At 33.0% G+C, this 54,258-nt stretch overlaps 6 protein-coding genes across 12 annotated transcripts; 3 read left to right on the top strand and 3 right to left on the bottom strand.

The window, feature by feature from the left end:
• The first annotated feature begins 16,832 nt into the window (after positions 1–16,832).
• Positions 16,833–18,539, top strand: LOC107462702 (uncharacterized). The gene is given in 4 exon segments (XM_052257087.1): positions 16,833–16,982; positions 17,153–17,306; positions 17,309–17,394; positions 17,835–18,539. Coding segments are annotated over 3 exon segments (507 nt in total). The 5' UTR covers positions 16,833–16,982; the 3' UTR covers positions 18,102–18,539.
• Positions 18,540–21,156: 2,617 nt separating this feature from the next.
• Positions 21,157–26,815, top strand: LOC107462672 (protein REDUCED WALL ACETYLATION 2). 4 transcript variants are annotated; one of them, XM_016081327.3, is made up of 16 exons: positions 21,160–21,507; positions 21,666–21,757; positions 22,194–22,331; positions 22,418–22,474; positions 22,561–22,633; positions 23,522–23,680; positions 24,002–24,151; positions 24,245–24,500; positions 24,585–24,706; positions 24,944–25,030; positions 25,112–25,200; positions 25,293–25,355; positions 25,514–25,570; positions 26,135–26,231; positions 26,300–26,458; positions 26,542–26,815. In XM_016081327.3, the coding sequence occupies exons 1-16, from the start codon at positions 21,475–21,477 to the stop codon at positions 26,545–26,547; spliced, it is 1,638 nt and encodes a 545-aa protein (XP_015936813.1). In that variant the 5' UTR covers positions 21,160–21,474; the 3' UTR covers positions 26,548–26,815. The 4 variants fall into 4 exon arrangements, with proteins under 4 accessions (XP_015936800.1, XP_015936787.1, XP_015936813.1 ...); XM_016081319.3 differs by having other exon boundaries at positions 22,191–22,331; XM_016081314.3 differs by having other exon boundaries at positions 21,157–21,507; positions 24,002–24,500.
• Positions 26,816–28,501: 1,686 nt separating this feature from the next.
• On the bottom strand, positions 28,502–31,059 carry LOC127743737 (uncharacterized). 4 transcript variants are annotated; one of them, XM_052255931.1, is made up of 5 exons: positions 30,963–31,059; positions 30,003–30,135; positions 29,676–29,874; positions 29,280–29,299; positions 28,502–28,940 (listed from the first exon to the last, which is right to left on the bottom strand). In XM_052255931.1, exons 2-5 carry the CDS (start codon positions 30,108–30,110, stop codon positions 28,839–28,841), a joined length of 429 nt encoding a protein of 142 aa, XP_052111891.1. In that variant the 5' UTR covers positions 30,111–30,135; positions 30,963–31,059; the 3' UTR covers positions 28,502–28,838. The 4 variants fall into 4 exon arrangements, 2 of the variants coding, with proteins under 2 accessions (XP_052111891.1, XP_052111921.1); XM_052255961.1 differs by lacking the exon at positions 30,963–31,059 and adding an exon at positions 30,368–30,829; XR_008005146.1 differs by lacking the exons at positions 29,676–29,874; positions 30,963–31,059 and adding an exon at positions 30,368–30,829.
• Positions 31,060–31,876: 817 nt separating this feature from the next.
• On the bottom strand, positions 31,877–33,941 carry LOC107462663 (desiccation-related protein PCC13-62). The gene is made up of 3 exons (XM_016081289.3): positions 33,595–33,941; positions 33,001–33,226; positions 31,877–32,345 (listed from the first exon to the last, which is right to left on the bottom strand). The coding sequence occupies exons 1-3, from the start codon at positions 33,900–33,902 to the stop codon at positions 31,965–31,967; spliced, it is 915 nt and encodes a 304-aa protein (XP_015936775.1). The 5' UTR covers positions 33,903–33,941; the 3' UTR covers positions 31,877–31,964.
• Positions 33,942–35,108: 1,167 nt separating this feature from the next.
• On the top strand, positions 35,109–35,656 carry LOC107463847 (uncharacterized). Its single transcript, XM_016082732.3, has one exon. The coding sequence runs from the start codon at positions 35,109–35,111 to the stop codon at positions 35,595–35,597; it is 489 nt and encodes a 162-aa protein (XP_015938218.1). The 3' UTR covers positions 35,598–35,656.
• A 2,645-nt stretch (positions 35,657–38,301) lies between these two features.
• Positions 38,302–42,740, bottom strand: LOC107462653 (serine carboxypeptidase-like 26). Its single transcript, XM_016081278.3, has 9 exons — positions 42,372–42,740; positions 41,800–41,907; positions 41,411–41,506; positions 41,222–41,314; positions 41,050–41,138; positions 40,536–40,957; positions 40,059–40,154; positions 39,794–39,899; positions 38,302–38,697 (listed from the first exon to the last, which is right to left on the bottom strand). Exons 1-9 carry the CDS (start codon positions 42,682–42,684, stop codon positions 38,554–38,556), a joined length of 1,467 nt encoding a protein of 488 aa, XP_015936764.1. The 5' UTR covers positions 42,685–42,740; the 3' UTR covers positions 38,302–38,553.
• Between the last annotated feature and the right edge of the window lie 11,518 nt (positions 42,741–54,258).

Genomic DNA, 54,258 nt, shown 5'->3' with positions numbered 1-54,258 from the left:
AATCTCCTCCTAAGAAAATCTTATCTCCCAAAGATATGCCTTGAACTAAACTCTCTAGATCCTCCCAAAACCTTATCTTGTGTTGTTCGTCCGAACCCACTTGCGGTGCATAGGCGCTAATCACATGGAAAGCACCTCCCTCCACCACAAGTTTGATAGAGATGATCTGATCTCCCACCCTCTTGACATCAACTACGTCCTTCTTCCACTGCTTATCCACAATTATTCCAACTCCATTCCTATTCTTCACCTTTTCTATATACCAAAGTTTGAAACCAGAAGAATCCAACTCCCTAGCCTTTGCACCAACCCATTTCGTTTCTTGTAGGCACATAATGTTAATCTTCCTCCTTGTCATGGTGTCCACCACCTCCATGGACTTTCCTGTTAGAGTGCCTATGTTCCATGTCCCAAATCTCAACATTTTGTCGCTTCGACCTTTACCTTTTCTTTTGTGAACTAGCTTATTTACCCTCGTCAAGACCTAACACAACCCTCCTCCTTTATCCGGGCTTGGGACCGGCTATGTACCGCAAGTGTAACATAGGCGGAGTTAAATGATTATTATTATTGTATATAATATAAATATACTAAAATTAATTACTACAAAATGAAATATTTTATTAGATTCAAAATATCTATATACAAATTTCTCTTAAAAAATAATAAAATATAATACAAATTTAAATAACACAAATATTACAAGTCTATCATCAATGATTAGTACATAGCTAATGATAAAAAATAAATGAGTATTTTAAACAACAAAAATTCACCAACTACACATTACTTAGAGAAATTTAAGTATCAAAGACTCTAATATCATCTCACATATTTTGTCGATGATAGTAAAGGATAGCAAGTTGTTAGGTAAACAAAAAACAGATTAAAAAAAGCTTAAAAGCGGACCAGTCTTGAAGGGAGCAACCTAGCAGTCCAACTTTCAATCTCTTTGACACTAACATCAAAACGAGGACTGATAACTCACATTTGTTCAGTCTTCCGTTCAATTCAACCACAATTCTTTTACCCCTGTGGTCATCAACATGCTCAAAATCGCCAATGTATCCTAACAGGCATAATTAACTAAATGTTACAATTCTACGACCAATCCTGTTACAAAATCACTTGTTCTATTAGAAATAAAAGAATATATAGTAAGCATGTAGGATGCATTTACAAATTAGCACACCTAATATACAAATCCTAGTGAGTTTGGATGAGTGGTCAGACAAGGAAAATGTGGGGAAGAGAAAGAAAATGTCCCACATTCTATTAATATACTAAGGTTCATAATTTACATGTCTAACTAGAAATGTCTTCCAGGAGAATGAAGCATTCCAAGCCAATAATCACAACTGCATTATAAAAGATAAAAATGACACATTCTTTAGCAATATCCCCTGAGTTACTCAGTGACTACACAAGTAAGAGTAGCTGAAACATGAATAAAATGACTTATATATTAACCATGACAAGCATGTGGATATAGGGTATCAGAATAACCTACCTGTCAAATATATCAATGTAGTTGTGTAATCCTGACTAAAGAAGTGCACATATTGTGTTAAGCAATTCTTCTTAGCATGTCCCACTGCTGCGGTAATAAGATAAGGGAAATTCAACACTTGTGTGTGCCAATCACCAACACATTTCTTAACAAATTTCACTATCACTAATTTAAGTCCTCTTTGTATAACAAAATGTTTGGAAAGTCACACACCGTAAAATTTCATGAGCAATGACTAAAAACAAAAAAATGTTGGATAAAACAAAGAAAATGGTTAAAATATTAACTTTGTATTATATATTAGGGTCGATTTAACAATTTTACATGATTTTTGCTCAAATTCAAAATCATTTCCACAACCAAATTCAAACATAATTCACTAATATGTTCCTCTTTTATGTATATATATAAATCAAAGAAACTTATTAGAGTAAACATATTTACACCAAAAGTATTTATTAACTAATTATTTATAAATTTGCGAGTTTTACATTCTATCCACCTAATAATTAGGAATTTTGCCCCTAAAATTCGCTCTCCAATATTAATTCAGTTACCTATTCACATCTCTCCTTTGTATACTCAACATTATAAACTTAACCGACTTCAAACATATACCGTATTCATTCGTTTCACTCTTAGTTTCGTCTAGCTATTTCTCATTAGTTATTCAGATATCTAACTTGCCTCATCTGTTATAAAACCTTCCTCAACTCTAATATCTCTAAAACTCCCAACACCTTCCAATTCCTCTTCAAGTTCATCATTCAAAACTCATCCATTCCTTCTATCATTCATCAACTTCTTACATATTCTATATAATCCCTCAATCAACCAATCAATTCACAATCAAAATATTACCACTCACTCAATCCAACACTAATCATATTCATTTACATCTCAACCACTTTCCTTTATCATCCTCACTAATAACAATATTCAACACCAACAATTACATCTCATATGCATTAACTTATCAATTCACTCAACAATTCCCAACCCAACATAAATCTCATTAATATTTACCAACCCCATCAATCCTCATCATGCCAATATTCACATATACTTAATCATATTGATCACCTTCTCAATCATTCAATCAATTAATCACATCATCCTCCTTCAGAGCATTCAAGTCTATCTTATGGTTACCCTCTAAATACCCCGTTTTGCACCAACTTGTTATCAAAGCCAATCCTACACTTGTTACTATATCCGCAACCCATTCCAAGTAAATCTAATCTCACAGTCGCAATCAAACTTAGTTACTTGGAAATCATTATCTATATTGACCTGCTAAACCCTTCTGGCACATAAAACCTAAAGTATTTCTAATCATCCCTTACTACTTCTCATTGCAACTATCTGGTGTCAACATTATCGTAAGCTTCTACTGCGCCACTCTGATCTCAAATCACTAAGGACTTACTTATCTATTAATGTCAACTAAAACTCTCCTTGAATTCTCTTTACCTCACTAACTAAATGTAGCCCACTTCACTAGTGCAACCACAAAGTCTACCGTATCACGTCGCTCGCGTCCACAAAACCTTGAATTCTCCTGATATATTTTATCAACAAAGTTTTTTCAAAATGCAAAAACATGGTATTTAGGGCTGGAGAATCTAGCTTTCACCTTGCTCATCTCGTCGAAGCGACTAAGGCAGTACTTTCAAAGTTACCAAATTGTGAACTACACGGATCAACCCATCAGGCAAGTACCACAGAAACCCGACCTGGCCGAAAGAATAATGACCTGGTTCGTGGAGCTACAACAATCTGACATTGCATACCAGCAAAGGATCGCTATGAAAGCCCAAGTCATAGCAGATTTTCTAGCTGACATGGCCAACCGGGATGTCGACCTCCCTTTTCAACGGTGGGACGGAGCTTCCAAGCAAACCTCAGGAGGAGTGGGGGTAATCTTGTAAAATTTAAAAGGGCTTCTCTACAAACAATCCATCAAATATGAGTTTTTGACATCGAACAACCAGGCAGAATATGAAATCGTCATTGCAGGGCTAAACTTAGCTAAAGAGCTGGGGGTCAAGATCTGATAGTCAAGAGTGATTCTCAAGTCTTCACATTGCAAATCAATGGCACATACCATGCCCAGACCCCTACTCCAAAAGTATCTGGAGAAGACTAAAGAGCTATGTGAAAGTTTCGATAAAGTGATAATCCAACACGTCTCCTGGGAAAGGAACATTAGGGCAGATTTACTGTCAAAATTAGCAAGCACCCAATTCTCGGGGGGAACAACTCCCTCATTCATGAGGCAATCAGGTATCAATCTGTGACCCTGGTTCTAGACCTTCAAGAAATCCCTGACTGGACAACCCCAATCAGGTGACACTTGGAGGAAGGTGAGCTTCCCAATGACGCGACAGAGCAGAAGCGAATAAAAAGGGAAGTAGCCAAATACACCATAGTCTAGGGGACTTTATACCAAAGAGGAACTCCCCAACACCTTTTGAAATGTCTTGATCTCGATTAAATGAAGTATGTGTTTAGGGAATTTCACGAAGGGTGCTGCAACCGTCACATGAGAGGAAAGGCTTTGGCTCAAAAAGTAATAAGAGCTAGTTACTACTGGCTCACGATAACCCATGACCTGATGTAGCTCATCAGGTCATGTGTCAAATGCCAGGAGAACGACAATTTCCAAAAAATCCCTTCAGAAGAGTTATCACCCATCACGGCTTCCCGATCATTTGCCATATGGGGAGTCGATCTCATGGGTCCATTTCCAACAGCCCTTGGGCAACTCAAATACCTCATAGTGGCCATCGACTACTTCACCAAGTAGATTGAGACCGAGACTCTGACCACAATAACGACTTCCCAATGTAGAAAATTCTTTTGGAGACAGATAATAAATTATTTCAGCATTCTGGAAGCAGTCATCTCCAACAATGACACGCAATTCACTAATAAAAGGTTTCACAGCCTCCTTGAGGGGATAGGGATCTAGAAACACTTCTCCTCGGTCGAACACCCCAAGCCAATGGTCAGGTCAAAGCCACCAACAAGGTGATCCTAAAAGGCATCAAGAAGAGGTTAGAACAGAGAAAAGGCAATTGGGTAGAAGAGTTTGGATCAGTCCTTTGGTCCTACTGCACCACTCCACAGTTAGCAATGAGAGAAACACCTTTCTACCTAACTTACGACACGGAGACAGTAATCTCAGTGAAAATCAGAGAACCCAGTCCCAGATTCCTTATCAGGACCCTCGACCGAGAAGTGGAATTAGATTTGCTGGACGAAGTTCGGGAGCTAGCTCACCTAAGGGAGGCAGCCCTCAAACAACGACTATCTCTTAGGTACAACCGAGGCGTGAATAAGCAAGCTTTCAAGGTAGGGGATCTGGTATTGCGGCAAAATGATATAGGAGCCCAGAAGCCTGGCAAAGAAAAGCTAGCGGTAAATTGAGAGGGACCCTACTGTATCCGCGAAGTGTATGGCAAAGGAGCTTACCAGCTAGAATGACTTAATGGCTCCATCATCCCCAGAACTTAGAACGTCGTCAACCTCAAGAAATTCTACTCGTAAGAGGTATAATTCATAAACATTGAAGCTTTTCTATGTAACTTTAATAGGGGTGGCAAAGCGGGCCGGCTCCCAACCCGCCCGCCTAGGCCTGCCCCATAAACGGGGTGGGCCGGATCTCCCCGCCAACTAAGATGGGTTTAAAATGCTAACCCACCTCACTTTAATGCGGATTGGCAGGTCGGTGAGCTAGTCTACTTGACTCTTTTTTTTTGAAAAATAAAATTCATTAAAATTAACAAAAAAATAATAATTAAAAAACTTAATACAAATAAAAAATAGTAAAATTATAATATAATTTTTTTCACTATCTTTTTTTAATTTTTAACTTTAATAAAATTGTTCAAAATAATATTTGTCAATAAAACCATCTTTATTTTAAAAAATAAGTCACATAATTTGAGCAAATATACGAAATTGTAAAATAAAATAAATAAAGTTAATAACTAAAAGAAGAATTAAAACAAAAACAAAAAAAGTGTTTGAAAATTCTATAATTATTAATTTTATAATAGTAATCATTCTTTTATTTAATAAAAAAATAAAAAATAAAAATCTTTGACCCAGTGAACTGTCCCGCCCCGCCTCGCCAATTTGGCGGTGCAGGTTTGGTAGATTTTTTTAGTTTGGCGGGTTCCAAATCCTAACCCGACCAGCCTTTTTAGCGGGTTGACCCTACGGGTTCAACCCGTTTTGCCACCCCTAAACTTTACACGTTTTCTTTAGTTACTTTGCCTACTTGGGGTACTCTTTCCTCACCTTTCAAACCATCCAAGCCAAAGGAAGATTTTAACGAGGCCCAAATAATAAAACAAAGTTTAAGTTATTCTCTCTTCTTTAAGCAATTAAATTCGTATGGTTACCCTCTTATATTTTGTTCGATAGCACGTTTTGAAATTAAAAGTAGAAAATATAGCATCCCGAGACTGATCAACCCAAAGACCACAATAAAAAACATTCTAAGCGGATAACCAAACTTGAAACGACACTTGTGAAAGAAAGAGATACCTTAAAACACGGTCTCAAAATAAGTTGGCCCCTGGGGCACACATCAAAATACATAGAAATATAAAAATAAAGGGAGGGGGAGTATCTATGCCCTTTTCTCAAGGTTGAGGTCCACAATTTGCCCATCACGGATCGTCTTGAAGGCATCAATATGGGAAACATCGAAGTCAGGAGCGAGGAGAGTAACATGTGACTTCAGGGACTCCTTGGTGGCAGAGATAGCCTTCTTTTCATTCTGAACAATTTATTTGCTTCTCTTTCTCATTGTATCTGCGACATCCTCGGTAGCCTTCATTTTTTTCTCAGCTTTCTCCACTCAATGCTTCGTCTTAGCGACCTCTGCCCTCAGCAGCGTCTCAAGATCACTAAGGCATTGAATCTCATCCCTGGCCTCCTTAGCCAACTTCTCAGCCTTGGCCTTGGTCGTTTCAGCTGACTCCTTTTTCTGGCATGCCGTCACTAGGTCCACCTGCGCCTGACAAAGCTTGTCATCCAGAACTCAGGATTGCCCCAGAACTGTTTCTGTCTTATGCAACACCGTACCTAAACAAAGCAGGGAACGGTAAACCCACTTCGCCTGAGTGGCCAAGTCACAATCAGCAAAAAACTCTTTTCTCCTCGAAAGCAAGTGCTCATCCATGAAAGTTGGGGCATTGAAAGCCTTTTCCATAAAATAAAAATAAAAATAAAAATAATTTGAGCTTTGAATACCTGACAAGTGTAGTAGATTAATGTAGATAGATGATTGTTTGAAAAATAAATGATTTTCTATTGTGGTTGAAAGGTTATATTTATTGGTGATTGGTTGTTTACTGAATTTTTGGTAAAATTGATTGGTTACGTTGATTTTGGATTTTAGATTGAAAATGATAATGACTGGTTTTGAATGTCGGATTTGGACATGTTGACTTGAAATATTGGTTTTGTTGAGTTGGGGCTGAAAAGAGGAGACCCGTGATGGGTGGCAAACTCTAGTTTTTACGAGAGGTGCTGCCAGAATTTTTCTAAGAATTTGAAGGAATTTTGGTTATGATTTCAAAAATGAATTTGATTTGAATTAATTATCAGAAGGAATAAGTTTTGAGTACTTTTACAGATTTTAAGGAGAATCGGATTTCCTTAATTTGGTCAAATGTGATTTTAATTTGTTTGATTTTTAATATAACAAAAAAAGATTTGATTAACCAGTTAAAGACTTTAAAATAGTAATTTAAGTATAATTTCAAGGATTTGGGAATAAGTGAGTAAGTTTGAAGTTTGTAAGAACCGCGATTAATCGAACCGGTGAATTAAGTTATTATGTTGCCCAAATTCGGTTCCAAAAAGTTAGAATGAGAATTTGAGGTTTTAAACATCAATTTTGGACTCAGTGGGTCTTTCTGAGTCAGAAAATGTGTTTTCTGCAAAAAAAATCGTGAAAAACCGTAAACCAACAGTTGAACCAGTTGAACCGGTCAAGTCTGTCCGGTGCAGCGCGAGAAAAAGTAGAAACAGTGAAAAACCTTAGAAAAATATTAGAAATAGAAAATCGGGCTTTAATTTTAAAGGTTTGGCTCGAAGTTGGGCCAAACGAGTTAAAAACGCTAACGGGTTGGACCGGACCCAAGCCTAACATATATAAGGGTTCATAATGAACCCAATCACTCATAACACACTCAAACACACACACACCTAGCTGAAAGAGAAGGGGGAGAACAGAATCCTAGAGCACTATTCATCATCTCCTTCCCAAGCTCATATATTGAGCTACGGTGCTCCGATTTGCGTGCCGTCAGCTGTTACGCATTCCTTGTGAAGAGCTATATAAAACTCATCCAAGAAATTGGTAAGAAAAACTCGAATCCTTCTCAGTTCTCCTCCTCAAAATTTTGGGTATCTAGGGCTTGGGATTAAGTGAGTTTTTTGTGATTCTTGGTGTTTAGGTTCACTCTAATCCTTGCTTAACTTTGGGTTTCGACATCCAAATCTGTTGGGAAATGTAAGAGGCTTGGAACTCTTGTGAAATTTTGATTTATGTTGAGTCCTAGGTTGATTTTGTGGTGATTTATATGTATGTAGCTTGATTATTGTGAGTTTGGAGCTTGTTGGTGCTTGTTGGAGTTACATTGGTGGTTGGATTTTGGTTGAAAGCTCATTTGGTTCATATTGGGAATTATCCAAGGTATGGTTTCAGTTTCTTCTATGTAGTATATAATATTCATGGACACTTAGGCTAGTGACCCATATGATAGGATTGGATTTTGAATGGTTGATGAGTTGTTGGATGTTATTGTGTGATGATGTATGATGAAATGATGATTTTGAGTTCGATATTGATGATTGATATGGATATGATGAGAATGAATAATTGTGAAGTTGAGAAGTGATTTGTGTTGATATATATATGATATTGATGTTGATGAATTGGTAATGTAGTTGGAAAATTGTTATTGAGGTTTGATATATGTGATATATTGATGTTGATGTTGTGGATGAGAAAAGATAAAGGAAAAATGTGGTAAGCTTGGTGTAATATGACATAGAGGGTTGAATTGATGAAAAGTGGAGTTTGGATTGGGTTGGGTTGGTCTTGGTTGTGTTTTACAAAAAAATTGTGGAAATTGTGATTTTGGGTAAAAGTTAGTTTTTGGTGATCTTTGTCTGATCATAACTTTTGCCTTGGTTTTCAAAATTGGTTGAAATTTGTTTAGAATTAAAGATCTTTGAAACACCTTTAAATCGATATAAAGTTTGTGAAATTTGGAATTTTGTAGAGGAAGTTATGATCATTCAAAGTTGGTGTTGAAAATCTGAAATTTTGCAAAGTTACAGAATTTTATGTTTTCTGGTATGTGCGAGCCTTGTACGCGCGCACACTCTGCGAAAATTATGACCTATGCACATGCACAGATCTGTGCGTTCGCACACACAGAGACAGGCAGTCTGCTTGTAGCGCTGGCATAGCTTGTGCGCGCGCACACCAATGGGAAATTGCAACCTGTGTGTACGCACAGATCTGTGCGCACGCACACATTGAGGAGGCCAGTCTGTTGGAGGCACTGGCATAGGTTGTGCAAGTGAACAGATTTTGAAAGTTTTGGTATCTGTGCGTACGCACACTTTTAAAAATTTTCCTGGGCGTGCGCACGCACACCCCTGTGCGGATGCACACGCCCTGTTTCTCAAATTTTGCTTTGTTTTCAACTATTCTACCTCCCCAACAAGGTTGTAAGATTCTATAATACCTTTTTAAGACTTTTGGGCATATTTTTGGATACTTAAAAGTGGAAAAGGGTTTAATGGTTTTAGAAAATATTATTTGGAAAATTTAGAAAAACGGAGGCCTAAGGTTTTGGTGTACTGAAGGTGGGTCAATATTAGGTGGTGAATGGTTGATGAATGAGATAAGGATTAAGGAACTGTTGAGTTCGGAACTGAAATGTGAATGAACAGTGGTTGAAAAGAGTCGAGAGCTCTGAATGAAGTGATGGATCCATTTTGTACAAAAAAATGTTTTTTTTTTGAAAAACCACTGCACTACTTTTCATTGAGATTATGAGACGCTATGCGCCCGGCAGGGGCCGAGGTTGGATCCCGCCTGTCAAGGTGGCGGCGGCGGTGTAAGGGCGGTGGTTCATCCCGCTTACGCTTAGATGTGAGGTCGGTGGCAATAGATTCTGCTCGCATCCCTTCGAATCATCAAAGCGTACAGGCGCAAAACCCTGGATAGTGATCCAAGCGCTATATCTCGGAGGTTCCCACACCATGATTCCGAAGGGCAACATCTCCATGGAGATGTGTCGGGTTGGCAATTGAACCGACAATGTGATATCACAGCCAGTAGGACAGGCATTCATCATGTGCATCTTCTATCTGTTTGTATGCTTTGTCGACTTGAGATTGTCTGCCTATTTGTATAATATGTCTAATCGCTACTTGACTTATTTGCTTATTATGCTCCTACTTGTGTTTTACTTGCATTGTAAATAATTGTGTTTTCTACTGGGATTAAGGGGGTTCAGAAGGCGATGGCGATGGGATCGCATGGAGGATCGGTTGGTGAAGGCTGTGGGGCAGTGGTGTTTGATTAAATTAGAAATCCCTTAAGATAGATTACCCTTTTTGGTGTTATGGTTTAAGTTTTGTTAAGACTCTACATATTATGCTTATTCGTTTTAGAATGCTTTAAGCTTGAATTCTTGTGATGGATTTAGAGTCTAGGATTGCCTTTGGCGTCCGGGGTCTTATATCCTAGATCACTGGGCATTGTTACCATACTGAGAACCTCCGGTTCTCATACCATATCTTGTTGTGCTTTTCAGATGCAGGTCGCAACCCACCTCGGTGAGTTGTTTGGTTGGTGACATGAGCGGAGGATCTGTATACTTCTTTTGAGTCCTTTGATTTATTTTGTATATGTCTCTCACTTTTGTATTTTATTGGGCCTAGAGGCTTGTATTTGATAGAACAAAACTTGTATAAGCTATTTTTTTACTGACTATATATGGCTAGCCGGCTTAAACTCCGCAAGTCGTGGCTAGTTTCTTATGATATTATATACTTATTTTTTGTTATCTTATATTGGTTCCTTGTTCCTTAAGTTAGTAGCTTCGATAGTATGCTTTGCAGTTTTCAAATCCTATTTTTGAGCTATATCCTTCATCGGGCTTCTAGATATTATTAATTTCTTCTATATAATATATGTATAAGCTTAGAATTGTCGTAACCTTTGATTAACCTTTGCTTTACGATGTGAGGTAAGGCTTAGGCTAATTAGGGTGTTACAAAGTTTGTGCTTGAATTAAGATGTAATTAGTGACAATTGGTTTGATGGAGGTTTGACGATGATTTCAATATTGAGAGAGAGGATAATAATTGAGTATGATTGAGGTATGGTGATGAATGAGATAAGATTGAGAATGATGTGACTATTGATGAATTATGAGTGAATTATTCATATGGCTTATAAATTTGAATTATCTGATACATGAGTTTTCCTCGGTAGACGCAGTGACTTGCCACCACTTGCAATAGGTTGAGACTCGATACTCTGTTGACCTTCTGTCGCAAGATGTGACCGAGCACTTTAACTCCTCGGGTTCCCCCATGGCATGCATATATATATTATTGAGCTTGGAATTTGACTCCATGAAATATTATTGAGCTTGAAATTTGACTCCATGGAATATTATATTTGATTTTGGAGTTTGACTCCATGGATATTATTTTTGAGCTTGGGGATGCGCGCACAGAGGAACTGTTCAATAGTTAACTACCAAGACATATCGGGTTGGCTATATAATCGACATATGAGACTCATCAGCCATAGGACAGGCAGGCATTATATGCATTTTTATGTTTTGATTGAGTGTGCATTTGTTTTGGTTTGTCTAATTGCTTAACCATGTTTATCTGCTACTTGTTTTACTTGTTATACCTGAATACTATCTGTGATTTCTTCGTTTGTCTTGTATGTGTATGTTTATCTGAGAGACCCTTTTTGGTGGAGGCGTGATGAGGGTAGTTTCTGGTATGTGGTAATTAAGGTTGAGGCAGGTGGACTAGGTGTTGCCTGAGTATTCTAATGTATGCATTGTTTGGATAGGAGTGAGCGAGGTAAGTTGGATAAGAAGTATTAAGATGACTTACCAATTGATTGAAATTGGCAAAACATTCAACTTCATCACCTTCCAATCGATTGGATTATATTACCAATCGATTGAATTTGGCTAAAACTTCAATGTCATCACTTTCCAATCGATCGTATTTGGCAAATCCATGTTGTTTTCGTGAATTCAATTGATTGTTTTGAGGCATTCATTCGATTGGAAAGTATAAACAATCGATTGGTATAAGCTTTTTACCATTCTACCTTACAACTTTCAATCGATTGTTTTGTGATATAGTGTAAACCAATCGATTGAGTTATCATTCAATCGATTATTTTGAAAAACCAATCGATTGAATTTCAAGGAAACACGATTTAGAAGCCATGGACGAACGTAACGAGATCAAAGTTAATTTTTTAATCAATTGGAATTATTAGGATGAATGGAGGATATAATTGGTTGTTATTTTTGTATTTGATTGTTAATAAATATAATAGATAATTGATAAAATAATAATTTATAAAATAAAAAACTATTTTTATAATTAAATAAAATATATGGAGTTGATTTGTAATTAAAATTAGTTCAAGGACTACGTAGCAATTGATAAAAAAACTCTAAAAACATGTTTTCTACTTGGACCACTAAGTGGTCCAAAAGTTCCTGGACCACCGAATCCTGTGCCAAGTTACAGTTTCAAAGTACATAAGTTGTAACTTCTGAGATATGTAACTGGCACTTTTTTTAGCATATTATTCAACACGTCTTCATGATTTCTTCAATCATTACATGTCGAATTCCGACCAAGTTACTCCCCATTAGTGCATGGCCAATTTTATACACATATCAAAAAAAATATTTATTTTCAATCTAACAAATGTCCCCTAAGTATTTATTTTTCGACTAGAAGAAAGAAAATATAAATACTTAATAATATTCAATATTTTCAACGATCTCATCTTCAGCAATTTCTTTCTTCTTCTTCTTTTTTTCTTCTTTTATTTCTTCAATTTGTCTTACTCATTCAGCAAGTTTAGACAAATTAAAAAAATCTTGACCAAATAATTTCTCTCGAATAGAAAACTCGAAATCATGTGCCACCAAATTTATAATTTCATTTTCAGGTAAAGAAATAGGACACTTATTTCTCATTAGTTTGAATCGAATTATGTAATCGTCAACAGACTCATTTCGAGATCGTTTGACTTGACACAAATCATATATACTAATTTTCATATCTTCTCTAAAAAATTGTTCATGAAATGTTGTTTCCAATTCGACCCAAGAACAAATCGAATTTGGTGAGAGAGTAGAAAACCATGTAAATGCATGTTTGGTCAACGAAGAAGGAAAAAAATTTTAATTTAAGATATTTATTAGTAGCAATTTGACCAATTTCAAAAGTATATCTTGCTACATGTTCCACTGTGGATTCATCACCTTCTCCAGAAAATATAGAAAGTGCCTTGGGAGCTTTCCATGCTTGAGGCAATTGTGTTTCTTGAACAAAATTAGGAAATGGTGAAACAAAACGAAGTTGTTTAGTAGATTCAATATGAAAACCACTCCTCTTCAATGTTTGAGTAACAATTTCTTCCGCATCATGTTGCCCCAGGCATTATTTTTAATATCTTGATGCGTATGTTGTCTCCATATATTATTTTCATTATTTTGAAGTAAAATGGCTGTTTGTCGAACTATTGGATTTTTGACGTTCTGTTAAATATTTTTAGCCATACTTATTTTCACCACCTCATCCAATTTTTGTAATAACATATTTTCCAAATCATGGTAACTCTTTTTTATTTCTTCTCGGATCATTGTGGTAAGAGAATTAGCCATATTTGAGGATTTGAAAATATCATAACCATTAATCATGATTTTTTTTTTAAATATCCAACTTCACAGAATTTCAAAGTTGAATAGAGAAAATTTTTTTTTTTCTAAATTTTGATCAACTTTACAAAGTTTTAAAGTTAAACAAAATTTTTCTTTTTCTATTGATACTTTTCTATAGAACTTGTCCCACTGGACGTGCCATTTTGTTTTGTCGATTTTTTGCAAATTAATGGTGATTCGATATCTAATGGTTTAGAAGCGAAACCTACTACTCTTTTGTGGTTCTTAAGCCAAAGATACTATCAATAGAAAATTTAAGATAAAAGGAAGGAAAAGATATAAGGGAAACTGAATAAGATGAAAGGAAAAAAGAAATTGAAGATAAAAGTTAAATGCATAAATGAGAATTGGAAAGAAAAAGTACAATAAAGTAAAGAGAAACCGAAAGGAAAGGTGGAAAGAATATTTGGTTTTCGTCTGTGAATCCGTTTGAGTCAGGGTAGCATTAGGATGTTTAGAGTATTTGCCAAATGATTCCGACCATTTATTCTAATTCTAAAACTCTTATTTATAAAGAGAATTCTAATAATTAAGAAAATTACAATAGAACCTTAATAGAAGTTTATTCTTTTTCTAATAACTAAATATAACTGCAAATACTTCTGACCAGTTGTAACCTCTGCATGAGCATGAGAGTAGGCAAGTTGCAAGTTACAGATATGTAACTGGCACTTTTTTTTAGCATATTATTCAACACGTCTTCATGATTTCTTCAATCATTACATGTCGAATTCCAACTAAGTTGCTCCCTGTTAGTGCATGGCCAATTTTATACACATATGGAAGAAAATATTTATTTTCAATCTAACAGAAACTATTTATTTATTTTCTTTTAAACTATAAGCAATATTAAATTTTCCGTATAAACGATTCCGTTTTTGTGACATTTGATTTCAACAATTATTTTATTTTCCGTGAGAAATTGACATTTTTATTGAAATTTTTTATTTGAGTAAATAAAATAAATGTAATAATTACGAAAATAAATAATTATAAAATTAATTACCGATTTAAATTCTCCTACTTATTTTGTTTACAATGTAAACGGGATAAGACACGTCAGCATGACATGTGTCTATCTCGTTTACAGTGCAAACGAGATAAGGCACGTCTGCACCTATAAGTGGAAGTCATTCACAGCATCGTTCCGGATCCCAGTTTGACTTTGTCAACCTCTCTTTTAACCCTTATACTGTGATGGCGCGCAAGGCAGGGAACGACGGGGACATCAACAGGCTGAATGAGACGTCACATTACGTCGGAGCGGCCGACTTTAAGATTAGTTTTGTTTTGTTCGTTTAATCTAAGTATGTGGCCATGGTTAGGGTAGTCGCAAAGAACCAGAACGCAGTTTGCAGCTTTAGTAGTAGGTTTCCAGTAGGAACTTAGAGCTCTATTTTCTCGTGGCAGTTTGTTACGAAATAATTATTAGTTTTGAACTGTGTTTTTTCTTGTATTAGGTTGTTACCGTTTATAACGTTCCATTTACGGTTTGGTTAATATACAATATGTAATCTAGAAACGTGTGTAAGTTAGAAACATAGAAATATGTTCTTAAGTAAAAGTAGATGTAAGTTATAAAGGAATATTTATTTAACTGTAATTTTTTTGTATATAATAGTAAATTGACATATTTACAAAACTAGAGAAAATTGTCAAAAATAAATAAGAAATCATTTTATGGTTATTTCTTTATAAGGCTGATTAGGAGGAAGAGAGTCAGGCCTCGTCGGGAGAGGGCAGACGTCGAGTCTAACGAGGAGGCGGAGTACGACCGTCAGGAGGATTACGGAGACATCCCACAGGACAGAGAAGTTTTACCTTCGGGTGCGCCTCCTCCACCTCCCCCACCACACGGATTCACCCCATTATCTGGTTCTGGTGGGCCGTATCACCGGGCAGTCTGGGACACATCGCCACCAGGTTGGCATGAGGGAGGTCCATCCGGGACTCGCCAAGAGGATGAGGAGATGGTCAGCAAGATCTTCATTGATGACGCATTCCATATTCACACTGCCGACCCAGCCACCATGCATCGGATCACCGCGTCATTCCGGGCCGGCAAGGAGCAGGGCATCGGGCAGTACCAGCATCTGTCTGCTGTCGCACAGGCCTCCTCCTGGATGCCTCAGATATCATCGACGTCTACCTCGTTGTACGGAGCGGGTCTTCGTCTCGGTAGCCAGTATGCGACCACGCCCTCCTACGACTACGGTATGTTCCTTACTTTGTCACAGCCCCAGGTGACCCCTCCGTCAGCTCCACCTTCTCAGCCTGAGTTACATTTACATCAGTACGCCATAGGTCTACCTTCTGGAGGGCTCCAGCCATACCATGCCCAGCCTCACCAGGATCCCGCTGTCCCGCCGAGGTCGGTCGGAGATCCTCGTCCTTCTCGACCTCAGCGCCAGGCTCAGCCTCCATTCTGTGGCACTGGGCATAGACGCCACTAACCACCGATGATGTATATTATTTTGTATTTTGGTTGGATTGTAGTTATGTATATTGTTTTGTATTTTGGTTGGAATAAACAAGCACAACTATGTATACACGGTTACTAGTCATTGTACACTTGTTTTCGTGAGAAAAACGAGATAAAAAAATGATAGAAAATGTTTGTGAAGAATGCCAAGGGTTGCACATTCTTTTAAGGCCACATCGAATTTGTCTTCTTCTATCTTGTTTACAGTTTACAATGTAAACGAGATAGACATTCCATGTATCTCATTTACCGTGTAAACGAGATGTGTTAAATGAGATATACACGTGTCTAACGTGTATTATCTTGTTTATACGGTAAACGAGATATATGAAATGTCATATTGTTTACAGTGTAAATGAGATATGGTAAAAAAATTTAAATTGGTAATTAATTTTATTATTATTTATTTTGGTAATTATTATATTTTTATTTATTTAAATAAAAAATCTTTTTTATTGTTAATCAATATTAAATTTGAGATATTTTTCCAAAAAAAGGTTTAGTTATTTATAAGAAAAATAATTTAACTAAATAAAGCAATAAAAACTTATTAACATTTTGTGATTTGACCAGAAAAAATAAAAATAAAAATTCATTTGATTAAATAAAGAAAGAAAATCATATGATTAAATTATAGAATTAAAATGATGGCTCTAAATTGATATTGATAATATTTCTGTTTCTATTGGAATGAAGTCGAGTTCCCTGGTATTGATTAACCGATCCGGATATGGATCCGGAGACAAACCCTAACCCCAATCTCACGTGACACACGTGACTACAAAAACAGTAGTAAGATAGCGCCGCAAAGGTGCAATCACACTCTCGTCACTGAAATACAAATTCTTTTTCCTACCCCGTCCGATTGAACGCCACGTCATCGATCCTCGTGAATTTGCACTTCAACGGCTCAGATTAGTGTTGCAGAGCTACTGGGGAAACGAAGGTAGACGCTGTAGCTCTTGTTTCCATCCTCCATTTTCTCGTGTGTTTGATTTTCGATCGATTTTCATTTTTCCCTCCTAATTCCCTCTTTATTTAAAAACAAGAAAAAAGTTTTTTCATTTTATTTTTTTTCTTGAGAAAATTGTTGTTAAGTTTTTTCGCTGTTTGAAGATGAAGGCCACTGAGGAATTCAAGGAGCAAGTGGAGGAAAACGAGGTCACCTCTTTCAGTAAGGAGGAAGAGTATGAAGAAGAATACGACTCTGAAGAAGAAGTAGAAGACGCAGACGACGATGAGGATGACGACGATGACGAAGACGAAGACGAGGAGGTGACGGCCAGCGCGGTGGTGATCCTGACGACGATGACGACAACGACGACGACGATGACGACGAAGAGCAAGAGGAAGAAGAGGTAATTCACTAAGATTTACTTGATTAAACAGTTACAGTTTGGTAGTCTTGGTTAATCTGTGTTCTGTATTGTTTATTATCTTTCACTTCACAAATTTCACTAGATTCGTTTAATTTTTGCTTATTTGTGGACTAATTATTGTGTCGGTAGGTGTTTTAAGTAGGATTTCAGTTTCAGAATTAGGTGAAAATTCAGTAATCATCACTGTTAATTCCCAGCTGAAGCGAAAAGAGAGATTAGTGCTGAGTTATTTAGATCTTAGTTCATCTGAATCTTCTCAATTAGTCTTTATTAACTTGATTTCTCACTTTTAAATTTACTTGAGGATCGTTGTTGAAAGAAAATTGGAAAATATAATTCACTGATTTACATCTATCTGATCCTGCTTTTGGTATGTGTTTCTCTGTACTTGAATTACTCTGACCCTTAGTTTTTTATAGGAGGATTTGGGAACAGAGTACCTTGTTCGTCCTGTAGGAACCGCTGAGGAGGAAGAAGCGTCTAGTGATTTTGAACCAAAGGAGAATGGTGAGGAGGAAGATGAAGGTGAGGAGGAAGTTGATGATGATGATGATGGTGACAAGAAAGGTGAGGCTCCATCAAAACGAAAGAGGTCAGATAAAGATGATTCAGATGATGATGATGATGATGATGACGACGACGATGATGATGGAGGTAAAGATGATGAGAGACCTTCCAAGCGATAGGGTTTGGCCATTTGGGTCCAACATATTCTCTAAAAACAAGTCAACCATAGTTCAAACTTTCAGCCTCTATCCTTTAAACACATATATCACAGAGGATAAGTAGGTTTTTAATGTTTTACGCCTTTGTTTATTGCTGGTTTTGTAATTCTATGGTGCAGCTTTATTACTTGTTAGGTTTTCCTATTTTCGTCAATAGTGGGTTCTTCCGGAGTCTTTTGAGCAGCTTATGTAAACGTGGTAGAACAAGTTTTTGCAGACTTTGATTTGATCGTTTAAAGTGCTTTGTAGGTTGTTAGATCTTGTGCATTATAATAATGACTGATTCCTTGATATTATTGGTGGATCGGTGGTTATCTGAGTATGACTTTTGTGTTTGTTGGGCCTATGAATGCTGGATCAACAAGTCTTTTATTAAACTGGGAAAGTGAATTCCGTTTTTCTCTGGGTCTTATATGGGATCTACTGTCAAGGAAAATTATGTCTGCGGGAAATATGTTGGAGATGTTTGAATTTCACAACTGGTTTGTGTTGGTACCGGATTTGGCTTGAGATGCGGAAGGCATAACCCCGTTGAACTTTGATAACTGTAATGGAACTTGAATCAATTGTCTTGTTTGAAAACTTTAAAGTGTACGGATATAGTGGTATTTCGGTAATTTTCAACTGTTTATCTTAATTATAAAAAAATATAATATATAATTAAGGTTAATAGTTAAAATTTATGGAAATACCAGTATATCTTGAAAGTTTTTTGTCTTGTTTAGGAATGGATCTGCATAATATAAATATTTTTTTTTTAAATGTATTTGGTCTTATTTAAGTGTTTTATTTGCTGTCCTAGTAATTACCAATTTAACTCGTTGCTACATCCAAAGTGCTAAATAAAGCAAAATGCGTGATATCAATTGTTAATTTGGTTGATATGTGATTTAAGGAAAAAGTGTCCCTTTTGTTTCTATATTTGATAGGTCCTTCTTTTTGGATTCCTTTTTCGTCACTTTTTTAGTTATACACAAATTGAAAAGAATGAATTTGGTAAATTTTATTTCAGGACAGCTACGGAATTCTAATTATTTTTTCCGTGAGAAGGACAGCTGGAGATGATGAACAAGATAATGCTAGGCAGAGATATCCATCATTTTTGGTAAAGAAAAAGAAGCAAATTACAAAACTGACACTAGGCGGAGTACTGGATCCCCCCATAGTCATCATCAATAATGCATCTTAGTTCTATGGGAGGGTGTCTAAGAAATGAAACCCGAGTTCTATTTGTACTCTTCTTAGCTATCCCATCTGCAGCTTTGTTCCCTTTTCTATAAACATGCTTGAAATCTTTTGGAGCTTCCCTAAAGCATCTGAACGTGGGGATGGCATGCCTCTCTAGTTTAACATCTCAAAAATCGATCTGAGTCTGTTTCCACAATAATTTTATTTATCCCCAGTTTCCATCCTGTATTGAGCCCATACAAGACTCCCCATGCTTCTGCTTGAAAAGTTGGATAATCGTAAACCTAGCATGCATTTTCCTTTGTATTGGGGTTTTAAGATTTCCTTGTTGAGCCACTTCCACAACCACCAGCATGTGACAACAAACTGAGTTATCCCACTTGTGTTGGATATTGGTACCCAGCTCTGCTGTCAAGTTCCAGCGCAGCTAAGCATATCGTTGGATCTTACTTGGGTTGAGGAGCAGAGATATCCATTATGAAGCTTGGGAAAATGTTTGGGCCTCAGTGCCTGAAAAGTTTGTGTGAGCTTAGCAGCAGAAGGAAAAAAAGAATCAGAATAATCACTTGTGGCTTGTGAGCACAGGAAGTTAAGTAATAGTAAAATAAATGGTGTGGCCCATGAATTATTTATCATAATGCGTGATTTTTACCTGCTGAATATATGTTGCCGCATCCCCGAATCACAAAAGTACAGAAGAAGCAATGCAATGCTGTGATTGGAATTGGTTGGGATTGCAAAAGTGGGTGGGTTAGGTGTGTGACTCGTGAGGAATCAGACCGGAGGCAGGACGGTGAAGAAAAAGAAAGAAGGGGGAAAAAAAATATTAATTGAATAAATGTCTATTTCAGTAATTCTGCATCAGTGTCGGTGACCGTGTTTGGACGTGCCCTTTCTTCCATTTTGGTTGACATCACCCACTCTATGCTCGCCATTTGGAAGGTTCATACTTCATACTTGTAGAGTTGTAGTGGCACCGTAGGATAGATCTTGTAAAATGAAATTACTAAACTAGTCTTCCCCATACAGTCCATATTCGTGACGGTCCAAAATAATACTATTACTACCGCATAACATAAGTCAATTAATTTGAATTAAATTGAGTTGTCGGTCGTAATTTCAGGGTGAAGAACATAACAAAAGTCAGTGAGTCAGTCAAATATTCTTTATTTTAGGAAAATGCAAAGTTAGTAATTTTAGTAAAAGATAAAATTAATAAATTACGATTTAAATGTAATACAAATATATAAAAAAATCATTTTATATTTTTTATTAAAGTTTTGTTAATCAGATATTTAATATTAATGAGTGGCTTAAGACTTCTTTTATGTTATTTTGTTTTATTTTATTTTATGATATTGTTCGGTGCTGCCATTAAATCTCTTCATCCCATGAGCCATCACCGCGTTATTATCTTATCCGTCCCTGAACAAAAGGCCTTCACAGTACACCTTAAACTGCAGCTGTAGATGTAGTTTAAGAGTTTTAATTCTTTTTCTTTTTTCTTTTTTTTCTTTTTTTAAATATTACACCACTTAATGTATTAACTAATTTATTTATAGTTAATTAGATATTTATATATTTATATGTGTTGTTTTATATATTTTTAATGGATATTTTATATTTTACAAATAAAATAATGAATCAGTGGGTGATTATTTACAAATATAAATAAATAATTGCTCATTTTTTATGCTTAAAATGAAAATAAAATGTAGGGAGCCAGAGAAATTAAATCATTCGGATGAAATGCCATTTTCATATTTTAAAAGAGGCAAATATTATTTATTAAATTAAATATTAAATAAACTCCATCCAGAGAGTACCCGTTAATTGTTTATTGAGCTTCTCCGAGATTCAGAAAGAGAAACTAATAAGAGTGAGTTCCTATCAAACCCACTCACACTGACGCGCACACACTCACACACACTCATTTCATTCTTCTTTCTGTTTAGTAATCACCAACCCAACCTAACCACCAGTTTCCTCGTTCGGAAAACTCGCATTTCAAATTTGAACAGAGCTAAGGCTCGCATACTTCGTTCTCCGCACAGATCTGGTGGTGGATCAGCGTCACATCGCTCTCTCCACTCGAATGCTGCTTCAATTGCTCTGAACTCTGCTCTGATCTTCGTTCCTCTTGAAAATGGTGATATTCAGTGTTGTAACTCCCGGTCAGGTACGTCTTCCATTCGAGCTTCTTCTGCTGCTTTCAGATCTTGCACCGATTCGGAAATGTTCTCACCTCTATTTACTTGCTAACTCTGTAATGCTCAACACAACTGTTCAATTTAACGCGTTTGCGTTAATTGTTCGTTCTGTATATGATACTTGCAGGTCTCGTTCTTGCTTGGAATAATTCCGGTCCTTATCGCATGGATTTATTCGGAGTTTTTGGAGTATCGCAAAACTTCTGCTCCGTCCAAAGCGTAAGTTGTTGGATCGATCGATCTTCTTTTTGCAGCTTGAAATTTTAGTACTACCGGAATGTTTGCATTCTACTAGAATTTAGTTTTTGGAACTTTTGAGAACAGTCATAGTTGCTGCTAATGCTATATATCCTTTGAGAATTTATGCTAACAATGAGATTGATAAGCAGGTATTTTTTTGGCTTCGTTAATTGATATGGTGGATATTTTATAGTTTAATTGGTTATATAATCATTAAGCGTTAGAGTTTTAATTCTGCTGAGAGAGAAAAATCACGCCGGAAGGTAGTCCATGGAGTGTTTTGTTTTGTTCTGTTTTTTATGTGTGCTTGTGTGCGTTTTTTTTTTTTCCTGGCAATGTGCGACTGTTAAGGGGTACGGAAATAGAGATTTTTTGCAGCTTTCCTTATGGAAGTTATTGGTTCTTCTTCTAGTAGGCACTCGGACGTCAAATTAGTTGAAATGACCGGTGATGCTGTTAAAGAAGAAGACAGAGCAGCTTTATTAGAGGGAGGAGCGCTACAGCCAGCATCCCCAAGGGCTCGAAATTTAACTACCTCATCATCAATATTTCGGTTGGTGACTTATGTTGCTCTTGTTTGCTTGTTTGATTTATATTTGTCTTTGCTTACACCGAGTTTTATTCACTTGGTTTCTTCAGATTCCTTTTGATGGACCAGCATTTCCTGATTGAAAACCGTTTGACACTTAGAGCAATGTAAGTGAATTATATGAAAAATAAAATTAAAAATTTAATGATGATCAAACTGCTGACTTCCATTTCCTCCACACTGACTGCTACAGGTCTGAATTTGGTCTCCTTATGGCTTACTTCTATTTGTGCGACCGTACAGATTTCTTTGGCTCATCTAGAAAGGTAATACTTCATAACAATATTACATTACTTCCTTTTCGTATTTGAGAAACTGTTGCTAATGCTGGGCACTCTATGACTTGAGGATTAGAAACAAATCAAATATTGCTGCATGGTTGCATACTTTCATGGGCTTTTAGCTTGATTAGAACTGTTATTTTCATAGTTCACAGTGTTTCTCCATAAACCATAATTGAATTATTTGCAGCACTTGTGTTTCTGTTGCTCTGCAGTTTTGGTAGGAATATCGTTTGGTTTTCTGTAATAGGGTTTTAACAGTTGAAGGGAGAGGAGTTAATAGTTATTATCATTTTATACTGACACTTCCTAAATATTGGAAATCCATTTATTTGTGAGAAAACATAGGGCCATGATAATTCATTTGCGAATTCATATGGCAAAATTGATAGACACAGAAAAATGTAAACTGCTGCTTCTTTTTTGCTAGATCAATAAAACAATGCTTGGTGAGAAGTTGAACGGTGTAAAATAAGTATGCAATAGCCTAACTCCAATATTCCTTATTTTTCATGAAGTTCCCTATGTTTTGAAAAATTACTTTACATCCCCTTTTTTTATTTTATTTTTTTTTCATGATTTTAAGTAGTATTCCATTTGAAATTAACAATTAGGTAAACTCAAGCATGGTTAAAGCATTTCTCTCAGAATTAACTGACAAACAATTGAAGTTGAATGGGTAATAGCAGGAGAGGGAAAAAAGAAAAAGAAGAATAAAAAGAAAGGATGTTGTTTGTTGCATAGGCTGGCGAAACTTAGTAATCCAAATTGGTTATTATTTCTCCATGAGTAGTGCACATATTTCAAATACTGGTTTTATTGCTACATGCATTGCTCATAAAATATTTTGTTTGCAATCATCTGTTTTTGCAGAGTTACAATAGGGATCTCTTCTTATTCCTCTATTTTCTCCTCATCATAGTTTCGGCAATTACATCATTTAAGATACATCATGACAAGTCAGCAGTGACTGGGAAATCCATCCTTTATTTGAATAGGCACCAAACTGAAGAATGGAAAGGCTGGATGCAGGTTGGTCGCTCTTTCAATTGATATTACCAAGTAGATTTCATCATTTGGGCTTCAGGGCATATGTAGTTAGGAGGTAAAAGTGGGGAATAAAATTTTACTTTCACCCCTTAACCAAACACATCCAATTTGAAAAAATACTGTGCAACTCCTGAACTACGCAAGTTCAAATTCTGAATTTACATTAGTTTAAAGAGCCACAAATATGTTTTGGTCTAGAGTTTTTGGTAAGATTTTCTGGTTCAACTCTTATGGTCTTACATTTAATATTCCAAATTCTTAACATTTTAACATTCCTTATTTCTAACATTTGGCATATCACAGGTATTGTTTTTGATGTACCATTATTTTGCTGCTTCTGAAATATATAATGCGATCCGTATCTTCATTGCTGCATATGTTTGGATGACTGGATTTGGGAACTTCTCCTATTATTATGTTCGAAAAGATTTTAGTCTAGCAAGGTTTGCACAGGTGTGCTTTTTCCTAAAAGTAGAAGCTTACACTTTTTTCCCTAAATTTTACATATACATATATGTAATATCTCTTCTTTACCTTGTTGAGCAGATGATGTGGCGGCTCAATTTCTTGGTTTTATTCTGTTGTGTCGTCCTTAACAACAGTTACATGTTATATTACATCTGCCCCATGCACACCCTTTTTACTCTTATGGTTTATGGGGCACTTGGTATTTTCAACAAGTACAATGAGATTGGGTCAATCATTGCTGTAAAAATCATTGCCTGCTTTCTTGTTGTTATCTTAGTATGGGAGATACCTGGAGTCTTTGACTGGGTTTGGAGTCCTTTCACTTTCTTGTTCGGTTAGTACCACTATTGCTGTTCTTCTTACTCAGTAAAGCACTGCAAATCATCCTACTCACTGGAATGTTTCTTTAAACCTACAGGTTACACTGACCCTGATCCTTCTAAATCACATCTTCCCCGCTTGCATGAATGGCATTTTCGTTCAGGGCTTGATCGCTACATATGGATAATTGGAATGATTTATGCATACTTTCACCCAACTGTAAGTTTATGGTTTTATATTTCTACAAGAATTTTTTTTGGGGGGGGTGGGGGGTAAACATTGAGGAAGCCTTGGTGAATGTTGTTCATCTAGAAGAAAAGACTGGCCAGCATTAACCATGCATCAAACAATGACTAGAAAAACTCGTTTCTTTTTTTTTTTCCTCTTCTATGAGTTGAGTACGTTAATGCCTATTACAAGGTATTATAGGTTAATGACTATTACAAGGTATTATAGGTTGAACGATGGATGGAGAAATTGGAAGAAGCAGAAATCAAGCGCAGAATATCAATTAAAGCTGCTGTTGGAATAACAGCTTCTCTGGTATTATAATTTATTTACAGGATTATTACACTGCATTTCACTTATATTTTGTGGCACCTGACCAATTGAGTTGATTTCTAGGTGGGCTATTTCTGGTTTGAATATATATACAAGCTGGATAAGATTACATACAACAAATACCATCCTTATACCTCATGGATTCCCATAACGTATGTGGAAGTTTATGTAATCTCTTTGGGGGTCTTGATGTGTTATGTTCAGTAACTTTCTTCTGTTGCTAATATCTGACACTGTTTAACAGGGTTTACATATGCTTGCGAAATGTTACTCAAAGTTTCCGTGGCTACACACTTACCCTGTTTGCGTAAGTTGCCATTCTAGACTTGCAATCCTTTATTTGGTTGCTTCCCCCTCACGCACAAATTTGGTATTATGTTAATGCACTAGGGCAGCTATCTTTATCCCTTTCTTTTAAGGTTAGTAATTTGCCAACTGATTTTCATTTGGTTTTACTTCTGGTAGATGGCTTGGAAAGATTACGCTGGAGACCTACATTGCCCAGTTCCATATTTGGCTTAGGTACACAAAAATATTTTCAAAAAGTTAAAGACGAATCTAGCAATAATGCATGACAACTATGTCTGGTTTGCTTATGTTGAAGGTTGTTCTAGTAAAATTGTTGCTGAATTGATCCTAAATTTTTTTGAAAAGTTAGCTGCCTAGGGTATATTTGATGCAAATCGAAACTTTTGGGATAAAATTGAAAAAAAATAAAACTTAGGAGTATTTTTGAAACTTTTAACAAACTTCAAGGACAAAAATATACTTACCCTTCTATCTTTCCTGTACAATTTGTTGATGCGTGCCAGATAATGTACTTAATGTGGATAGTTGACAGTTATTATTTCTTAAGTAGCTTTTATGACTATTGACTAATGAGTTCATCTCAATACAAGACTTCTGAAAATAGATGCACTTTAGTATGTAATTCTCACGGGGCTGGAAACAATTTGGTAGAAAAACTTTGTAGCTTAGTGAATGCTATAAGGGGGAAATGCACCCCCCTCCATCCATAACTGTACATGTTTAATTATTAATTTGTGAATATCATAATAAGAATTATTATGCCTATCTTCGGTATAGGTCCGCTGTTCCAGATGCCCAACCCAAGCTGTTGCTTTCGCTGATCCCAGACTACCCAATGCTGAATTTCATGCTTGCTTCGGCCATATATGTTGCGGTGAGTAAACAAGCCATGGTGTGCTTTAATTGATTCATACCAATTCTAACATTCTACCTTGCCTGCAGATTTCTTATAGGCTGTTTGAGTTGACAAATTCGCTGAAAATAGCATTTGTGCCCAGCAAAGACGACAAACGTCTTTTATACAATTTAATTACAGCAACAACAATTGCAGTTATTTTATATTCCTTGTCTTTTGCGTTCCTTACAATACCTCAAATGTTGGTAAGTGTTATTAATACTCTTAACTGAATCTGGTGCAAGTTAGTTAATTTTCCTTACATCTAATACTACTTATAAATTCGCAGGTTTGATAGTTAAAAGCATGTATAGCATATATTATTTGATGCAAGCTTCTATGGCATTCATGCAACAAGGATGTTTGGCTTGTCAAAAGGAAAAATGAAGCGTTCTGATAAGGCAGCTATAGGGGAACTGGAAGTTGTATAGTTGAGAGCTCAGCAGATGGCATGCCTATTTTTAGTAATCCAATCTCATTCTTTTCCAAGTGTTGTAAAATAATAATGCTTGTAATACTATCTAGTATTTAGCATGTAAAAGTAGTTTGTGCGTTTTTCAAAATCCGCACCTCATTCTTTCCGAGAAGGTTTTCTGAAAACAGGACGTACTGGCCGGATTAATAGGAATAGAAAAGCAGTCGCTCTACAATTGTAGTTTAGAGTACAAATCGATTATGAAAATTCGATTTTGAGCGAACTGGTAAAAAATCAATAAATCTGTCTAATCAGCTCTTTTTGTTTTCTGGTTAACTGGTTTAAAATAATTAAATATAAAAATAACTTTTTAAAAAGAATTTATTTTAAAATTTTTGAATTTCTAATTTTACTAATGGTCGATTATGAAAATCCGATTTTGAGCAAACTGGTAAAAAATCAATAAATCTGTCTAATCAGCTCTTTTTTTTTTCTGGTTAACCGGTTTAAAATAATTAAGTATAAAAATGATTTTTTAAAAAGAATGAATTTTTAAATTTTTTAATTTCTAATTTTACTAATGATCAATTTGGTTTTTAGAATTTTGAAAATACTATATTTATGAAAGAATTATAATTAGTTTTTTAAAAAAATATTATTTTAACAATGACTACATGTTATCTACATTGTCTAGAAAAAGAAAATTTTTTTACAATAATGTAGTCATGTTGATGGATGTTTTCAAAAAAGTAATTTTGTAGTGGTTTTAAATAATTTTGTTCCCTAACTTTTGTCCTTACAAAATTTTTATTTTTGGTTTTATATGATAAAGTTTATAAGTGTTTATTTTAATTCCTACTATAAGTTAGTTCTACTAAATGCTAACATGAGAAGTTAAATAATAATGTATCATATTCCATCACATTAATATTTAACTTGTCATGTTTTAATACTTAATAAACTAATAGTAATAACTAATAAAAATCACTTTTAAATTTCACTAAAACAAAAAAAATTCAAGAGATCAAAACCAAAAATATTTTATAAAAATTAAAATCTCAGTTAAAGTTTTATAGTTCAAAAGGTAACTAAGAATTTTATTTGAAAACTATATTAAAAACTGCTTTGTTTATTTCTTATTATTTGATAAAATTTAGAAAAGTATGTGAGACGATGATTCGTAAGTTTGATGTTGCAATTACTGCAAGTCCGCAATTGAAACACAATATGAGAACATATTATTGGTCGCAAAACATTCTTTTCTTTGGTCACACCAACCTGAAATTACCGTCATCAAGTCAACAGCAGTGCATTAAAATTGTGCTCTTCTGAATAAGTGAATATTAAGTACTATAAATAAATACTAAACATTTTTCTCTGTACAGGTTGAAATTTGAAACGATCTTTTTCCATGAAACAACACAGTTGAGGCTATTTTTTTTTTTTAGAAATAAAAAAATTGTGTGTAATCCAATATTATGGTTAATTGAAAATTTTTTATATGAATTTTAATTTTTTATTTTAAATAATAAATCGAACTCTCAAATTTCATAATACATAAATTGAATCTTTCGATTTGTAGTAAAATAATTTTTTTTTGGTTGTAAAACAAATAGAAAGGTTCAATTAGCATGTTTAAAAAAAATTAACATTAAAATTTTAAATCTAATCCTCAGATTTGTATTTTTTTAAAACTTTAAATAATAAAAAATAAATTTAACCCTTAAATTTGCATGTTTTAAAAAAAATTCTGACCCTTAAATTTCTGGTAACTATACAACAAAAAAAATAGAGTTTTCACATTGTTAAAAGATATCAACTAGAACCGCAACACTCAAAATAAAAAGCCCACAGTTGAATTTAGAAATCAGTGGGCATATATACTAGAGACTTAAGGTTGTACAATGGATACCAGAATGCGGTCTTACCTTGTCAATCAAGGAGTTTCATCACAGAAAGCTGCAGGTGAAACATCATATTTTCGTTAAGAAGCAACTTAAACTAAATGCCAAAATAAATCGCTACATATACAAACTAGTCTATAGAATAATCTCCCCGAGTCCAATTTAACAAAATTGTTTCCTCTCTAAGATTACATAATCCCCAACGGAAGTAGAGCTTACAAAGTCATCATGAAGCTATCCAGTAACTAGATGGTCCTGTAAAGCAATCTAGCAAGCAGCGAAATCAGCAACAGACGCCAAAAGTTGCCTTTTTAAAGGCATTTCCAGACGACTTTCGATCAAAATATATGTACAACGTCGTATGCAAATCTTTAGTTTGTCAAAGAAGCAGAATATAATGACAAGAATATGGGAATAAGATAAATGAACTCTTCATAAGCTGTTTTTGTCAATAATCTGGGACAGCTACTCTCTAGGAAAAATAGGGCAACAAATATTTCGAAAGTTTAGGTAACGTGGAACGATTTGGAATCCCCTCCAAAACCAATTCCACTCCATTTTAAGTTCTAATACCCTCTAAATCCAATTCCAATCCATCCAAATAATGCTAGTCATATAAGTTCTCCATTTTAAAGTTTTAACAGATTTATGGCGTTAAATAAATTAGTTTGCAGATGTACTGCCAAAGATTATAAAAGAGAAGGATACGTCCAGAACAGCACAAATGACTGCAGAAGTTAAAAGAAGAAAGTTAAAAATACTGAACAAATGCACGTAAAAGAGAAAAACAAATAAATTATGATGCAAACGTTCCTAAACCAAAAGAAAATTAATCCATGCTGTTCAGCCTATCACAAAAGGTCTATCAGACATTCAGACCTCTTGTTTGAAAAGTAACACAAATCTTCGTTATTGACATTTCAACACTATAAAAAGGGGATTATGTTATGCTTACATTGTGCATCTAATAAATCTCCCATTTCTATATTCTTATTTTTCACCTTAATAACCATATGAAAAGCAACTTTTTGACATTTAACAAATAGTTAACAAATGTTGATCAGAATTTTCAGTCCAAACATAGGTAATAGAGCAAAAGAGAACCTAGCATTAGACCACCTAGAAAGCCATCCATTAGCACTCGATTCCGGGAGTCAAAGTATGAGTGGATTGAAATTTTAGATTTTGCTAGGAGCACAAGTGAAGTAAAAGACATTAGCAGAAAGTATAAGACAAATCCTTTTAAGCCTGTAAACCCAAAAATTCCAGCAACTACTCCACCGATTATAGACAAAAATGTCCGCTGCAACAGGAGGTAAAGTATTTATTTCAAATCGGAACATTAGATAAGGCACAAATGTCCATGCAGAGCACAATGATCCAAACCAAATGGACTCAATAAAGTATTAAATAGATGCTGTGGAAACAAACCTGACATAGATAATCTTCATGTTGCTCTGCAATCTGCATATTTTCAGCAGTTAGTAAATCATCCGCTCCATCGGTTGGTTTCGTCTCTGACTTAACATGTTCAGCCATATTCTGCCTCTTTGACAATATGTTTCTACGAATGAAATATAATTGACAATTATAGGTTTTAGGAAATAAATAAATATACATAATCTCGTTGTCAATATATACACAGACACATAGTTAATAGTTTCTGCTGCTTTTAGTAATAAGCAAACTCACAGTCATGAATTGTTCTAACCTAACTCGAGAAGTTAACCACTCATACGCATCATAGTTCATGACACGATATATTCAAACGTATACAACAGTAAACGTTCAGCTACCTGGTTTTCGAAGTCCAGTTACTAAGCTACTAAGTTTGAGATCTGTCATTTCACTCTAAATAAAACGCAGTTGCTGCTATTTCAAACAGATACCAAACTTTGAAGTCCGTGCAGCTCAATGTGAAACATTGAAAATCCAGATCTAAGTTTATGTGTGCACTATAGCAGTTTCGCAATTTCACATGAACATCGATGTTCAAACTACCGCAAGATCTAAAAGACTAATTCAAAACAGAGCTATGAAAAACTTTGTTTAATCTCTTAATTTGAATGAAATCAAATGAAAGGTAAATTGTAAGCTACGGAAATTCAGCTCAGCTTCTACGAAAATGTTAGAATCGATTCGAATCGAATATTAGAAACAGAACGATCTCGCATCTCAGATACACAAATTTGGAAAGTAGATCCGAAAATACGAATTAACGAAGAAGAGAAAAAAAAATAGCAACGTAAATTTCCGATCCAAACAGGAAAATCAAACTATAAACAAAGCAAAACAGATTCACATTCACATAAAAAAAATAACGAGAGAAAATAAAGACGACTTTGCGGGATGAAAAGATGGAAAGAATGAGATTCGGAGAAGATTTTTAACTGAGATGAATTCTCGTGCTCCTTCGTTATGCTTGATGTGCTGGTAGCGCCAAACACCACTCAACACTGAACCTTCTCTCTCGGTCCTTTGAAATTGTTCTCGACTCATTTCAAATTCAATTTACGACTTTATATATCACGTTTTTTCGCTCTTTCTTTCGTCGGAAATTCTTTTTTTTTTTTGGTATTAAGACGGGGCCAGAGCCCAAAAAAAAATTACACTGAGATTAAACGAGGCAGAAAACAAGCAAAACATCATGCTTATTGGACCCGGGCCCACTAATTAACATAAAATGAAATAAATGGAGAAAATTGGATTTGTGGGCTGTGGGACCATGCTCCAAAAATTCGCACACACAGAGAAGAAGCACAATTCAATTCTCAAGTAAGAAAAATTTGTATGACAAAAATAAAATAAAATAAAAAGCTCAAGTAATCTTGTGATTATGAAAAAATAAATAAACAAGCAAATGAATAATATTTTGACCTTCTAAAAATAATATTAATATGATAAAATGAATATTTTTTATGAGTAACGTAAAATAATTTTTTTACATGTAATAAATAATTAAATATCTATTCTATATCTAATCATGTCCGAAGAACAAAACGTGGTCAACCATTCTACGTAAAAACAATATTCCAAAAATAAAATCAAATAAACTCCGAATAATTTTTAAAAAAAATTATATTAAATACATATTAAAATTAACTAAAAATACATATTAAAATTTAAAATAAATATTAAAAATAAATTAACTAGCATATATATGTCTATTTTATAAGAATAAGACTAATAAACCCCTACAAAATAACTAAAAATCTCGATTCTCTAGAAATGTTGCTAACATCTTAGTTGATGAAGAATGAACGAACCTCTTTACCTTGTTTATTTTGTAGTTTTAAGTATTCCGATAATTCAACAAGCAGAATTCTTAGTTCGTTGCTTATTTATTCTTAGAAAGGCGCAACATACAGTTTCAACTTTCAAGATAAACTATAATTATATTATAGTGTTTAAGTAAGATTTAGCTATGCGTCCATGGGCTCCCCTAGGGAAGAAACCACCAGGGACACGTTCATCACCTCCACCATACACTATCCTCAATATTTCTTGAGGTGTTCTTCCATATGCAAGTGAATCTTTGTCACCAGCTAGCACACTTCCCAAAGCTCTGCCCTCAGGACCTTCCAACATTCGCATCCCAAGCCCAACATCTTTCATACCATTGTTTCCGAGCTTGTCCCTAAGAATTGAAATGCGATTTGTGAATGTTGCTACACTCACTCCATATGGATGCACTTGCTCATTTCTACAATCATATAACATTGCTCTAATAACTGCATCTTGCCCTGACTCTACTCCCAGTAGCCCTGCAACAAGCTATACATACAAAATATAGTTGAAAAATATTATTAATGAGAAATACGAGAAGGTCAGCAAATTTTATAATTTATAATTATTAATTAGTTATATTAGTATTTTTAATAATATAATTAATTAGTATTTTTAATGGTACAAAATTAAATTTAATAATATAAAATTCCTCATTTTTTTTTTCACTATTTCTTTTAGTGGTTATGTGGTTTTAGTGATTATATGGTTAAATACTTACCAGATTTTAATTACTATGCTGCTCCTTAGACCTTCTAATTATTTATAACAGTTATATATTCAACCTGTCTTTTGAAATTGGTAATAAAATGTAAAAAATATCCTCTAAAATTCAACCATCAACCATTAAATCAATCACTATGAACTAATTGACATATATTTGTATATTGTATATAACTACATGTATTATTTCACGTATTTTTAACGTATTTTTAATATATATTTTATATTCGGACGATAACGACTACTCCTGACCATTCAACTTATATGTTACTTCTGTAACATATATATACACGGATAACTGATTTGGTAAACTGATTTGGTAATTAGTTTTATAGTTGATTTTTAATGTATACGTAACTATTCAATTGCAAAATAATCCAATACAATAAAGATGATGTAAAATTGTTTTGATAAAATTTACCTTCTTAGAAGTGGGGTTTTGCAATTCAGGATTGGTTCCAACATATCCAGTGAGGCCAACATAAGGAATTACATAAGAGGCAAGTAAGTAGTTGATGACATTAGCATAGGGGTCAAAAGGAGGATGTAGAGATTCTCCAAAGGCATTGTCCATGATTTCAGCAAATGCCTCCTTGCTTATATTCAATAATGGCCTAGGAAACCCCTTTATTGTTCTTTTTATGGCCCTGCAATAATCATAATGCAATAATGCATGCAACTCTTAAGTTTCTATTTTTATTTTATTTTTTAAATGTTTGAAATGCTAAGAATTATAATTCATTATTTCTAAAAAATAAAAAATAATTTTTTTGAGAATTTTGATCCTCATTTTGTTCTCAAAAGACAAATTAATCTCTCATTCTTTCAAACTTAATACGTCAAATATTAAAAATATTTTTATCAAAATATTATTCTAAATTAAAAATAAATTTTTTTTCTATTAATATATTATAATTTTTTAAAATTAAATTTCAAATAAAAATAATTTGATTTCTTAGAGAAAATAGAATTCCGAGCCCTTAGTGTAACTAAAATAGTAGAGACTAGAGAGAACCTCAAATGTCCAACTTCTTGATAAGCAAACTGCAAGATGACATCTCTAGTGAATGCATCAAGATTGGCCTTTTTGCCTCCAATGGGAGGAGGTCCTCCTTGGGCCAATTCAGGATCAACAACATCTAATCCACAACCACTAGCACCGTACAAGAAGAATTCAGCCTCCAAATATTCTAAGTTTAGAGGAAATTCCAGAAGATCAACATCAGATTTTGGGGATAAACTTACAGTAGGATTGAAAGAGTAAGATCTTGGAACAAGGATGGAAAGAACTAAGAAAGTTACTATAACATGAATGGAGACCATGGTAGTGAAAGTGGGAAGTAGCTAGTGCCATATTTGTTGTGACCCTTTTTCTTTCTTATATTGTAATACACTGAATCCTTTTTCATACAAAGTGCACAAGGCAATGCCAAGTAGCAAGAAACGTAACTTGTTTGACACTAGAGTTGACAGGTGTATTCATATAATAATCATATATGCTGAGTAAGCTCATGGATTGTATTTATTTGTAGGGATGGTTCAGTGTACTCTGATCTCATAAATTTGCATGGTTGGAGTCAAATATTATTCATATAATTCATTTTAGGAGATTCGGATGAATAAGAGAAATTTTAGATGAAAATTAAATTTTAAGTTAGAAGTTAATTTTCTGAAAAATTAGAAAGTGAATACATACATAAATCTTTAATATAATTATATTTTTAACTTTAAAATTGAAATAACAAAAAAATTTAATTAAAATAAAAATTTAAAAATTTAATTAAAAATTTAGTAAAATTATAAAGAAAAAAAAAGTAGCTAAACCTTTTCTTTGTAATTTCTCTCGATATAGCCTGCTCTCTTGACCGTTTGGTAGGAAGGGAAACTGGGAAAGAATGTTAAGACTATTTGATCTCAATGTAAAATATTAGTTAAACCCAATAATAATAAGGATTTTTTTACATGTGCACCAATAAAGACATAACAACATCATAAAAAAATGTTTTTTAAAGAATTATTAAAAAATATATTTTATATATCTTTAATAAATTGAATATATAAGATTTAGTAAAACAAATATTCAAAGATCATCATAATTTATTATTTTTGTCTATTATTTAGTTTTTAATTTAATTTTTTAATTAAAATTTTAAAATTAATAATCTAATAACATGTTTTATGTTATATTTTTAAATACTAATAATTAACTAATAATAAAAATAATAAATTTTAATAGCTTTCTAGTATTTTTTATTTAAAAAATTTTATTTCATACTATTAAAAACGTTATTTTAAGGCACAAGTTAACTAATCAATTCCCCTAACATTCTAATAATAATATACTACTTTCCTCGTCTTTGATCGAATATTTCATAAGGAAACATTATATATATTTATCCATTTCTTGATCAAGTATATTCCAGACTCAGCTCCACCAATTATATAATCCAATTCATCTCAATCTTCTTCTATATAAGCAGCACCATACCACTTACTATATAAACTATCCCAATTTCAAAGGCAGAAGCAATGTCCATGGCATTAACAGAGGAGCTGAAGGGCAAGGCAGTGGTGTACCACGGTGACAAACTTTGTAGGGAGAAATTCTCTTTGTTGCTTGCAGAAATAGGCCTGCCAAAAGGATTATTAACAATTCAGGACATTGAGGAATGTGGCTATGTGAAAGAGATTGGATTTGTTTGGCTCAAGCTTCAGAAGAAGATAGAGCACAGGTTTGATAACATACTTGTGTGCTATGATTCAATTGTCACAGCATATATTGAACCTAAGAAGATCAAGAATCTCACTGGGGTCAAGGCTAGGGACTTCTTGCTTTGGTTCACATTGAATGAGATTTATGTTAAGGGTTCACCACAAGGGTCTCTTGTTACCTTCAAGTCCATTGTAGGGTTATCTATGTCTTTTCCATTTTCTATGTTCATGGGCATGGCTGGGAAGGATCAACCCAAGGAAGAGGCATCAGAAGAAAACTGGTGGAACAAGATAATCAAATTGTAATTAAATTGTTATTAATCAGTGCCCAAAAGAATTGTTAATAACAATGAAAATGTCATTGTAATATTGTATATGATCTATTACTGTTTCAATTAAATTCATCACATTATTATTATGGTGATGGTGATGTCACACACTTGCTTATACGTATAATTTTAATGATTAATTTGGTTGTATTTTTATGGAAAGAATTAGTGGCTACGCGGTGAATGACTAGGAACAAAGAAAGAATATGCTGTCATATTTGTTTCATGAAGAATATGCTTAGAGTATAAAGTGCTTGTTATTTTAATGTCTCTTTTATTTCCAAATTGTTCACGTAATTTCGCCTTTTTGGACAAAGTGTATGCGTGGCCTTGTTTTTGCATGGCTTTTAGGCGTTTGACGAAAGGAAGTAGGAACACTCCGGACAAAATAAAGGGAACAAAAGTATGAATTTGATTTGATTAATTTCTATACCATTTTTTTTCTTTGGAATATATTTTTATCGAGTTAATGTTTAATTTGGCTCAAAATTTGAAAACAGACTCAAAATAACTCATAAAATTATAATTGCCTTAAATTGGATTAAAAAATTTACGATAACTCGTGTTAGTCTTTTCATTGATTCTAAGTTGATGTCATATTAATTTTGCATGTTAATTTGTCACTATTTGAATTTCTCATTTAGATTTCATTTAGATTTCATGTGATTGAGTCATTGAGACCTACTAAAGTGCCTAAAAACTTACTTGGCTCCCAACGTCCTCACAAAAATGATAATAACAAGTTTACTTTATGAAACTTTGAATTTTGAAGGCAGTTGTCGAGTTTTTAAAAACTCTAATAGATCTCAATCACATAAAATCATATCAAAGAATTCAAATCCCAACAAATTAACATACCAAATCAATACACCATTAACAAAGATCAATTTAGAGATTAACACAAATTAAGATTATAAATTTAAGAAACTAATTTAAATCAATTGAAATTTTAAGACTCAATTTAAGTCTAATATTAAATTTCAAGAGCCAAATTAAAAATTAGAGACCTGCTACACATACAAGCTTTTTTGGCTTATAAGTTATACAAGTTGCTCCAAGTCCAAGAAAAAAAAGACGCGCTCCTTCAACAACACGTTCACTCTTCGTCTTCTTCCTCAATCAAAACGCAAACCATCAAAAAAAAAAAAAACACGCACTCCTTCAACAACACGTTCACTTTTCCTCTTCTTCCTCAATCAAAACGCAAACCATCAAGATTCAAGGGACATTCAAAACAAACTACTACGATTCTGCAGAAACGTTTCAACTCCTCGTGAAGAGTAGAAGAAATCAAGAAGAAAATATACAAATTTCCATAAAAAATCACCAGAAAAAAGGAAGAAACATTATTCAAAGTATTGTTTTACTGTTCTTCTAGGTTTTTCTTCTAAATTGTCTCTGCCATGTGTCTCATCCTTAACCAGCAGAACATTAAAAGATTTCAAGAAGAAATATACTGTCTTCCCCTGTTTTTGGTGTATTTCTTAAATCATTTGTGTGTATTTCTGTAATCCTTTAGGTGTATTTCTGTAATCATTTGGGTGTATTTTTGTAATCCTTTCTGTAACCGTTTAAGTGTATTTCTGTAACCGTTTGAGTGTATTTCTGTAATCGTTTGGGTGTATTTTTGAAGTTCTATTATCTTCAAAACGATTTCAAAGCTTGATTTCAGAAATCATGAAAATAAAAAAAAACGAAGTAAAGAGAGAACGTACGAAGGAGATCCAACAAATTTGGTAAAAAACTCGAAAAAAAGAAACGAAATCTTTTGAAAAATGGAAGTTATATATTTGTGCGTTAATTGATTTGAATTGATTTAAAATTATGTTAAGAAGGCACGTAACAAACAGCACGTTTAATGGGTGGGTTTCGTTAAGACTTATAAAACTTGTTGTATGTAGAAATTAATCCTAAAAATTAACTCATTTTTCTCTTTGAAAAATTATGTTTATCATTACTTGACGAAAGAAATTATTACAATCAAATATGTATAATTCAATTTCAAAACTTAATTAATGAAGTGAAAAAATATCCAGTTTTACTTTTATATATAGAAGTGTTTCGGGCATGTCCATTGGTCCGATCCGACTGGTCCGATATACGAAAGGGGCAAGCCTCGTGCTAGCTCCCAAGAGAAACCATCTATTTTGAGCATACGACTATAACTACCTTTGGAAATTTAAATACGATTTTGTTAGAAAATTAACTAAGAGGCTAACCAACTAAAATTAATTAGTTGAAAAATAAAAGTTATGTTATAAAAAAAAACTTTTCACCATAATTTTTTAAATTTTAAAATTAAAAATATAAAAAATTAGTTTAAATTGGTTTAAGTTATAATTCACTCCTTAGACTTTTTCATTCACTATTATTTGCAGCCTATAAAAAGAGATTCTACTCTTTCTTCAAGTATGATCACTTAACCAAAAATCATTACTTCTGATCCTGGTCAAGTGCAAATGTAATTACTTATATCATGGTAAGCTAGAATATATTAATTGTAGCCCAAACAAATAATAATTATTCACATAAAAATAGTTAAAATAATTTGATAGGAAAATAATAGATAAAATTGTTAAATAGTTGGATATGTTTAACTCAATTACTTGACTCAGTATGCTTTTTATGTATATTAACATTTCTAGGGTTATTGCTTAAAAATAAATAAATGGGCCAAGAACTTGTTTCAAACTCTGCATACAAGAAATGATTTTATTTTCGAGTCCAAAATATCTGCATACATAAGGTCTTTATCATCTACTAAACTAAACAAACTGCAACTGCAGTATAGATTTAGACCATTAAAGTGTGATATCAATCATGATTTTGAATTCGTATTATTTGAGTGCATGCATACTAATGAAGTAATGATTTCCTAATCAAGGAAAATAAACCAAGATGGTGGTGATTAATGATTTGATTGAAATTGAAAATTAGCGCGTAGGAAGGTGGTCCCCTGTTAGAAAGGAATGAATGAGGGAGAGAGCTTCATTGGGTTTGTTTAGAGGCACCAAGTGACCTGCCCCTCTCACTGTCACATATGTCACCCCTTCATACTCCACTATTCTTCCTCCCACCTGCATTTATTTTTTTATTTTTCTTTATTCATTAGCATATACAAAATAATAATAATAATTATATTACATTACACAAAAAACTAATCATTTATATAGGAACGGAACTAGAAAAAATATTAGAAGAAAACTAAAAATATTTACACAATATAATAATATTAAAATAAATTTTTGAAGGAAGGCTAAACTAAAATTTACATATAATTTACATGTAAAAATATGTAGCTTCGCCCCTGTTTATATAGAATATGTATTGACAGGACGGATCTAGAGGGAGGGAGTAGTGGCCTCGGCCCTTCCAAAATTTTTAAAAACTATATTTATATATGAGATATGTATTTAAAAATAAAAAATATTATATAATTTAGTATTTTTATATGTATTATTTTTTATTATGTGATAGATTTATGTCTTAATTATTTAATTCACTAATATTTTTCACTTAACTAATTTAATATCATACCCTCAAGTCTTTGTAATTTTTAAATTAGTTTTTATATAATAATTTTTATATTTATTTTAAAAAAATCATTTGTTTATTTTATATTAACATATTTAAAATTTATATTATTATATTGATAATAACTTACGTAGTTATATTTTGGTAATCATATTATGTACTTTAGATAATCTTTTTTTAAAAAAAAATACTTATTTTTCTTTTAAATTTACGTTGTTAAAAAAAAATTTTATAAAAATATCTTATATCTTGTATTCTATACAAATATTGTTTCTTTCAAATAATTAATAATTTATCATTTATTTTCAAATTTTTAAAGACTTAATTTTAATTAATAAGATATGTAATACTAAACTTTTTGGATCTGTCCGTATGTATTGAGATTAAAAATATATATTAAAAATTAATTAAACAATACATATATTTATATATAAATATATAATAATTAATTTATTAACTAATGTTTAGTATGCACATGATATTCGTTTGTTATAGTATCTAAAAATTTAGCATTTAATTGTCAAAGAAATTAAATAATTAATATTTAATTATAAAAAATAAATTTTACAAAAATTAGATACCAAACACATGGAAATCTTATGAATATATAGGCATTTTGATTTGATTTGATTTGTGAACCTGATTTTGATGGTACCAAGTACGCCAAGTAGTCTTTAGAGGTAAATTAAGGGCCTCAATGCAGTACCGTGTACCTATCACAGGTACTCTTCCATCTGCATCTCCACTTTATGTGGTACAAATAATATTATTATTTTAATAATAACATTAACAAAAAGGTAATATAGTCACGGGAAAAATTAAAGGGGCATCAATTTCAACCACTAGAATGTGAATAATATTAATAATAATGGTTTCACGGGCTGTTGATCTAAGAAATATATACCTGTAAACCCATATCTTAAGCCCACCCTTTATGAGTTTGGTGTAGATGGGTAGGATCGAAAATACAGAGAAGTTGTAAGTCCTCAATATGGAATCACTGAAAATTTAGACATAAATAGCATAGAAATTAAATCAGAGTATTCAAATAATTGCAAGGAAGGTAACAAATTAAATTAAGAGAAAAAATAAATAAGTCCCTAATATTTTAATTTAAAAACACATAAATTTTTATCTAATTAAAAATATAAAAATATTTCTAACATTTTAAAATATAAAATATTTAAGTTCATTTATCCAAAATATATAAGAATAAATTAGTTATTCAAAAGGACTTAAATATCTCGCGTTTTAGAAAATAAAAAATATTTTTATATTTTTAATTAATTAAGAATTTATTTGTCTTCAGGGAAAAAAAAATAAGAGACCTATTTCGTTTATTCTTATTAATCTAACTACTAACTAGTAAACTACAACTTACTTGCAAACCTTCCATGTTACACTAGTAGTGTTTGTGTTTTCTCCTCTAATATTAGCATGAAAAGATGATTGAACATCTATCTTATTGAAATATTGTGCTGCATATGTGGAATAACAAGGATCATAGCCACCAAAAATTCTCATTCTCTTGGTCTCAATTTCATCATCATCATCTAATAATAATGAGGAAGTGCTGCTATTTAGAGTACATTTAGGGGCATAAATGTTGTATATGTCAATTTCTGAGTAATCTTGCCACACTGTGTTCATGGCCTCATTGCATTCCTTAGGCCAATCAATTTGTTTGAAATCACATACTTTCTTTGCTTTCTCATATTGTTCATCTGATATAACTGCATGGCTCCATGCATATTCTAGAAGGCCTTTGTTGTCATAGTAATCATCAGTTTCTGGATTCCCCACCTGAACATTTATTTACATAGCAATTTAAATTATAACCTCGTAACTTTAATTAAGTATTGATCATGATTATGGAGGATTATATCTGTACTTACAATAAAACCTTTAAGATTAATAAAAGGGTACTTGTTTCTATCCTTATTTCGATCAAATACTAGCTCTGCAAGTTGAGGGACATAATGGCCTGCAAAAATAATAAGGTAAATGTGATTAGGCTAGTGATTTAGTGTAATGTGATATTGTAATTTTTTTAAGTTAAATACTAACCAGCATAGCTTTCTCCTGATATAAAGAAGTCCCTTGATTTGAACTGAGGGAATCTTTGTAGCCAATTTACCAAGAAATTGTAGGCATCCTCAGCTGATTATTAATTAATTTGCCAAAAATATACATATGATGAAACCAATTACTAATTAATCAACAAATTTATCATGGAATTTAGGAAATTGAACTCACCAACAAAGCTATCCTCTAGTATAGTGAGGTCAGAGGATGTGTTGGTGTAAGAGAAACCAACTCCAACAGGGGACTCCACAAATAATAAATTTGCTTCTGCAAAGGGTAATTTGAAACTAAATAACATTAGCAAAACAATCTTGTTAAGTGTACAATCATACATGGATTTTTTTTATTTTGTTAATTGAAAAATAATCTAAATACATAATTAATTAATAACAACTGAATTTTTATACATGTATCAAGAGTGTTGATATATGTATAGTGTTTTTCTTAGCAAAATGGATCATTCATCATTCTCTACCCCATTTGCATTCCTTATCTAACTAGTATTCAAAACTACATATACTAGTTAGTCAAAAGATGAAAAGAAAGATAGAAAGGCATACCTTGATTCCATGAATATGGGTTGAATTGTAGTCCTTCACCATTTTTGTTGACCAAAAGAGGTCCTATCTCAACTACAGCACCATACCCAATTGAGGAGCATCCAGGTCCTTCACACACAAACAAAGAACATCAACCAAGCATAACAGGATCACCATAGAAAAAGGAGGTAAGTACTTTTATTAAAATTTGGCCAGCATTTAATCAGCAAAAGGAAAGTGAGTAATCTCACACTATTAGATGTAATATCACAACATTAAAAATACAAATGATGGCTAATTGATAGTTACAAATCACAAAATCTGCACTCCTCATCACCATATAACACTAAACCTTACTTGCTCATACATAAATTTGTTTGGAGGGAAAAAAAAAGGAAAAAAGAAAAAACTTTCATGTGTTTGTTCACATAATCACATAAAACTAAAATAGTAAAAATACAACTTTTTTTATTTATTTTTGTCTTATCTTTATATTTTTATTTTAAGACATGTATAAAATACCAAGTAAAAAGTTAGAATAGCAAATATGAGAATGGTGATTGAGATGTGACATTAATATGAGAGAGAGAGACCTCCATTGAGCCATAGAAGGAGAGGCTTGTTGGAAGGATCAGATTGAGCTTCAAAGAACCAGTAAAAAAGGGCCCTCCCATGTTCTTGATTGACAGTGATATATCCTGAAAAGTGTGAGACCAATGGGCTTGAAGGTTGGCCAGGAAGATCTCTTACTCTATCAGCTTCATAGCTTTTCACATTAAATTCTGATGATGATGATGCTGCTTCTTTAATGAAAGATGTAGTAATAGTAGTAGTTAATGAAAGAATGAAACACAGAAGAATATTCATATCTATAGCCAGAATGAAAATCTTCTTTGACCCCAACATTATTGTATAGTGTTAACAAGTGGCTTTTGGTTTGGATTTTGGTCTTGCAGGTTGCAAGTGGATGACTTATCAAAAAACAAGTTTTTTTATTTTTCAGAAATTATCATTGGCCACACATATCTAGTGTAGACCTCACTAGGCAATAGAATAATGCATGTCACTTTTCTTATCAAGTTTCTTTTTTTGATTTTTGAGATTTTTGAATTGTTCTGTCAGTAATCATGGTGGACCCTTAAATCATAGATGCACAAGTCTCATCTCTTTTGGATCGATTCATCATTCGATTATGATTAAATTTGAAAAGTTATTATTATGGGGAAAAACAAAAACAGTGATATAAGAATTTACTTTTTTTTTAATTTATTTATTAATCACCTTGTTACAATAAGAACAACAACAAAAGGCTAATTACACGAATAATTTTTTGAATCTTACTAATTAGAAAAACAAATTATAGGTTCAGTTTGGATAATTTTAATTTTTCCATAAACATTAAAATAATTTTTTAAAAAACAATAATTTAATTTTAAAAATTATACCAGATATTAATACTATACTTTTTTATATTTTTAATGCATTAAATACTTTAACAATATATAAATTTTTATTATTTATCCTCCAAATATATATATATTTTTATCCTATTTTCTTTGAGTAAAAGTCCCTAGAGGAAAGAACCTCAAAGGACATGTGTGGTGTATTTACTATTTTGCCTTATATATCTTGTTCTATTTGTGCAGCACTTAATAGAAGTGTTTAGTGGGCTGCACTCAGATACATTGGATTGAATTGGATTCCACTAAATTAAAACCCATGCTTAGTTCCTAAAACCTGACACGTCAAGGAACCATTTAGAGATCCTTTATTTTGATCCATAAAATGGAATAGGAATAATCTCTCATTTGCAATTTATTTATTATATAAAAGTTAGGTTTCTACACTTACATGCTTCTAGAGTGTTTTTTTATTTATTTTTTTAACTCATTAAATATAATTTATTATGATAAATTAATTATATCAACTAATTGATTTGATTAGATATTTAAATATCACATAATTTATATTAATTTAATTTGGTAGTATTTTTAATTTATTTCTTTTAATGCTTTGTTAGTATTTTTTAATTTATTTGTTTAATCATTAAAATAGTATTTTTTAATTTATTTCTTTTAATATTCTAGTAGTATTTTTTAAATTTATTTCTTTTAATTTATTAAAGCAAATTAATTATACTAATTATATGTATTCATTAATTAATTTATTAGTTATTAAAATAATAAATCTATGAATAAAATAAACAACTGGAATATGTTCAATTAATAATCATATTAAATCAAATCAAATCAAATCATATTTATTGAATCAAATTCAAATCATATAAATTAATGACTAAACTAAAATAAAATGATTTCTTACTTATTCAAGTTAAATGTAATAAATACAAATTAATTTTGTTAGATAATCATAATCTTCTGATCTTTCATATATAGATGATCAAATAAACTTATAAGAACATCTCTAATGTTTGGTATTAATTTTATTTTATTTTAGGTTCCACAAAAAATCAAATAAAAATATAAAATTACAAAATTAATAATTATATACCATATTTAGATTGAGAGAAAAAATATAATTTTATAAATAATTAAAAAAACTACATTAACTTGATTTGGATCTATTTTTTTTATCAAATTTATAAGATAATAAAAAAATAAAATAATAAAATGCAGAGTATAAATAAGTACATTTAATTGATTTGAGTAAATTTAGTTGAGTCTTTGTTATAATATTACAACAAATTAACAAAATAACGTAACACTTTTAGTGGTTATTTAATAGATAGGTTTAAACAAGTGGTAATATTTCACTCATCTTTTTTTCTGACTGATACTAGATTAACATTATCATTTCAAAAATGGTATCTAATGCAAATTTAAATTTTAAATCAGTTCATTTACTGTACAGGTCAAAATTAATATCTAAACTTGACTCCATTGAAATTACTCTAAGAATCATTATTTTTATTACTCTTACTATTTCAACTCTTCTTTTTTTTCTTTTTTTCTATAGATATAATTTTTTTATGTATAAATATACTCAAAATGAGAAGGCATGGATGAATGTTTCATTGATTGTTTATTTGACGAATACTATAGCCTAGAAATGACTCAATTTAAGCATTCTACCGCTGTCGATGAAAGTTAGATGTGTAGTAATTAGGGTGACCAATGTATTTTTTATAGTATTGGATAGAAGAATATTTATTAAAATGAATATATCCATTATAATAAATTTTATTTGTCAATTTGTTATCTTTTAGCTAATAAACAACATTCATGATGAATCAAAAGTCATACATAATTGATTGATAATTTTGTATAAAAACACTCCTGCAGTGACTAAACATCGTACCATTAATTCGCTAAAGTTAATTCTCCTATAATTACCTCAATGTATAACACTATCAAATAAAAATTTATTAGATAATATTTGTATCTACTGAGGTGAGCAAGTTTTTAGACTTAATCACGGTTAAAGTTGAGGAAGATCAGAAAAATATACTAATAATAAAAATACTGTTTATTCTTAATACTCAATAATAATAATAATAATATATAAATTAAAATGAATATTGTTTCGTATAAAATAATAAAATGTATATTATACTTGAATAAACAAAATTTTTTTCTCGCAAATCACATTAAATACATCATTTTAATTTGCTTACATATAATTTTAAGTTCTCATCATTTTCTATGAACACTCTTCATGTTTTTAATTTTGAAATGTTATTTTTCATAATGAATATATTATGAATTGTGTTGAATTATATTGAAGTGATTATTTTATGATTAATATATTATAATTTTTTTATTAATTTAAAAAAATAAAGAATATCTATAAATAATTATGGATAAGTTAGCTCTATCATTTTTTATATTAAAAAACTATTAGAGTGATGAGAGAGAGACAGAGAGAGAGAGAAACACCGGGAGGCATAGAACTAGGTTTTTGAGTAGAGATCCTAGGGTTTGGAATCGAGAAGAGTACTATCATTTGAAAAACAAGTCGTTTTCTATTTTTGTAGAACATCTTTCTGAAGATATATCAAAGAAGGAGCTGTATCATTTGTTCAACTGGACTAGACGCATAAATAATATCTATTTATCACAAAAACTGAAAAATGGAACAGCATACATTTTTTCGTTCATCCGATATACAACAAACGGTGGATCTATGAATGCTATTGTGGAAATGAATAGAATGAGGTTACGAAGTAAGGTTGTATTAGTAGGAGAAGCTCAGTATCAATGTACGAATGAAGTGAAAAATGTTAAGAGACATCATGAGGCATATGATATCTAGAACACTAATAAGGTTCAACCTTAACATGAGGATAGCCGGGTTTCAGGGAGAAATGAAAAAGAGTTGAGGAAAGAGAAAAAAAGAAGACACCCACGACAACGGGTGGACGAAGAAGATTGAAGTGCCTGTGGCAAAAGAGAACTTGGTCTGGTTACAAAGGAGTCTAATAGGTGGTACGACAAAGGCAATTGACTATAAGTCGCTGAAGGCCATGATTGGCAAGAATCTGCCGAAGTTATGGAAGTACGAGAACTAGGAGCGTACAAAGCACTCCTGACTTTTGATAGTATATTAAGTGCTGAAGAAGTCTACACGTTCAAAATGAAAAATATCTTGAAGTTTTTCTATAGCGTGTGGAGATGGGATGAGGAGGAGCGTAGTGAAACTCTAAGGGTATGGCTAGAGTGCTTTGGTGTTCCTTTGCATACGTGGTCAGCGGAAATGTTTAAGCTGATAGGAAGTCAATGGAGAGTTGTTGGGTGTGACGAAGCCATGGAATCATGTATTTGTTAGAATTTGGTTGAATTAGTCCCACATTGTTTAGGATAGCAAATGGAGTGGGTGGCATAGGCTATAAATATGAGGCTAAGTTCTCCATATTTTTTGCACCAGTCGGAAACACTTAAAGCTTATATCTGACTTTTCTTTTCCTCTATACCTTTTGATTAGAGAGTGTTGTGAGGTGTAGTTAAATATTTACTTTGAGAGTGTGGGTGTACTAGGATGCCGGTGTTAGAGAGAAAGAAGTCTATGTGTTGTAACAATTTTCACATAGTGATATTCTCTGGTTGTCATTTGACAACGGCCGTAGTTTTTTCTTCAGTAATTAGAGTTTCCACATTAAATTTTTGTGTTGTGATTGTGTCTATTTTACTTCTCTGTGAAAGGTATTTTCTCAAGGGGAAATGGTGTATTATTCCCAACAAGTGGTATCAGAGCTTCGATTCGGTGGGATTTATTCTTAGTATGCTCTGTGGTTGCAACCTAGTCTGACCTTCCACATCAGAAAAGAATTTTGTCCTATAGCTTGAGGTTGATCTTTGGTTGTTGTTGTTGTTGCTGGAAGGCAGTGTGACACTGTGAGAGTACAGTTTGGAAAGGTTCTGGCTAAGGAAAGACCTGGTATTTAAGTGTGTCTATTGTGTCCCACCTCTCTTTCCTGGGGACCCTTCCTAGTGCACGGTCTACAGTTGAGTTATATTATTCCAGTATACGGTTGTAACAATGTCAGGATATTCAAGTGCTGTGAAGCTTGAAATAGAGAAATTTGATGGAAGAATCAATTTTGGTTTGTGGCAAATACAAGTCAAGGATGTGTTGATACAATCAGGTTTGCACAAGGCGTTGAAGGAGAGGATCTCTGGTATGAAGGATGAAGAATGGGAGGAACTAGATTTGAGAGCTGCAAGTGTTATTCGCCTGTGTTTGGCTAAGAATGTTCTTGCAAATGTGTAATGAATGAAAACAGCCAAGGAACTTTAGGATAAACTCGAAGGGTTGTATCAGGCAAAGGGCATCTCAAATTGGTTGTTATTGAAGGAGCAGTTCCAAAATCTACGCATGGATCACAATGTGAAAATCTCCGACCATCTTACTGCTATCAATGGTATTGTCTCTGAATTAGAGGCAATTGGAGTGAAAATTGATGATGAAGATAAGGCACTGAGGCTCATATTGTCTCTCTATTCTTCCTATGAATATATCAAACATGTTTTAATGTATGGAAAGGAAACTTTGAATTTTAAAGAAGTTGCTAGTAAGCTCATTGCTGAAGAAAGAATAATGAAAAATGAGGGTAGCACTTCATCAGATTTGGCGCTTGTAGCTAGAGGTGACAATTATGGAAAAGGAAATCGTGGAAGGAGTGTAACATGCTGGAAATGTGGAAAGCCTGGGCATGTAAAGAGAAATTGTCCAGGTAATGCGGTTTCAAAAAAAGGCTCTCAATCTGATACTTGCAATATTGCTCTCTCTATGAGAAAAGATGATGTTCTCTAGAATACAAGAAGTATCCTCATGGTATTACCGCACTGCCATGGATAAGGATAAGTTGTGGCAATCGAGTCCACAATTGCACACGGGTATTGGTTGGCGTTGAGATGCAAGGTGTGTGGCGGAGTTATATCAATGGCTGAAGAACTTCCAGGAAAAGCCAATTTGGAAGTTGCACCATGAATTTTTAGCAAGGTTTCGATCTGTACCAAGGCGAAATGCTTGGAGTGGTCTAATTCCAAGTGAGTATACTTTCATGATGGAGTATGATAGTTCTCTGAACTATGATTGTCGGTATAGACAATGGCAGCAAAGAATTGTCAGTGTTGACTATGGAAGCTGAAGATGTGTGACTATTTCAATCAAGGTGAAGATTGTTAGAATTTGGTTGAATTAGTCCCACATTGCTTAGGATAGCAAATGGAGTGGGTGGCCTAGGCTATAAATATGAGGCTAAGTTCTCCATATTTTTTGCACCAGTCGGAAACACTTAAAGATTGTATCTGACTTTTCTTTTCCTCTATACCTTTTGATTAGAGAGTGTTGTGAGGTGTAGTTAAATATTTGCTTTGAGATGTGGGTGTACTGGGGTGCCGGTGTTAGAGAGAAAGAAGTCTATGTGTTGTAACAATTTTCACATAGTGATATTCTCTGGTTGCCATTTGGCAACGGCTGTGATTTTTTCTCCAGTAATTGGAGTTTTCACGTTAAATTCTTGTGTTATGATTGTGTCTATTTTATTTCTCTGTGAAAGGTATTTTCTTAAGGGGGAATGGTGTATTATTCCCAACAATATCTCGTTCAGTATGGGACGGGTATAATTTGACACTTGTGTTATGGACATAACTAACGAGTGAATTCACATCACAGTTGGTACTAGTGGATTCGACGTCCTAGTTAAAGAGGTTGGATACGAGAGCTATGGATCACATTGCAAGATTGAGGACGTAGGTAAACCTTGTCCCCCAAAAGCATGCGAGATTTTGGGTGCAAGCAGTTTGAGCTCGACAGTGCCAGTGGTTAGCAGAGATCTGATGGTTGAGATGGCGATGGCGGTGCCAAGGGAGGAATACGCTGATAAGGATAGATTGATAATTCCTGAAAATTTTTTGAATGAATAGAATGATTGCAAATTAATTCACATTCAAACTTCAAGGGCCACAAATGATTCTGATGTTGAGGGAATCGCTTATTTTAAGGGATATTATGATTTGGTTAATGATGCTGAATCAGAAAAAATGGTTAATCGGGATTATGTTACTGATGGGATGAATAAAGGGTGCCTTTGTAGGAAAAAGCCTGACCAAAACGAGTTGAATTGTTGGCCCAATAAGACACCGTTTGGCACATGTGCTGAAGGAGGGAGAATGGGCTGCTTCTCATCTAACTTAGGCCCATTTAACGCTGATGAGGAAACAGAAGGCATGCTCTTGTGTCTGGGTCAGGTTGGGCCGGCTGGGTGCACTCCAAATGTTGCTGGGTTGTGCGCCGCAACTGCTGACCTTGTCATAAAGGAAAACCTGGACACAGATAGCACAACTAGTCCACGAAGCGAGGGTGACCACCGAGCCGACGAGCAAGAATGCGGTTGCACTTATCGCGGCGTTGCAGGTCTTGTGGCAAGGAACCGAGCGGCTGAAATGGAGCCAGCAGGCCGCCTTCCTTTGCATCCTGCGAACTCACTGCCGGTGAAGACAAGGCTCGGTCCCTCTAGGGAAGATGGGCTCGAAGGAGTTACCAAGGAGACTGGTACAGTGATGGGGAGGAATGTCGTAGGCTTCCGGGATGGGTTCTTTGAAAACGTTGAAGATTCACTAGAGGACGACACAACTCTAGTTCTTGCAAGGCTTGATGAAGGTAGCTGCGAGAATGGGGCGGGCGGTGGAGAGAATGGGGCGAATGTGGATATCGGCGCTGGACAACAGGATATGTGTGGTGAAAATGCTATGGACAGAAAAGAGCAGATGCTCGAAAATAAAAGGGCATGGAAACGGCAGCTGAATCCGGAGCAGTGCAGTACAACGAAGATGATGATATAATGACGATTTTATAAGAACAGAATGAAGCACTAGCTCAAAAGAGAAGGTTGGCAAAGTAGAAATAAAAGGCACGAAGATGCAGACTAAAAAAATTCAAAAAGGTGTGTAACAACGTGTTATTATTATTTTTAGTTCTTGGAATGTTAGAAAATTAGAAGGGGTTGAAAAATTGAGTATGGTAAAAGAACTAAAAAAAACAAAATGTTGTAACCTTCTCCTACGGGTACCCTTTTCTCTTTACCCGCCTTATAACAATTAAATAACACTTTAAAATTTACATATTCATACATAAATTAAGATAAAAAAAAAGTAAAATTCATACATAAATTAAAATTTAAACATAAAATTCATATAATATCAAATAATGTGAAATTAAAAAAAATAATTAATGTCTCATCACTACAATTCTACAAACTTAACATGAAGTGGATTAGCATTACTCTAAATTTCAATCTCAATACCATTAAGAGCAGCACCGTTGCTTTATGTGTCTTTTCTCTAACATTATTAGCCATGAAATAATATTAAAGCACCTATATTAAAAAAATTGAAACAATTAAACAAATCATATATAAAGTACCTATTGAAAAAATTGAGCAAACTATTGCAACATCAGCAATTAAACCCATTGCACATATATAAATCAAGAAAAATTCCAAAAGCCCTAATTCTCAATCAACCTATATAAACTATTGTAACATGTCAACATCAATAATTAGAACCAAAAGTCGATAACAATTTAAAATGAAAAATGTAAAATGAACTTTATATAATGAGAACATGCACACTTTAATGAAGAATTCATCAGGAAACATATTTATTTTTATACAAAATAATCTTAGAATCAATCATGAAAATATTAGTACATAATATGAACAGAAGTCAATAAAATGCATATTAGACCCATTACATGTATATAAACAAAATTGCAACACAAATTCATAACTTCACCAACAAAATTACAACACAAATTCACAACTTCACAAAATACAGATTCAATAAAATACAAATTTATTCATTCATAATGTGTGTGTGAGAGAGAGAGAGAGAGGAACTTATCTGTAGATAGAGAGATAGAGGAAAAAGACAGTTCATGGAAAAGGGACTCCGATGACAGACCTACATAAAACTGCAACGACAATCAAGTAATGAGTCTATGAAGAAGAAGAAGAAGAAGAAAACTTAACAGACTCATAATGTGATGGGGAGAGAGAGAGAGAGAGAGAGAGAGAGAGAGAGAGAGAGAGATACCTAGAAAAAGGGCTCAACAGGAGGAAGGCGGCGATGAATTTAAGAAATTTACCTAGAGGAAAGGGGCTCAGCAAGAAGGTAGCGATGGGTCGACGGTGATGGGCTCAGCAGCGGCGACGACGAGAGCTGTGAAGGTAGATGGTGACGAGCTCAATAGCGACAACAATAGCTTTAGTGGCGAGACGACAGGAGCTGTGAGGCTTTCTACGGAGAAGTCGAGAAGAAGAAGACTCTGAGTGAAGATGATTGGGTCTCTTTGGCATAGCTATGGAGAATGAGCTAAGACTGTGAATCACTGAATATATGATGTGAGACAAATTCTAATATTTAAAAAGTATTTCTATGTATATACCCTAGGATGGGTACACCCTAAACCCGAGTCCATCATGCCTCGCTCAAACACTCGCCCCAAATGAAACCCACCCTTACCTCGGGTCAGATTATTACTTGTCCTAACCGGGCAGGAAGGGGTCAGATACTCGCGAGTTCCGGTACTCCTGAAAAGTCTAACCATATATTGATACTCCATTTATTAATGATCAACCGCTAGCTACTGAATTACTACACGCACAAGACGAGATTTGAACTCCTAATATTTGCTTAGACGAACGAGTGAGATGACCACTCAACAGACTTAAATGGGTTATACCAAACATACACTAGTTGCATAATAAAAAGAAAAACTAAAAGATCAAAATCATCTTAATAAAATGTAAATTACATAGGATTATTTATTTTAAGATAAACTATTAAAATTGTTCTTGAATTTTTAAGACACCGAACAAAATCATCTTTGATTTTTATAAGTATGTGATAAGTAAGTGTTATCCCTGCTTTAGAAAATAAATTAAAATAAAAAATAATTATATATATAGTAAAAACAATAATCGGTTCTAATATTTAATACAAATGAATAGACATATATCAAGTATAAGAAAAAGAAAAAAAAATAACCAATAAAAAATATAAAAAGTACATTAAGAAAAATTGAAAAAAAAAACACGAAAAAGACTAATATTTTATACTTTTTTTTTCTTTGTCCATTTCTCATTATTTTTATTCTTCTCTATTAATTCATGACTCTCTACGGTTGGTTATGTGTTTCTTTTCATTATAGTTTCTCTTCTAATTGTTTTGCTTTTTTCTACTTATATCATATGATTAAAAATTAGAATATTTTTTATTTTTAAAATTTAATAATTTTAAGTTAAATAGATTTTTTTAAAATTTTTTCAATGATTAAAAATATATTAAAAATAAAAAAAAATTAAAATTTAATTTGATTTTTTTATATATTTTTTAACAAAAATATTAGTTGTCTAAGTCTTTTTATATTCAAGTTTAACCAAGTTCTTTTAAAAACAAAAACGTGTGCCACTTTTTCTTTTACGTCCTTTCTTCCGTTGTCAACGTTGTTATTGTCGTCACTGCCGCCATCGTCATTGTGACGATGTCACCAAAACTATCTTTTTCTTCTTTTTTATGTTATTGTTAAATTTTCTTCTCTTTTGTTACTCATTATCCTCTTTTATTATCATTATCATCATCCTCATCGTCTTCATCTTCTTCTCTTATAAATGTTTAGAAAATTAGAGCACATAAATTTTGATGCACAACACATAAATTTTAGTACATAGCACACAAATTTTAGTATACAGCACAATAATTTTTTAAGGACCACATATCCAAAACATTGACATCTAACCAATAAAATACGCCTAGCACATAAATTCGTGCATGTGAATAACACAGAAATCTTGTTGCATAGCATAGAATTATTTATATGCAGAGATAGAAATTTTTTTAAGGGCTACATAACTAAAACATTGACTCACCCAACTAACAAAATATATTCACACAAAAAATTTATGCTATGTGCAAAGATTTGTTGTTATGTGTAAAAGTATGTGTGCTATGTGTAAGAATATTTGTGCAACATCGCTAAGTTTGTTTTATGTGCAAAATTTTATGTGTTATACTTCGAAAATTTATGTTATATCAATAAGTTTTTGTGCTTTCTAACAAAAATTTTGTGTGGTGCAGAAAGCGTGAAAAAGAATGAGTAGTAATGCTGGCAACATTTATCCTATTCACGGATGCTCAACCTGACTCGTTGCGAGTAGATCGGGTGCGGGTTCAGGATATATTCTATCCTATCAACTCGTACCTCCTTCTTGTAAAAACTAAAATTAACCACTAAACTAATCATTCAAATTATTAATTTAGTACCTTTATTATTTATAGAGTAATGTTGCAAGAACTTAGAGTTAGAAGAAGAGTGAAAAGACGTTTATCTTTATTTATGTTATTTTAATTTTATTAAAAATTTAACGATAATGTTATTTGTAATTTTATGTTAAAATTTTTTAACATTTTATTGTTTTTAATTTTAATTTAAACTTGATTTTTTTATTTTATTAATAATTTTTATGAAATATAAAATGATTGAATTTTATATTTGTTTAAAAGTTTTTTATTTTTCTATGGGTAAAGTTGGATATGATAGAGTTGAGAATTTTATGGTGCAAGTAGGGTTAAGATTGAAAAATTCTCAACTTGTAAATAGAGTAGAGTTGAATTTAAAAAAAAAAATTAACTTGAAGATAGAATTAAAGTAGAATCTAAATTCTATCTTATCCTTTCAATTTAATTAGATTTATTTACAAAAAAAACTTGTATATATAATATCATTTATTTTTTAAATTATTATTTAAATATTTATATAAAATTTTGATTGATATGCATAAACAGTTTACAAAATTTATAATTATTTTTATAGGCCTATTCAAAAATTAGCGACTATTTTAGTAATTTATTCTTTATTTTAGGGTCTAATGTAGATGTTTGCTTATTAATTATAGAATAGTCTCCCTAGTTATTTATTTTGCTAAATAAACCTCCACTGACTATTAGGGTTTGCAGAAGC

The sequence above is a fragment of the Arachis duranensis genome, chromosome 1 (genome assembly GCF_000817695.3).
Source record: "Arachis duranensis cultivar V14167 chromosome 1, aradu.V14167.gnm2.J7QH, whole genome shotgun sequence".
Taxonomy (NCBI): Eukaryota; Viridiplantae; Streptophyta; class Magnoliopsida; order Fabales; family Fabaceae; genus Arachis; species Arachis duranensis.
This window is presented reverse-complemented; position numbering and strand designations above follow the sequence as displayed.

What these genes read in the sequence shown, in the direction of transcription:
- LOC127743737 (XM_052255931.1), bottom strand. Translation starts at nt 30,110, where the DNA reads ATGGCTGAACATGTTAAGTCAGAGACGAAACCAACCGATGGAGCGGAT. An exon ending in ATGAAGATTATCTATGTCAG is followed by an intron (nt 29,875 to 30,002) that starts GTTTGTTTCCAC and finishes CTCCTGTTGCAG; the next exon opens with CGGACATTTTTGTCTATAAT. An exon ending in TCTAGGTGGTCTAATGCTAG is followed by an intron (nt 29,300 to 29,675) that starts GTTCTCTTTTGC and finishes TAACTTCTGCAG; the next exon opens with TCATTTGTGCTGTTCTGGAC.
- LOC107462672 (XM_016081301.3), top strand. Translation starts at nt 21,475, where the DNA reads ATGGTGATATTCAGTGTTGTAACTCCCGGTCAG. An exon ending in TTGGAATAACAGCTTCTCTG is followed by an intron (nt 25,031 to 25,111) that starts GTATTATAATTT and finishes GTTGATTTCTAG; the next exon opens with GTGGGCTATTTCTGGTTTGA. An exon ending in TACACACTTACCCTGTTTGC is followed by an intron (nt 25,356 to 25,513) that starts GTAAGTTGCCAT and finishes TACTTCTGGTAG; the next exon opens with ATGGCTTGGAAAGATTACGC.
- LOC107462663 (XM_016081289.3), bottom strand. Translation starts at nt 33,902, where the DNA reads ATGGTCTCCATTCATGTTATAGTAACTTTCTTAGTTCTTTCCATCCTT. An exon ending in CAAGAAGTTGGACATTTGAG is followed by an intron (nt 33,227 to 33,594) that starts GTTCTCTCTAGT and finishes TGATTATTGCAG; the next exon opens with GGCCATAAAAAGAACAATAA. An exon ending in AAAACCCCACTTCTAAGAAG is followed by an intron (nt 32,346 to 33,000) that starts GTAAATTTTATC and finishes TTGTATGTATAG; the next exon opens with CTTGTTGCAGGGCTACTGGG.
- LOC107462653 (XM_016081278.3), bottom strand. Translation starts at nt 42,684, where the DNA reads ATGTTGGGGTCAAAGAAGATTTTCATTCTGGCTATAGATATGAATATT. An exon ending in GTAACATGGAAGGTTTGCAA is followed by an intron (nt 40,155 to 40,535) that starts GTAAGTTGTAGT and finishes CTAAATTTTCAG; the next exon opens with TGATTCCATATTGAGGACTT. An exon ending in CTTAAGATATGGGTTTACAG is followed by an intron (nt 39,900 to 40,058) that starts GTATATATTTCT and finishes TACCACATAAAG; the next exon opens with TGGAGATGCAGATGGAAGAG.
- LOC107463847 (XM_016082732.3), top strand. Translation starts at nt 35,109, where the DNA reads ATGTCCATGGCATTAACAGAGGAGCTGAAGGGCAAGGCAGTGGTGTAC.